Here is a 72089-nt window from a genome sequence, read left to right on the forward strand (position 1 = left end):
ATTGCCTACTATTTTATGAAAATTATAAATAATGTCTCTTGGTTTATTTACCAGATAAGGATTAGTAAAAATTATGCTTATAGAGATTTAGACATATCTAGGAACATTAAACTTAATACTTGAGCATTTTTCCTTTTTTATTAGATTTTTTTAAAATTTACATTTCAAATGTGATCCCATTTCCTAGTTTCACCTCTGAAAATCCCCTATCTTCTCCCCCATCCCACTGCACCTCCAACCCACTACTCCTGCTTACTGGCCCTGGCATTCTATACTGGGGCATAGAACCTTCACAGGACCAAGGGCCACTGTAATGGCTAGTTTTGTTTCAACTTGATACAGCTGGAGTTATCACAGATAAAGGAACTTCAGTTGAGGAAATGCCTCCATGAGATCCAACTGTAAGGCATTTTCTCAATTAGTGATCAAGGGGGAAAGGCCCCTTGTGGGTGAGACCATCTCCGGGCTGGTAGTCTTGGGTTCTATAAGAGAGCAGGCTAAGCCAGCCAGTAAAGAACATCCCTTCATGGCTTCTGCATCAGCTCCTGCTTTCTGACCTGCTTGAGTTCCAGTCCTGACTTCCTTGGTGATGAACAGCAGTATGGAAGTGTAAACCAAATAAACCCTTTCCTCCCCAAGTGCTTCTTAGTTATGATGTTTGTGGAGGAATAGAAACACTGACTAAGACAGGCCACTCCTCCCACTGATGAACAATGAGGCCATCTTCTGCTACATATGCAGCTAGAGCCATGAGTGCCTCCATGTGTTTTCTTTGATTGGTGATTTAGTCCCAGGGAGCTCTGGGGTACTGGTAAGTTCATATATTGTTCCTCGTAGGGGACTGCAAACCCCTTCAGCTCCTTGGGTACTTCCTCTAGCTCCATCACTGGGAACCCTGTGCTCTATCTAATGGATATCTGTGAGCCTCCACTACTGTATTAGGTAGGCACTGTCAGAGCCTCTTAGGAGACAGCTCTATCAGTCTACTGACAGCAAGCTCTTGTTGGTCTGAAATAAGTGTCTGGGTTTGGTGGTTGTTTATGGGATGGATCCCCAGGTGGTACAGTTTCTGAGTGGTCATTCCTTCAGTCTCTGCTCTGAACTTTGTCTCTGTAACTCCTTCCATGGGTATTTTGTTTCCCCTTCTAAGAAGGATAAAAGTATCCATACTTGGTATTGCTTCTTCTTGAGTTTTGTGTTTTGCAAATTGTATATTGGGTGTTCTGAGCTTCTGAACTAATATCCACTTATCAGTAAGTGCATATAATGTGTGTTCTTCTGTAATTGGGTTACCTCACTTAGGATGATATCCTCCATATCCATCCATTTGTCTAAGAATTTCATGAATTTATTGTTTTTTTATTAGACATTTTCTTTATTAACATTTCAAATGCTATCCTGAAATTTCCCTATACCTTCCCTCCACCTTGTTCCCCTACGCAGCCACGTTCACCTGTACTGGGGCATATAAAGTTTGCAATACCAAGGGACAACTCTTCCAAATGATGGCCCCGACAAGGCCATCTTCTGCTACATATGAAACTAGAGACATGCACTCTGTGGGTACTGGTTAGTTCATATTGTTGTTCCACCTATAGGGTTGCAGACTCCTTCAGTTCCTTGAGTGCTTTCTCTAGCTTCTCCATTGGGGACCCGGTGTTTCATCTTATACATGACTCTGAGAATCCACTTCTGTATTAGCCAGGCACTGGCATAGCCTCATACATGACAGCTATAATCAGGGTCCCTTCAGCAAAATCTTGCTGGCATATGCAGTAGTGTCTGGGTTTGGTGGCAGATTATGGGATGAATCCCTGGGTGAGGGTAATTTCTGGATAGTCCATTCTTTCCTGTTAGCTCCAAACTTTGTCTCTGTATTTCCTTTCATGGGTATTTTGTTCCCTGTTCTAAGGAGGAATGAAATATGCATATGTTTGTCTTCCTTCTTCTCGAGATTGTCTTGTGTTTTGCAAATTGTATTTTGGGTATTCTAAGTTTATGGGCTACTATCCACTTATCAATGAGTGCATATCTAATGACTTCTTTTGTGATTGGGCTACCTCCCTAAGGATGATATCCTCCAGATATATCCATTTGCCCAAGCATTTAATAAATTCATTGTTTTTAATTGCTGAGTAGTACTCCATTGTGTAAATGTACCACATTTTCTGTATCTATTCCTCTGTTGAGGGACATCTGGGTTAAAATATCACTATTTGCAGATGGTATGAGAGTATATATAAGTGACCCTAAAAAATCCAACAGAGAACTCCTAAATCTGATAAACTGCTTCAGTGCAGTAGCTGGATATAAAATTAACTCAAACATATCAATAGACTTTCTCTAATAAAAGGATAAATGAACTGAGAAAAAAAGTAGAGAAACAACATCCTTCACAATAGTAACAAATAATACAATGTACCTTGATGTTATTGTAACTAAGGAAATGGAAGATCTGTATCATACAAACTTCAAGTCTCTGAAGAAAGAAATTGAAGATCTCAGAAGATGGAAAGATCTCCCATGCTCATGGATTGGCAGGATTAATATAGTCAAAATAGCTATCTTGCTGAAAGCAATCTACAGATTCAATGCAATCACCATCAAATTCCAACTCAATTCTTCACTGAGTCAAAAAGGGCAATTTGCAAGTTCATCTGGAATAATAAAAAATCTAGGATTGCAAAAACTATTCTCAACAATAAAATAACCTCTGGTGGAATCACCATGCCTGACATTAAGCTGTACTACAGAGCAATTGTGATAAAAATTGCATGGTACTTGTACAGTGACAGACAGGTAGATCAACAGAAGAGAATTGAAGACCCAGAAATGAATCCACACACCTATGGTCAATTGATCTTTTACAATGGAGTGAAAACCATCCAGTGGAAAAAAGACAGCATTTTCAAGAAATGGTGCTGGCACAATTGGGGGTTATCATGTAGAATAATGTGTATTGATCCATTCTTATCTCCTTGTACAAAGCTCAAGTCTAAGTGGATCAAACAACTCCACATAAAACCAGAGACACTAAAATTATTAGAGGAGAAAGTGGAGAAAAGTCTCAAAGATATGGGCACAGGGGAAAAATTCCCAAACAGAATAATAATGGATTGTGCTGGAAGATCAAGAATTGACAAATGGGACCTCATAAAATTGCAAAGCTTCTGTAAGGCCAAATACACTGTCAATAAGATGAAAAGGCCACCAACAGATTGGGAAAGGATTTTTACCAATCCTAAATCTGATAGGGGACTAATATCTAATATATACAAAGAGCTCAAGAAGCTGGACTCCAGAAATTCAAATAACCCACATTAAAAATGGGGTACAGAGCTAAACAAAGAATTCTCATCTGAGGAATACTGAATAGCTGAGAAGCACCTAAAAATATGTTCAACATCCTTAATCATCAGGGAAATACAAATGAAAACAACCTTGAGATTCCACCTCACACCTGTCAGAATGGCTAAGATCAAAAATTCAGGTAACAGCAGATGCTGGCGAGGATGTGGAGAAAGAGGAACACTTCTCCATTGTTGGTGTGATTGCAAGCTTGTACAACCACTCTGGGAGTCAGTCTGGAGGTTCCTCAGAAAATTGGACATAGGACTACTGGAAGATCCAGCAATACCTCTCCTGGGCATATACGCAGAAGATGTTCCAACTGGTAATAAGGACACATGCTCCACTATTTTCAAAGCTGCCTTATTTATAAAAGCCAGAATTTGGAAAGAACACAGAATTCATTGGGTTTTTGTTGTTATTGTTGTTGTTTTGTTTTGTTTTTGTTTTTTGTTTTTTTGTTTTTGTTTTTTCGAGACAGGGTTTCTCTATGTAGCCCTGGCTGTCCTGGAACTCACTCTGTAGACCAGGCTGGCCTCGAACTCAATGATCCGCCTGCCTCTGCCTCCCAAGTGCTGGGATTAAAGACGTGCACCATCACACCTGTTTTTAATAGCTGAGTAGTACTTCACTGTGTGAATGTACCACATTTTCTGTATCCATTCCTCAGATGAGGGACATCTGAGTCCTTTCCTGCTTCTTCTATAATAAATTAGGCTGCTATGAACATAGTGGAGCATGTTCCCTTATTACAAATTGGGGCATATTCTGTGTATATATGCAGGAGTGGTATTGCTGGATCTTCTGATAGAACTATGTCCAATTTTCTGCCCAACTGGTTCCCAGAAATTTTGTACCAGCTTTCAATCCCATCAGCAATGGAAGAGTGTTCGTCTTTCTCCACATCCTTGCCAGCATCTTCTGTCCCCTGTGTTTTTTATCTTAGCTATTCTGATTGGTGTGAGGTGGAATCTCAGCATTTTTTTTATTTGCATTTCTCTGGTGATTAAGGATGTTGAACATTTTTTTAGGTGCTTCTCAACCATTCGGTATTCCTCAGTTGAGAATTCTTTGTTCAGTTCTGTGCCCCATTTTTAAATAGGGTTATTTGGTTGTCTGGAGTCCAATTTCTTGATTTTATATATATTGGGTATTGGCCCCCTATCAAATTTAAGATTATTAAAGATCTTTTCCGAATCTGTTGGATGCTGTTTTGTCTTATTGACAGTGTCCTTTGCCTTACAGAATCTTCACAATTTTCTGAGGTCCCATTTGTCAGTTCTTGGTCTTACAGCACAAGCCATTGTTTTTCTGTTCAGGAACTTTTCCCCTGTGCTTATATCTTCGAGGCTCTTCCCCCTTCCTCCTCTATAGGTTTCAGTGTCTCTGGTTTTATGTGGAGTTCCTTGATCCACTTATTCTTGAGCTTTGTACAAGGAGATAAGTATTTATTAATTCATGTTCTATGGTTGAGACATCACCATTTGTTGACAATGTTGTCTTCTTTCCATTGGATGGTTTTAGCTCCTTTGTCAAAGATCAAGTGATCATCGGTGTGTAGATTAATTTCTGGGTCTTCAGTTCTCTTCCGTTGATCTACCTGTCTGTCATTGTAACAGTACCATGCAGTTTTTATTACAATTTCTCTGTAGTAGAGCTCTAGGTTAGGCATTGTGATTCCAGAATAGGTTCTTTTATTGCTGAGAATTCTTTTTGCTATCCTAGGTTTTTTGTTATTCCAGATGAATTTGCAAATTGCCCTTTCTAACTCAGTGAAGAATAGAGTTGCAATTTTGATGGGGATTGCATTGAATCTGTAAATTGGTTTCAGCAAGATAGCTATTTTGACTATATTAATCCTGCCAATCCAGGGGCATGGGAGATCTTTCTATTTTCTGAGATCTTCGATTTCTTTCCTCAGAGACTTGAAGTTCTTATCATACAGATCTTTCACTTCCTAAGTTATAATCACAGCAAGGTACACTATATTATTTGTGACTATTGTGAGTGGTGTTGTTTCCCTAATTTCTTTTTCAGACTCTTTATCCTTTGTGTAGAGAAAGGTCACTGATTTGTTTGAGTTAATTTTTTATCCAGCTATTTCACTAAAGATGTTTTTCAGGTTTAGGAATTCATTGGTGTAATTTTTGGGGTCACTTACATATACTATCATATTCCGCAAATATTGATATTTTGACTTCTTCTTTTCCAATTTGTATACCTTTGACTTCCTTTTGTTGTCTAATTGCTCTGGCTAGGACTTCAAGTACTATATTGAATAGTCAGGGAGAGAGTGGGCAGCCTTGTCTAGTTCCGATTTTAGTGGGATTGCTTCAGGTTTCTCTCCATTTAGATTGATGTCGGCTACTGGTTTTCTGTATATTGCTTTTATTGTGTTTAGATATGGGCCTCAAATTTCTGATCTTTCCAGTTATTTTATCATGAATGGGTGTTGGATTTTGCTATATGCTTTCTCAGCATCTAATGAAATGATCATGCCAGATTTTTTTCTTTGAGTTTCTTTATATAGTGGATTATGTTGATGGATTTCCATATATTGAACCATCCCTGAATCACTGGGATGAAGCCTACTTGATCATGATGTTTTAATGTGTCCTTGGATTCGGTGTGTGGGAATTTTATTGAATATTTTTGCATCGATATTCATAAGGGAAATTGGTCTGAAGTTCTCTTTCTTTGTTGGATCTTTGTGTAATTTAGGTTTCAGAGTAATTCTGGCTTCATAGAAAGAATTGTGTAGAGTACCTTCTGTTTCTCTTTTGTTGAATATTTTGAGGAGTATTTCAATTAGGTCCTCTTTGAAGGTCTGATAGAACTCTACACTAAATCCCTCAGGTCCTGGGCTTTTTTACTCATTGGAAGACTATTAGTGACTGTTTCTATTTCTTTAGGAGATATGAGACTGTTCTTATTGTTAATCTGATCCTGATTTAATTTTGGTACCTGGTATCTATCTAGAAAATTGTCCATTTAATCCAAATTTTCCAGTTGTGTTGACTATAAGCCTTTGTAGTAGGATCTGATGATGTTTTGGATGTCCACAGATTCTGTTTTTATGTCTCCATATTCATGTCTGGTTTTGCTAATTAGGATGTTGTCGCTGTGCCTCTAGTTAGTCTGACTAAGGGTCTATCTATCTTGATGATTTTCTCAAAGAATCAGCTCCTGGTTTTGTTGATTCTTTGTATATTTCTCTCTCTTTTTTTTTTCCTACTTAGTTGATTTCAGCCCTAGGTTTGTTTATTTCCTGCCTTCTACTCCTCTTGTGTGAATTTGCTTCTTTTTGGTCTAGAGCTTTCAGATGTGCTGTCAAGCTACTAGTGCATTCTCTCTCCAGTTTCTCTTTGGAGTCACTCAGAGCTATGAGTTTTCTTCTTATCACTCCTTCATTGTGTCCCATAAGATCGGGTATGTTATGCCTTCATTTTCATTAAATTCTAAAGCCTTTAATTTCTTTATTTCTTCATTGACCAAATTATCATTGAATGGGGCATTGTTCAGGTTCCATGTGTATGTGAGCTTTCTGCTGTTGTTGCTATTCAAGACCAGCCTTATTTCCTGGTGATATTCTAGAATGCATGGGATTACTTCTATCTTCTTGTATCTACAATATTACATTTTGATTGGTTGTAGTTTTCTGTAATATTCTCTGGCCATTTTAAAGAAACATGTAATTGATGAGCAGTGAGAAATACTTTGATCTGTGAGTCTACCAACAAATATTTGAATATGTTTAGAGATTATATGGCTTTTGAAACATAAATGTTCTGTTTTCCTTCAAGATTCATGGTAGTAGTTATATAAGTACAAATGACTATAATATCCTAAAACCTTGAGATTTTCAGGAAAATGTTATTGGATATCAAATTATAGCTAAAAATCTTCTTAATATTCTTTATACTTTCATATAAATTATTTCTTTTATTTCCCAAAGTTATTTAAAATAATTCATTTTGTTGCATTGCAGATTCAAACTATTATACTACAAATTAAGTAGCATAGATGCTGTACCTTTTCATTGGAAGTCAAAAAAGTGCTTAAGAAAAGAATGTATCACATTATTAAAGAAAATAAAGAAAAAAAGACCCCAACAATGTACATTTTTAAAACAAAAAGTGAAAATTATGTATTTCCTTTTATGAAAAAGTACCTTATTTTACACAGTTTTACATATTTTAATTAGTTTCTTATTTTCTTTTATACAGTTCTACATTTTTTGTGGGTACAGCAAACTTTTTGATGCTATTCAAGAGAGTAGGGAGAGTACCCTAGGCCCTTCCTGGTATTATGGGATTCTGGGATGGAAATTGTGGGGGAGATGGTCAGTGTTGGGATAGGGACACCTCAGCAACCAAGGGCCTCTTTCTTGCTCTCAGAATCCTTGCTGGGATGGGAGGTCCAGGGTTTCTTACTCCTTGGAGGCCATGCAGGCCTTGATCTCCACCACCCTGTTGTATAGCTGTATTTATTCATTTTTATACCAGGAAATTAGCTTTACAATGTTGTCATTGAGAGCAATGCCAGTCCCAGCATCAAAGGTGAAAGAGTAGGAGTTCTTATTGAAGTTGTAGGAGACAACCTGGTCCTCAGTTGACCCATCCAGCAGATCCAGTTATTCAAGGGTCTTTAGAGGACCTTCTCCTAAGAACCAAATGGGGGTAGGGAGAGATGGACACCAAGTGCAAGAACGACACATGGAAGCAGTCTGAGTAGCATCAAGGTGTCACTGTATTCAGCAAGGCTCAAGGCTTAAATACACAAGCAAAAGGGGAAGTACTTCTCAGCAGGAGGGATAGGGCAGCAGAAATTTTTCTTTTGGCAACTACACGGGGAAGCAGGAACTTGGTGGTATCCCAGTACATCTTGTGGTCAGGACATCCAGCGCTGACTTAGGGCTAGAACATTCTGTGGTTGTTCTCAGAGCAGTGTGTTGGTGGCCCGCTTTTGACCCCCTTTTCTTCTCAGGGGGAGAGGCCCAATTCAGAGATCAAGACAATAGAGTTGTCTTAATAGCTCCCAACACTCAGTATACCCCAGGATGCTTTTTAGTGGGCTCTCAGATGCCTGCTTCATCACATTCTTGATGTCATCATACTTGGCAGATCCACAACACATACACTGGGGATAGAAACACTGCAGGCCTTGCCAGTAAGCTTCCAGTTCAGCTGGAAGCTTGCCCACAGCCTTGGCAGCACCAGTGGATACAGAGATGATGTCCTGGGCAGCCCCAAGGGCATCATGTCACAGATTTCTAGAGGGGCCACCCACAGTCTTTTGAGTGGCAGTGATGGCATGGACCATAGTCTTGGGCTCTTCCACAATGTCAAAGTTGTCATGGATAACCTTGGCCGGGGGTGGGGGTAAGCAGTTGGTGGTGCAAGATGCATTGCTGACAATCTTGAGTGAGTTGTCATATTTCTTTTGGTTCACACCCATCACAAACATGGGAGCATCGGCAGAAGGAACAGAGTTGATGACCCTTTTGGCTCCACCCTTCAAGTGGACCCCAGGCTTCTCCATGGTGGTGAAGACACTTGATAGACTCCACAATAGACTCAGCACCAGCATCATTCTATTTGATCTTAGCGGATTCTCACTCCTGGAAGATGGTGAAAGGTTTCCCTTTGATGACAAGCTTCCCATTTTCAGCCTTGACTATGCAGTTGAATTTGCCATGGGTAGATCCATACTGGAACATGTAGACCATGTAGTTGAGGTCAATGAAGTGGTCATTGATGGCAACAATTTCTACTTTACCAAGTGCAGAGCAGCAGAAGGCAGTCCTGGTAAACAGGCAATCTATATGGTCAAAGCTGTTCACACAGACCTTCACCATTTTGTCTGTGGGACAAGGCTGGCACTGCTCAAGAAGATGCAGATGTCTCTGGAAAAGGGAGGAGCATAGAGCCTGTATAGTTCTACTTATGTCAATTCTACTTCAAGAACAATCCATTGAAAAATAACCATAATCTATTACTTTTTATTTCATTTTAAGAGGTGGCAAACAAAGTTACCATTCAAAACTAAATGCAGATACTTTAGGGAAAATCCATTAAGAAAATTTGGAAGTAGTATTTCTATTGAAATTCAGAGTATGGTACAAAACAGTGATGTACCAAAAAGAAAGAAAAAAAAATGTTTGCACTGTTGCATAGTATTTCTATTGAAATTCACAGTATGGTACAAAACAATGATATACCAAAAAGAAAGAAAAAAAAATGTTTGCACTGTTATAGGATTGAACTTAATGGGCATCTAAGGTATTGCCCTGCCAAGAACAACTACTGAAATGAGTTCATTTTGTGTTCATGCCTTAAAAAAATCACAATAATATAAAAATATCTACATTTAATATTTTTAAGAATTTAGTGAATTTTATTTTCAAAGTAACACAAAATGATAGACTCCAAAGGAAGACATATACTTCTGTACTCCTGAAAAAAAAATGTGTGTGTGTGTGTGTGTGTGTGTCAAAATAACATTACAAAAAGCTTTTTATATGACATAATAAACAAACAGGTCATATAAAACATATGGATTTAAAGCTACAGTAAAATACATTATGCTCATCATGGAGTGAGGGTATGTTGTTTAATTCTAACTGAATATGTTCATACACAGGAAGAGACATAGAAATCTAATTCATAAATTTAAGATTTCTAAAATATTTTTACTAACCTTATTTTCCTACATGTACAGCTACCACATTATAAATTAATAACACCATTGGAATATGTACAACGATGTACATGATTTTACAGTGGCCTCCAATTATTGGTAGTGGTAGTAACATATCTGGTTTGTTAACTGGAGCTTTAAATTTTCCCTCAATGGTTGCTTTTGTGCTAGTAACATGATATCATAAGAGTGAGAGATAAGTACTTGCACTTGAGTTTTAAATGTTAATATCAGCTAGTTTCAACAGAAATTGAATATTTTAAAACATGCACTGCAACACTTTGAGATAACAAGGACTATTTTTTCTTAAATATCTAAAAGTTGTGATGCTGGATATTTTAAATTGTTAAGTTTATACAGCTGAAATAGCAGAGTGAAAATTCAAACTTGATATTCCCCATATCTACCCAAATCTGTGAACATCTGCATAATATATGCATACTTCTAGTTCTCAAGTTGAATTTCACATAGATGAAGGAGGATCTAACTCTCTTTATATAATATTGCTAGGATTATTATATATTTATATTACTTGTATCTTTCCACTTAATGAATTTAATTATATAGACCCATTTAAATGAAGCAGAAATCCAACTTTAAAGCTTCATTATGTCTTGATTATATTTACATAGATATTTAAAATGCTATTCTATATTTCTTTTATCTTTACTGAAAATTCTTTCCTGTATACACTGTCTGCTTTAAAATATGCTTTTTTTTCTAATCACATATGCTGCTAATAAAATTGTTTACAATGATGGTAGTTAAATACTTTGTTTTAAACCTAAGTTTAAAAATATGATTTTGCATATTCTATATATGATTGAGAACCTACACTATTGAAATCTCAATAATGTGATTGCCAAAATAAGACCATAACAAGGTACAACTAGCGGATATACCAACATGAATGTGAGAAATCTCATTTACTCTCCACTGGTAATTGAGGAGTTGCATATAATAAGGCCTACTGAGTTGGGGACAATTGGTCTTTTAATGGATATTTCCATCTAGGTGGGTTGTAAGTTCCGACATCGTCACACACACACACACACACACACACACGTGCAAGTAACATGATATCAGTTAGTAAGAATCACCCTCACCACTCCCCCTGCCCAGTTCAAGAGATGCTGCTGGGAGCCTAGTGGACACTGGACCCATCACCCCACAAAATTCCCAAATACCACTCCCCTTCCTTCCATCCCTTCAACCCCTTCTGCCTTGTCCTTGCTGCTGGGGCAGACTCCTAGTTGGTCTGCTCCTGTGAAGACTCTGTATCCTGATACATCCTAGAGGACACACTGCACTCAGAGCAGCTGAGAATCTGAAGCTCTCAAAGCAGTTGAGGATCAGCTGCACTCAGTGCAGTTGGACAACAGCTTGACTGCTCCACTGAAGACACAACAGTCTGAAGGAGTCCCAGGAGAGCTACTGCACCCAGGGCAACAGATCAGCAGTTTCTCTGCCCCAGTGAAGAGCCCCCAGTTGGAAGCCCCCAAAGGTGGTCTGATATAGTCTACCAGGATACCTGAAGCAACCCAGGGACAAAAGAGGCAGACTCCAATCAGTCACTAAGATCAACAAACACCAGGGATATCCAGCTGGTGATAGGCAAGAGCAAGATCATAAGCAACAGAAGCCAAAATCCATGGGCATCATCAGAACCCAGTTCTCCCACCACAGCAAGGCCTAAATATACCAACACACCTGAAAATCAGGAATCTATCACATGAAGATAATAGAGTCCTTTAAAGAGGATATCAATAAATCACTGAAAAACACAGGTAATCAGGTGAAGGAATTGAATAAAGTCATCCAAGACCTAAAAGTGGAAGTAGAAACAATAAAGAAAACACAAATAGAAGCAAACCTGGAAATGGAAAACCCAGAAAAGAGGTCAGGAATTACAGATGTAAGTATCACCAACAGATTACAAGAGCTAGAAGAGAGAATCTCAGGTGTAGAAGATATGCTAGAAGAGATTGACACAATTGAGAAAATTCAAAACATAAAAACTCCTAACCCAGGGCATCCAGGAAATTCAAGACAAAATGAAAACTAAATCTAAGGATAATCTGTATAGGGGAAAACAAAGATTCCCAGGTTAAGGAATCTTAAAATGTCTTCAGCAAAATCATAGATGAAAATTTTCCCAACCTAAAGAAAGAGATGGACATAAAGGTACAAGAAGCCTATAGAACAGGAAATAAATTGGACCAGAAAAGAAAATCTCTTCATCACATAATTATTCAAACACTAAATGCACAGAGTAAAGAAAGAATATTAAAATCTGCAAGGAAAAAAGACCAAGTAACATACAAAGGTAGATCTATCAGAATTACACCAGACTTTTCAACAGACTATAAAAGCCAGAAGAGCCTGGTCAGAGGTCATGCAGACTCTAAGAGAACACAAATGCCTATATATATTACTAAATCCAGCAAAGCTCTCAATCAACATAAATGGAGAAACCGAAATATTCCAGGACAATGCCAAACTCAAACAGGATCTATCTCCCAACCTAGCCCCACAGAGGATACTGGAAGGAAAACTCCAACAGAAGGAAGATACTTGCACCAAAGAAAGATTCCCCACCATGCCACAGGAGCAAGTGTTCCACTATGTTCATAGAAGCCTTAATGGTGAAAGCCAGAAGCTAGAAACGACATAGATGTCCCAGGACAAAAGAATTGATACAGAAAATGTGGTTCATTTATACATTGGTAAACTACTCAGCTATTAAGAATGAGGACACCCTGAGTTTTGCAGCCACATGGATGGAGCTAGAAAATATCATTCTGGACCAGCACCAGGGTAGCTAGGGCGCAGAGTCGGCTGGCACACACCAGCTACCCAGGACACCTGCCACGGGAGCTTAAGACTTCTGGTGAGTGGAACACAGCCTCTGCTCCAATCCAATCTCGCAGGACCTGAGACTGCATTAGTTAGGGAAACAGAAAACTGGCCTGAGTAGGGGCACAAGCTCCTTCCGGTCCAACCAGCACCAGGGTAGCTAGGGCACAGAGTAGGCTGACACCCACAAGCTACCCAGGACACCCACCACTGGATCTTAAGACTTCTGGTGAGTGGAACACAGCTTCTGCTCCAATCTCTAAACAGAGACAACTATAACAACTAACTCCAGAGATTACCAGATGGCGAAAGGTAAACATAATAATCTTACTAACAGAAACCAAGACCACTCACCAACATCAGAACTCAACACTCCCGCCTCACCCAATCCAGGGCATGCCAACACACCCGAAAAGCTAGAACCAGATTTAAAATCATATCTAATGATGATGGTAGAGGACATCAAAAAGGACTTTAATAACTCACTTAAAGAAAAACAGTAGAACACAGCTAAACAGGTAGAAGACCTTAAAGAGGAAGCACAAAAATCCCTTAAAGAATTGCAGGAAAACATGACCAAACAGGTGATGAAATTGAATAAAACCATCCAAGACCTAAAAAGGGAAGTAGACACAATAAAGAAAACCCAAATTGAGGGAAGGCTGGAGATAGAAACCCTAGGAAAGAAATCTGTAAACATAGATGTGAGCATCAGCAACAAAATACAAGAGATGGAAGAGAGAATCTCAGGTGCAGAAGACTCCAAAGAGAACATCGGCACAACAATCAAAGAAAATACAAAATCCAAAAAGATCCTAACTCAAAACATCCAGGAAATCCAGGACACAATGAGAAGACCAAACCTACAGATAATAGGAGTAGATGAGAATGAAGATTTACAACTCAAAGGACCGGCAAATATCTTCAACAAAATTATAGAACAAAACTTCCCAAACCTAAAGAAAGAGATGCCCATGAACGTACAAGAAGCCTACAGAACTCCAAATAGACTGGACCAGAAAAGAAATTCCTTCTGACACATAATAATCAGAACAACAAATGCACTAAATAAAGATAGAATACTAAAAGCAGTAAGGGAAAAAGGTCAAGTAACATATAAAGGTAAGCCAATCAGAATTACACCAGATTTTTCACCAGAGACTATGAAAGCCAGAGGGGTCTAGAGAGATGTTATACAGAAACTAAGAGAACACAAATTCCAGCCCAGGCTACTATACCCAGCCAAACTCTCAATTACCATAGATGGAGAAACCAAATCATTCCATGACAAAACCAAATTCACACATTATCTTTCCACGAATCCAGCCCTTCAAAGGATAGTAACAGAAAAAAAACCAATACAAGGACAGAAATCACATCTTAGAAAAAACAAGTAGGTAATCCCTCAACAATCCTGAAAGAAGACTGCCACAAGAACAGAATGCCAACTCTAACAACAAAAATAAAAGGAAGCAACAATTACTTCTCCCTAATATCTCTTAATATCAATGGAATCAACTCCACAATAAAAAGACATAGACTAACAGACTGGATACACAAATAGGACCCAACATTTTGCTGCTTACAGGAAATTCATCTCAGAGAAAAAAATAGACACTACCTAAGAATGAAAGGCTGGAAAACAATTTTCCAAGCAAATGGTAGGAAGAAACCAGCTGGAGTAGCCATCCTAATATCTAATAAAATCGACATCCAACCCAAAGTCATCAAAAAAGACAAGGAAGGGCACTTCATTCTCATCAAAGGTAAAATCCTCTAAGAGGAGCTATCAATTCTGAATGTCTATGCTCCAAATACAAGGGCAGCCACATTCATTAAATATACTTTAGTAAAGCTCAAAGCACACATTGCACCTCACACAATAATAGTGGGAGACTTCAACACACCACTTTCACCAATGGACAGATCATGGAAGTAGAAACTAAACAGAAACACAGTGAAACTAACAGAGGTTATGAAACAAATGGATCTGACAGATATCTACAAAACATTTTATCCTAAAACAAAAGGATATATCTTCTTCTCAGCACCTCACGGTACCTTCTTCAAAATTGACCATATAATTGATCACAAAAAAAGCCTCAACAGATACAAAACTATTGAAATTGTCCCATGCATCCTATCAGATCACCATGGGCTAAGGCTGATCTTCAATAATAAAATAAATAATAGAAAGCCAACATTCACGTGGAAACTGAACAATACTCTTCTCAATGATAACTTGGTCAAGGAAGGAATAAAGAAAGAAATTAAGGACATTTTAGAGTTTAATGAAAATGAATCTACAACATACCCAAACTAATGGGACACAATGAAAGCATTCCTAAGAGGAAAACGTATAGCTCTGAGTGCCTCCAAAAAGAAACTTGAGAGAGCACACATTAGCAGCTTGACAACACACCTAAAAGCTCTAGAAGAAAAGGAAGCAAATTCACCCAAGAGGAGTAGACTGCAGGAAATAATCAAACTAAGGGGTGAAATCAACCAAGTGGAAACAAGAAGAACTAATCAAAGAATCAACCAATCGGGGAGCTGGTTCTTTGAGAAAAACAACAACCCTTAGCCAGAGTCACTAGAGGGCACAGGGAAAGTTTTCTAATTAACAAAATCAGAAATGAAAAGGGAGACATAACAACAGATCCTGAAGAAATCCAAAACACCACCAGATCCTTCTACAAAGGCTATACTCAACAAAACCAGAGAACCTGGATGAAATGGACAAGTTTCTAGACATATACCAGGTATCAAATTAAATCAAGATCAGGTTAATGATCTAAACAGTCCTATATCCCCTAAAGAAATAGAAGCACTCATTAATAGTCTCCCAACCAAAAAAAGCCCAGGACCAGATGGGTTTAGTGCAGAGTTCTATCAGACCTTCAAAGAAGATCTAATCCCAGTTCTTCACAAACTATTCCACAAAATAGAAAGAGAAGGTACTCTACCCAACTCATTCTTTGAAGCCACAATTACTCTGATACCTAAACCACAAAAAGACCCAACAAAGATAGAGAACTTCAGACCAATTTCCCTTATGAATAAAGTTGCAAAAATCCTCAATAAAGTTCTCGCTAACCGAATCCAAGAACACATCAAAATAATCATCCATCCTGACCAAGTAGGTTTCATCCCAGGGATGCAAGGATGGTTCAATATACGGAAATCCATCAATGTAATCCATTATATAAACAAACTCAAAGACAAAAACCACATGATCATCTCGTTAGATACTGAGAAACCTTTGACAAAATCCAACACCCCTTCATGATAAAAGTCTTGGAAAGATCAGGAATTCAAGGCCCATACCTAAACATGATAAAAGCAATCTACAGCAAACCAGTAGCCAACATCAAAGTCAATGGTGAGAAGCTGGAAGAAATCCCACTAAAATCAGGGACTAGAAAAGGCTGTCCATTCTCTCCCTACCTATTCAACATTGTACTTGAAGTCCTAGCCAGAGCAATTAGACAACAAAAGGAGATCAAGGGGATACAAATTGGAAAAGAAGAAGTCAAAATATCACTCTTTGCTGATGATATGATAGTATACATAAGTGACCCTAAAAATTCCACCAGAGAACTCCTAAGCCTGATAAACAGCTTTAATGAAGTAGCTGGATATAAAATTAATTCAAGCAAGTCAATGGCCTTTCTGTACACAAAGGATACACAGGCTGAGAAGGAAATTAGGGAAACAACTACCTTATCAATAGTCACAAACAATATAAAATACCTTGGCGTGACTCTAACTAAGGAAGTGAATGATCTGTATGACAAGAACTTCAAGTCTCTGAAGAAAGAAATTAAAGAAGATCTCAGAAGATGGAAAGACCTCCCATGCTCATGGATTGGCAGGGTCAACATAGTAAAAATGGCTATCTTACCAAAAACAATCTACAGATTCAATGCAATCCCCATCAAAATTCCAACTCAATTCTTCAAGGAATTAGAAAGGGCAATCTGCAAATTCATCTGGAACAACAAAGAACCTAGGATAGCAAAAACCCTTCTCTAGGATAAAAGAACCTCTGGTGGAATCACCATGCCTGACCTAAAGCTGTACTACAGAGGAATTGTGATAAAAACTGCATGGTACTGGTATAACGACAGACAAGTTGACTAATGGAACAGAATTGAAGACCCTGAGATGAAACCACACACCTATGGTCACTTGATCTTTGACAAGGAACAAAAACCATCCAGTGGAAAAAAGACAGTGTTTTCAACAAATGGTGCTGGCACAACTGGCAGTTATCATGTAGAAGAATGCAAATTGATCCATTCCTTTCTCCTTGTACTAAGGTCAAATCTAAGTGGATTAAGGAACTCCACATAAAACCAGAGACACTGAAACTTATAGAGGAGAAAGTAGGGAAAAGCCTTGAAGATATGGGCATAGGGGAAAAATTCCTGAATAGAACAGCAAAGGCTTGTGCTCTAAGATTGAGAATCGATAAATGGAACCTCATAAAGTTGCAAAGCTTCTGCAAGGCAAGAGACACTGTCAATAAGACAAAAAGATCACCAACAGATTGGGAAAGGATCTTTACCTATCCTAAATCAGATAGGGGACAAATATCCAATAAAAATAAAGAACTCAAGAAGGTGAACTCCAGAAAATCATATAACCCCATTAAAAAATGGTGCTCAGAACTGAACAAAGAATTCTCACCTGAGGAATACCAAATGGCAGAAAAGCATCTGAAAAAATGTTCAACATCCTTAATCATCAGGGAAATGCAAATCAAAACAACCCTGAGATTCCACCTCACACCAGTCAGAATGGCTAAGATCAAAAATTCAGGTGACAGCAGATTCTGGCAAGGATGTGGAGAAAGAGGAACACTCCTCCATTGTTGGTGGGATTGCAAGCTTGTACAACCACTCTGGAAATCAGTTTGGCGGTTCCTCAGAAAACTGGACATAATACTACCAGAGGATCCAGCAATACCTCTTCTGGGTATATATCCAGAAGATGTTCCAACCGGTAAGAAGGACACATGCTCCATTATGTTCATAGCAGCCTTATTTATAATTGCCAGAAGCTTAAAAAACCCAGATGCCCCTCAACAGATGAATGGATACAGAAAATGTGGTACATTTACACAATGGAGTACTACTCAGCTATTAAAAGGAATGAATTTATGAAATTCCTAGGCAAATGGATGGACCTGGACGGCTCCATTACCACTAATTTCTTCTTGAAAATAGTGCACTCTGTTTCTAATTACTTTCTATTAATTATAAATTGCTCAGTAATGGAGTACATACTTATAATATTTAGAGCCTTGAGCCCAGTGCTTAGCACCACCCAATCCATGTCACTGTATACATCCCCCAAAAGAAAAAAAATTGAGTATGAGTTGTTAAGAAAAAAATTTAACCACTGCAAGGCACAAAAGTAAGTCTTGTAGCTACATGGATACTCAGCAGAATGCTCAATACTGTAGTCCATACGAGCACTCACCTTTCCTGTGTCATTAACTTAGCTAAAATTATCTGTCTATCTATCTATCTATCTATCTATCTATCTATCTATCTATCTATCTATCTATCTATCTATCTATATCAAATTACAATTATATAACACATATATAACACATTATAATTTTTTGGAATAATTTCATGTATATGCATATAATTATCTTATGACCTTAAAATTACACAGCAATCACATACCTGGGGAAGGGCAATTATTATAATTCCTGCACAAAATAATAAAAAAGCAATAAAAATTAACTAAATCTTAAAGTGATAATTTATGTCAGTTATTATAAAAACAATTGTGTCATAAAATTTATCCTATTTATATCTGAACTAGAATTTCAGTACATGAAAATTTAGAGATGAGAAGTCTAGTGAAACTCCAAGTATAAATCAGGGTAAACTGGATGGATTGTGAGATGAATTAATAGATTAATAGATATTATATTGCTAGAGTCATACATATATAGATAGACCCAAAAGGCAGCAGTTCATTCATTTTTAATCTTCTCTATCCTTAAATGATTACATTAAAGATTATGGAGTCAAAGGTCTTCATTCTTTTTTTAACTAGTTATGTAATTTACTAATTTATATTAGTTATATAATTCACTAACTTGATGACTGGTAATATTTCTCAACTTGACAAGATCTAGAATTTCTTGCAAGGGGAGTGTCAACAAGAGATTATATAGATCAGGTTGAACTGTGAACATGCCTATAAGGAATCCTCTTGATTATATTACATGATGTAGAAAGACTTGTCCATTGTGGGTAGCACCATCCCCTGGGTTTGGAGTCCTTAACGATATAATAGTGGATAACTAGAGGCATATATATCTTTAGTAGTCTCTGCTTTTTGGCTGAAAGTATTATAGGAGTATTTTAAGTTTCTGGAGCCCAAATTCTTCTATAGATCCTTCCCATGATGAACTCTAATCTGGAGCTATAAACTGAAAATTCACCTCTTTTTTTTTTTTCAACATGTTTTTGCCAGGGAATTTAATTAAGTCAATCTAGCCAAATAAGAGAACTTCAGATTATTAAGATAGCTTGGTGTCAACAATTAGGTGGAGATGACTGACAAGGTCAGCTAACTGTTCTTTGTGTATTTGTACATACATACATATATTCATGCACACAAATGAAATCTTAGATGTGTGGACAGATAGCTTCATATGTTATCTAAAGTGATACAAGACTTATTAATTTTCTTGATTGTAGAATAAAGTTGGTGGCTCTGTTTTGTTTGTTAGGGTGCTTTAGCCTTCAAAACTTAATATCAAGTAACTCAAAAGAAGTGTTTTCATTTGTAACATACTTAATCATTGTTTTTATTCACTGTTATTTTTCATATGACTATTATATAGCCTTAGTGGTTTTCAACATCTGCTCCATTTCTATTTTTAATCACTTTTCTAATTATTTTTAACAAAACTGATGTTTTGTTGTTTTTTTTGCTTAGATTGACCCTTACCATAGCTAACTGTACACCTCAAGAACGTTCTAATGACACACATGAGAACATAATGTATTGGACTTTATGCAGGCTTAATGTTTTATGACATTGCCATGTTACAGAAAATTAAGAAAATAATAAAAGAATTTCAATTGTAACAACCAAGAGTGTGCATGGCCATCCATGATGATTTGTTGCTAATCTTCAAACCTCAGGTTAAGGCATTGTTTTTATTTTGCCTGATATGTCCATACTAAGATTTTAGTTTGTCATGAAAGTTGTCTACATATTCTACCTTTTCCTCTTTCACAAAGAAACTCATTCAGATTTCAGGAGACGTTACTCACTGATGTTCCCCCATTTACTAACACATTTAGTTTGAAGGGAAATTTGATTTGCTGCATAGTCTGTGTACCTGAGGGAAATGTTCTGGAGTGTTTCACACATTACACTCCAGATGAAATCTTGTCAGAATGCTGAAGACACCTTTCTTATAAGTATGCAGAAAACATTACTCTCCAGCGTGCGTTCTATTTGCACAAAAACTGTTAGAAAAACTCCCAGTTGGTATTTGTTGAAAACCATTCCTCTACTTAGTATTTGCATATACTTTAGAAAATTTGATGGGAAAATAAAACATCTCTGATTAAGACCTACACCTTTATGGTGATGTCTCAGTCATTTTTACTAAATGTATTAATAATTTTAAAGTATATTTTATAGACAAAAATTATTAATTATTATGGGAATCTTATCTATGTTTTAAGTTCAATTCCCATGACAGTTTTTTAATTAAAAAATACTTTTATAATGAAAATACTCTTGAAATATGAATGACAATTTACTTTTAAGATTTTGAAAGATTTACTTTATATGTACTGGTGCATGTTTGGGGCCTTCTATGGCACAGCTTATGTGGAGCTTAGGATACATTTCTCACTGAAGTTGGTAGGGACAAGAACTGTGACCATGTCTACCTAGAACCTGAGGTTTTGTTGCCCCTGTTCTGCTGAGCTCATTTTGTTTGGGGGTTTTGGTGGCTTTCTTTTAAACTTATTGTCAAGTCTGCAAAGAGAGACCATGTAGATACCTAGTTTATATCCTATGACAAGACATCTTTTCTTCTGTATTACAAAACCTATAATGTTATTTAGCTCACAGCATCTCAGACCAGCCTCTTCTTAGTTTTGCAGATCATGCCTAGATTCTGCCTTCTTGAACTGAGTTTTGTTTTTCTTTCCAGTAAATATAAGTTTAAAAAATGCTAAAAAAAAAAAGTGTGCTTGTAGTTTGGGAAATTTTATTAACAAAAGCATGTATTACTAATGACAAATTAGATTTTACTTCAAATATGATGTTAGAATCGCTATAGATAATTGTTTAGAAAGTGTTGCATCTGGTTCTCTGCAGTCTAACTTGAGTTCTTTATGTATATTGGATATTAGCCATCGATCAGATGTAGGATTGGTAAAGATCTTTTTCCAATCTGCCATTTTGTCCTACTTTCAGTGTACTTCACCTTACAGAAGCTTTGCAATTTTATGAGTTTGCATTTGTAGTTTCTTTATTTAAGAGCATAAGCCAGTGTTCTGTTGTGGAAAATGTCCCCTGTGCCCAAGTGTTCAAGGCCTTTCTTCCATTTTCTCTTCTATTAGACTCAGTGTATCTGGCTTTATGTGGAGGTCCTTGATCCATGTAGACTTGAGCTTTGTTCAAGGAATAAGAATGGATCAATTTTCATACTTCTACATGCTGAATGCCACTTAAACCAGTACCATTTGTTGTAAATGCTCTTTTTTCCACTGGATGGTTTGCTTCTTTGTCAAAGATCAAGTGACCACAGGTTTGTGGGTTCATTTCTGGGTCTTCAATTCTATTACATTGATCTACCTATCTCTGTACCAAAGCTGATCTGTAATACAGCTTGAGGTTAGGGATGGTGATTCCCCCAGATATTCTTTATTGTTGAGAACGGCTTTCACTATTTTGGGTTTTCTTATTCCAAATGTACTTGAGAATTGCTCTTTCTAACTCTATGAAGAACTGCGTTGGAATTTTGACATGGATTGTACTGAAGGTAGACTCCAAAGTACCAAATAACCTTGTCAAAACTGGTGAATAGACCTAAATAGAGAATTCTCAACTGAGAAAGCTCAAATGGCCAAGAAGCACCTAAAAAATGTTCAACATCTTTAGTCATCGGGGAAATGCAAATCAAAATGACCCTGAGAGTCCTACTCAAACCAGTCAGAATGGCTAACATCAGAAACTCAGGTGACAGCAGGTGCTGGTCAGGATGTGCAGAAAAAGGAACACTCTTCCATTGCTGGTGGGATTGCAAACTTGTACAACCACTCTGAAAATCAGTTTAGGGGTTCCTCAGATAATTGGACATAGTACTACCTGAGGAATCAGCTATACAACTCTGGGGTATATACCCAGAAATGCTCCAACATGTAATAAGGACAGATGCACCACTATATTAATAACAGCCACATTTATAATATCTAGTAGCTGTAAACATCCAAGATGTCCCTCAACAGAGGAATGGATACAGAAAATGGGGTACATTTACACAATCAAGTACTACTTGGCTGTTTAAAACAATGACTTCATGAAATTCACAGGCAAATGGATGAATCTAGAAAATATCATCCTGAATGTGTAACTTTGTCACAAAAGAGCACACATGGTATGCACCTACTGATAAGTGGATATTAGGCAAAGAGCATGAAATAGCCATGATATAACTCACAGACCACATAAAGTTCAAGAGGTAAGAAGACCAAAGAGTGGATGCTTCAGTCCTACTTAGAAGGGGAATTAATATAATCAAGGTAGTAGATGGTGGATGGTACTTGGGAGGAGGAGAGAAAGGGGAGGGGAACAAGAGAGGCAAAATCAGTTAACAGAGGAGATGGAAGAGATGTACAGAGGGTCAGGAAATTGAACAGAGTTGTGTAGCAGTGGGGGATGGGGAACTTGGGGTAGCAACCAGAAAGTCCCAAATGCCAGGAAAGCATGAGCCTACCAGGACACCATAGGAATGACATTAACTCAAATACCCACAAAGTTGAGGGAGAACCTGTCAAGACCACATCCAGAGATTAGGCATGGCCTCCTGGTTGAGGGATGTGGCCACCTATCTATCTCCAAAATTTCAAACCATAATTGCTCGTGTTAAAGGAAATACAAGGGCAAAGATTGAAACATAGACTGAAGGAAAGACCATCCAGTGAATACCCTCCTGGGGATATATGCCACATGCAGACACCAAACCTTGATACTATTGCTGATGCCAAGAAGTGCTTGCTGACAAGAGCCTAATACAGCTGTCTCTTGAGAGGTTCTGCCAGATACTGACCAATAGAGAATACTTACAGCCAACCATAGGACTGAGCACAGGGACTTCAATGGAGGAGTTAAGGGAAGTACTGAAGGAGCTGAAGTGGCCTTATATGGAATCACTGGGAGGGGAGGACCTTAGTCCTGTGAAAGCTTAATGCCCTAGTGTAGAAGAATGCTATTGCATTGAGACAGGGGAGGGTGGGTGGGGGAGCACACTCATAGAAGCAGGGTAAGAGGGGATGGGATAGGGATTTGCAGAGGGGTAACCAGGAAAGGGGTTAACATTAGAAATGCAAACAAATAAAATATCCATTGGGGGAAAAAAAGAAAATGTATCTATGAACCTATAAGACCATCTGAAGAGGAAGGTCATGGTTGTGTTAGGTGATGCAAACTCACATGGGATCTTTTTGAGGCAGACTCACTTGGTGTTTTGCTGAGGCAGACTCACTTGTTTTCCTTAGGTAAGACCCATGGGAGGACACATGATGTTTGGATAGAGTATAAATCTGACTCAGTGGACAATTATGCCACATGTGCATAGCTAGCTTGCAACACTTAGTTGATCTCTTGGCTTCACTGATCTTCACTTCCTTGAGAGAGGAACACCAGAGAACTATTGGCATTTAGGCTGTTCTTGGTCACTCCTGTTGACATGTGCTGATTCAGGGAAGGCCTGGAGGTTCCTGCTGAATTGTGCAACTGTTTCTGATTCATGTTTCCTGACAATACTGAACTAGACTTCTGGTATCCTGACAAATAGAGATTGGAATGGCCCCAAAGAACTACTTCTAAACATGTCCCCTTGTCGTATTTACCATGTTTTCTCCCTTACATTTGAATGGTTGACTAGAAGAGGGAGGGGTTCAAATGTTTGAGAACCCTTATTAAAAGTAGGTTTTGAAAAATCTAAGCCTACAATCATCCGTTTGTTTTCCCTGTGAGGCATCCATCCACATGAATATAATCTATGGCTCATCAAAACCTTCAAACAAACATTGTGACACAAAGATTCTCCATCGTCTAGCATCTCCTAATCAAAATCTATTTTTCATTAAGTTATGGATGCTTTATTCCATTGCATTTACCTGTGGTTTGAGAGTGACTACACTTTGACTGACATGAGCTATTTGGGGATGGAATAATAGCTCATGAGTAAAGATCACATGCTACTCTTGCAGAGCATCTGAGATTGGTTTCCTGCACTCATAAAATTTCATTTTCTTTGACCTACATGGCAGCTTTTAACTTTCTGTAATTCTCAGTCTGTAGAATCCAGCATTATTTTTGGGCCATTGTGGGGACTCCATGAACTCACCTGCTACACATACATAGATGAAGACAAAATACTCATGTAAATTTTAAAAAGAAAAAATGAACCTTAGTTAACAAGATATGTTAAGATTTTTCCTGTATCTAATTATGAAAAAATGGTTGTCCAATGCATGATTATTGAAGATCCCTGAATTTTGGATATAAACTCTTCACACATTAATTTTCTAAAATTTTTCCTATTTAATTTTTTATCTACTACTTATGCTTGATTGTCTTGAATTCTTCTCTACAACTGAATTTTATTTATTCACTGTTCCTTATTAACAAAATCTCAGTTGTTCAATTTTAACACTCAAGACTTGGGAGCCAATTGCTAGCGTGAAAGCCTGCTAGCTCAGAGAGGCAGAGAAAGCACTCAGCTGACCTTTCCCCTTGGAAAATGTCCCAGAAGGCATGCCCTCTCTCACAAAGTCTCAATAAGCCTCTTCAAACTGAGTGTCGTTCCCTTCCACTTCTTATATATTTCTTTATCTGTCCTCCTGACTCCCTCTTATTCTTTGTTTTATTTTTAATAATCTTATGCTCACTTCCTGTCACCTGGTTTCTTGCTCTGCCTCTAGACCTCTGGCTGACAATATTTTTTGGGCATCTACAGAATTGCCCTTTTACTTAATTAATAAAATAATAATTTAATTAACTTAGGTTCTTGGGGTGCCTCCTTCCTCCACAAAAGAGCAAGCCTCCCAGGGACATCAACCAAACACAATTTAATATGCCACAGTAACACTAGGCACATACCATCACATCAAAGCTGAACAAGCAACTAAGTAAGGGGAAAGGATCTCACAAGTAGGCAAAGTGTCAGGGACAACCTCTGCTTCCACTGTTGGATTCCCACAAGAACACTAAGTTACTCAGTCATAAAAAATATATAGAGTACCTAGGTCAGATCCCTATAAGTTCCCTAATCTTTCAATCCCACAAGTCCCAGTCAGTTGAATTTATGGACTGCTTTCTTGTGGTATGTCCCTGACCACTCTGGTTCTTCCAGTTCTTCCACCCCTCCTCAGCAGGACTCCCTGAACTGTGGGTCTCAGCATCTGCTCCCATCAGTGGACGTTTTCTTTCTTTCTTTCTTTCTTTCTTTCTTTCTTTCTTTCTTTCTTTCTTTCTTTCTTTCTTTCTTTCTTTCTTTCTTTCTTTCTTTCTTTCTTTCTTCTTCTTCTTCTTCTTCTTCTTCTTCTTCTTCTTCTTCTTCTTCTTCTTCTTCTTCTTCTTCTTCTTCTTCTATTATTTTTCTTTTATTAGATATGTTCTTTATTTACATTTCAAATGCTATCCCGAAAGTTCCCTATACCCTCACCCCACCCTGCTCCCCTACCCATCCACTCCCACTTCTTGGCTCTGGCATTCCCCTGTACTGGGCTATATAAAGTTTACAGAACCTAGGGGCCTCTCTTCCCAATGAGGGCCGACTAGGCCATCTTCTGCTACATATGTAGCTAGAGATACGAGCTCTGGGGGTACTGGTTAGTTCATATTGTTATTCCACCTAAAGGGTTGCAGACCCCTTCAGCTTCTTGGATACTTTCTCTAGCTCCTCCATTGGGGGCCCTGTGTTCGATCCAATAGCTGACTGTGAGCATCCACTTTTGTATTTGCCAGGCACTGGCATAACCTCCTATGAGACAACTTTTCTTTTTTATTTATTTATTTTCTTTTTTTTTAATTAGGTATTTTCCTCAATTACATTTCCAATGCTATCCAAAAAGTCCCCAATACACTCCCCCCCACCAGTCCCCCAACCACCCACCCCCACCCCTTGGCCCTGGCATTCCCCTGTACTGGGGCATATAAAGTTGGCAAGTCCAATGGGCCTCTCTTTCCAGTGATGGCCGACTAGGCCTTCTTTTGATACAAATGCAGCTAGAGTCAAGAGCTCTGGGGTACTGGTTAGTTCATAATAATGTTCCACCTATGGGGTTGCAGTTCCCTTTAGCTCCTTGGGTACTTTCTCTAGCTCCTCCATTGGGGGCCCTGTGATCCATCCAATAGCTGACTGTGAGCATCCACTTCTGTATTTGCCAGGCACTGGCATAGCCTCACATGAGACAGCTATATCAGGGTCCTTTCAGCAAAATCTCAGGGAAATGCAAATCAAAACAACCTTGAGATTTCATCTCACACCAGTCAGAATGGCTAAGATCAAAAATTCAGGTGATAGCAGATACTGGTGAAGATGTGGAGAAAGAGGAACACTCCTCCATTGCTGGTGGGATTGCAATCTTGTACAACTCTGGAAGTAACTCTGGCGCTTCCTCAGAAAATTGGACATAGTACTACCAGAAGATCCAGCAATACGTCTCCTGGGCATATACCCAGAAGATGTTCCAACTGGTAATAAGGACACATACTCCACTACGTTCATAGCAGCCTTATTTATAATTTCCAGAAGCTGGAAAAGAACCTAGATGTCCCTCAACACAGGAATGGATACAGAAAATGCTTTTTTGCTTACCGCTTGGACAACCAATTGCAACACTCTTGCTTGAGAAGGATCATCTTTCATGTTCCCAGCTTTTCTCAGTTGCTTGTAGGGTTGTGTAAGATTGAGGCCTCAAGCGCTTCCCCCAGTAACTTTAGCATTTCCACTGGTATTATCCTTGTTCACTTTACATTTGGGCAGTCATGGCAGTGAGACCTTATAGTATGGTTTCGGATGTTATCAGGGGACATGCCCTGACATCAAACTCCTTGATCCTCTGGTTGTTTTCAATCTTTTTGTCCCTCTTCCTCCCTGAGCTTTAGGTGAAGGAGTGCTCTGTAGATGTTTATGGCTGTGTTCCACAGTCTTGCACTTTGATTGTGTTTTCCTGTAGTCATCTTTGTCTGTTGATCAGAGTAGTATGCTTGAAAAAGGGTAAAGGCTTTATTCAAACTACGTATAAAAACAAACGTTAAATATTATGCTAGTTTAGTAAATTAGTGGTTATAGATTCTCTTTCAATCACTGTGACACTATTAGCAGTGAGGAGTAAGCTAGGTTCCCAATACCAAACCTAGTTTCCCTCTGGTTGTGCAGGTTCAAGTCCAACGGGAGCTGTTGACTGCTAACAAGGCATGATACCCTTAGGTTATCATGATGTTCTCCTTGTTGATGTTATTTTTTAAGAGTCATAGCTAGGTTGGATTCTTCTTTGACTCCATCCTTTGAAAGCTTGCATGTGCTTTTTGGTACCATTAAAACTAGTCCTGAGAGAGGGCTATTTAAGACAGTTCTACTTCAGGATCCTCTGAGTGCTGCTTTTGAAGTATATGTGCCTTAAGTAATATAGACTTATCTTTCACCTTCTGGGGGATAAAAAGGAGGCAATAGAAATAGGCTATTTTGGGGGGGAGTCTCTTCTTAGTTCTGGCCAACAACTCAAATGAAGAATTCTCATGTTTTGTATTCAGGGTTTTGCCAGCTGTTTTGTTTTGTTTTTTGTTCATTTGTTTGCTTTGGATCTCAGAAGAAGTACCCTCATCAAAGATAAGAAAAGTTCATTAAACTATATATACATCTTTATACACAGAGCTTTATATGTTCATATATACATACACACATACATACATATATATGTTTCTTTTTAGGTAAATAGTTAACAGTATTATTCTTTATGATACTTTCATACATTCTTATTGTTACTATACCTACCTACCACCTTCATCTGTCTTTATCTCCTCCTTGCCTCCCTAAAGATTCTTTGTCCCATTTACATCTTGCTAGTCCCCACTATTTGTTTGACTGTGATTGCTTGAGAAAACTGGGTTCTTAATTCTAGTGTACATATGGCAATCAGCTCTGAATCTTTTGTTTCTGAACCAACTAAATTATAGGCCTAGGATATAAATCTTATCTTATATTTCATTCCTAAAATATGTCTTATGCACACAAATATATAGAAAATATTTATTGATGAATAAATACAATCTTCTCTCTCTTACATAGTAGCTAAGATCACAGGTCATTGTACACACATCTCTCATCCTTCTCCTTCCCTATTAAAATTCAGAAGTAGGCTGTCACACTTCAGTTGTCTTAGATACTTATTGTTCAGTCTTTTTCTTAGTTTCATAATATATAATGTCTGTAAACCATATATATTCATATATGTGTGTATGTTTTAATGCATGGTATCATGAGTGTTTACTTTAAAAAACACTGGATTCATGAGACTCTAATTAGTACTTCCAGTTTAAGTCATATCTAACCTAGGGGAAGTGTGACAGATTTTAATGGATAGTGATCTCACCTCAATTAGTTGTTACTGCTCAAAGGTGAGCATTAATATGCATTTCTTTCCCATTATCTTGACAGAAGGAATCAACACCTTCACCTTAAGAACAATGTGTTCTGAGGACAAAATGTGCTCTAACAGAAGCCTTGGGCAGACATCACTTTTACTAAGGAGGCACATGAAGAGACGAAAGAGTTGGACTGAGTTATTACAGCCTAAGGGGTCTCATTAACAGGTGCTATGCAGATATTTCTGCCATTGGATCTTCTATGATTGATGACTGATTAATGAAAATACATGGAATACAGTGACTCTTCTCCAGATACTTAGCATGCTAAGTGGTTGCTTAGCATGCTAGGTCTGTTTTTCTTACTGTAAGTTTAGTTTACAGTAAGTTGTTTTTTGCCTTCAGATTATTTCTGGTAGCATGGTGATTATAATTTCTAATTCCATAGGACAAATGAAAAGAGATTTTAAAAAATAGTATCCCCTAACAATCTCTGCAATTTATCTGGGCAGATCATCTGGGGGCATTTACCATATAATAGGCAGTTTCTCTGACATAATGTTATCGTTCAGAAAGACCTAAAGAAGATTTTTTTAAGATACCTTACCCATGTATGAAAGGGTGAGTGGTTGTAAGATAGCAAATAGAAACATCATCCGCACTGATGCTGACATGTTCTACATACTTTAGAATTACTGTCTTGCTTAAAACAAGACAGGCCACTGGTGGAGGTGTGCTACACAAACCAGAGGTAGATCTAAAGGTCATTTTTTTTTCAGAGTAATTTAATTGAAAACAACAGCACACTTGCCCTACTCAGTAGCATTTATTTTATTTTCTTCGTGCCATGAGGGATTATACCTGTGTTATTGCAGTAGCTGAGCTGCCTTGTCTTGCCTTAGTGGGATGTCTAGCCTCATAGAGAGTTGATGTACCAGGGTGGGGGTACATGGTGGGGGCAGTCACTTGCTCATTGGAGGGGAGAGGAAAAAGAGGAAGAATCATGGGAGGGTACAATGAGCAGAATGTAAAGTGAATAAGAAAAGAAAATCACTTCTTTAGACACTGGAGAAAATATAATATTTTACAATTTTAGAGGTTTAGAAAACTTGTGTGGTAGACTTCACATGCTACCAAGTTAATAAGACATTAAAATAATAAATTAGATGTATTAAAATAATATATTAGTGCTATTAATTGGAAGTAAAATAACAATGCTAACTTACTTAGTAATATCATTTTTTTATCTGAGAATGCCTGCAAAAATGAAGGAATCTGACTATTCATATTCTGTATGTTCTTCTAGAGAAAGGTTTGACTGGGATGAAAACCTCTGCAGGATGGGCGGTCACGCCTGCCTCCAAGTCCAGCTTCATGTGTGCTTATAGAACAGGAGATTTAAGAAAACAATGGGGGGAAAAGCTACTGGTTTTTCTTTCCATGGTTTCTTTTTATATAGATATATTTTTTTTTAATCTTGGGAAAATATTTGTAGCCCTGCTGCCTGCAAAAGTGATGTTTGAATGTATTCTGCAAAACTTGCAAAGCTTGTAACTCATAAAATATTCCTGAAGTTGGCAAGTTTCATGAGATGAAAGGTTCGCACAGCTCTAACAAGAAACTAAAAAGAAGACTGGAGTAACAGGCACAGCACAGCAGTTTAAGGCCTCATGCTGGATACTGGGCTGTATTTGGAATTCTTACCATGAACCATAGAAGATAAGATACCCTCCCAGATCTTCCTCCAGTGCGATGTTTACTTAAAATCTCTGCCTAAAGTATAATTAAAAAGATGTACAGAACAAAACTTTCACTTGAATCCTTTTCTTTTCCTTACAGGGAATTTAAAGTGTCCTCAGAAAGAGTAATTTCCCATTTATATTTAACTTCTTTTGCTCTAGCTGCAAAATAGGTCTCTGGTTTCTGCCAGCATTTGTAACCAAGGAGAATGATTACCACATGCAGGTGTCACTGATTGGTTGGAATTGAAAGCTGCACAGATTGACTAGCAGGACCAAACCCATCTCTCTGCTCTCTAATCTCTGTTGCTTCTGCCAAATACCATCAGAGAACAATCATGTCAGATGTGACTGACAGCCTAGCTAACAAGATCACTGACAGTGTGTCAAGAATATTTCTAGAAATATAAGTATTATGCATATATCTATTATAAAAAGTCAATGACAGTATTATCTCTAACTTGTACATGTGTACATGTATATTTTTTGTTTTTATTTTCTGAAATAAAAATATAATTACACTGTTTCTTCCCTTACCCTTTCTTCTGTCAAACCTCTCACCTGTACTTCTCAACACTTACTGTCTCTGAGTTCCTTGGCTCCTTTTTCTTTATTTATGCATGTGTGTGTGTATTCATAAATATACAAATACAACATACTTAGTCCTTATAATGTTACTTGTATGTATATGATTCCAAAGCAGACAGCCTGGTTTGGTATTAGATCAACAATCATGTGGCTTTTCCCTGGGCATACTGCCTCTCCTGATCTTAGTATTTTTTTAGTTGTCTGTCATTCTTTTTCAAGAGACAGGACTCTGTGGTAGTTTGTATATGCTTGGACTAGGGAGTGTCACTATTTGAATGTGTGGCTTTGTTGAAGTAGGTGTGGCCTTGCTGAAGTAAGTGTGCCTCTCTGGGCTTTAATGCCCTCCTAGATGCCTGGAAGTCAGATTTCTAGTAGCAACCTCCAGATGAAGATGTAGAACTCTCAGCTCCTCCTTCACCATGCCTGCATGCATGCTGCCATGCTCCCACCATGATAATAATGGACTAACCCTCTGAACCTGTAAGCCAGCCACATTGAAATATTGTCCTTATAAGAGATGCCTTGGTCATGGTATCTGTTTATAGCTGTAAAACACTAAGACACTCCCTAACTTCCATGTTAAGATGTCTATTCGTGTTACCATTGTTCTTGTCCTGTATAGGCAGTCATGTTGTTGATAGTTTAACTTTCTGACATTTCTAGGAAAAACAACCACACATAGAGTAACTGTTCCTCTGGCTCTTATAATTTTCCAATGACGACTTCCAGAAGTATCAGTTTTGTTTTGTTTTGTTTTGTTTTGTTTTGTTTTGTTTTGGGGGGTTCAATACATGGTTTTTCTGTATAGCCCTGGCTTCTGTCCTGGAACTCACTCTGTAGACCAGGCTGGCCTTGAACTCAGAAATCCACCTGCCTCTGCCTCCCATGTGCTGGAATTAAAGGCGTGTGCCACCACCACCTGGCTGAAGTATCATTTCTTGAATGGACCAAAAACATATACACAATACAATACTACTCAGCTAAAAATAAAATTGAAATTTACAAGTGAATTGATAGACCTAGAAATTTTTATGTTGAGGAAGGTAAACCAGACCCAGTAAAACAAATAGACCATGTTCTCTTTGCATTTTGGTCAATTGTGGTTTCCTGTAATGATCTCCATCTGTTGTACACAAATGTATTTGATGAAAAGTGAGAGTCACACATTTCTGTGTGCATAAGGATAAATATTTAGGAAACAGCTAGTAATCATTCTGGCTTAGTAAGGTGGTTTTAAGAGATTCTCTTCCAATCCATAATCTTACTATTCCTTCCCAGTACCAGCCATGGTGTTCCCCTTACAGTACAGGTCTCCGTTACAATGTGAGAGCTGTTAGTTACTGCCAAGGTGTATGTGCACTACAAAGGGAAGTTCATATGTGTCCTAGCTGATTAGGAGTACTGTTTGCTTCCATCGTAACACCAGCTTCTGGTACCCTAAAAGCCAGTTCTTAGGAAGGAGATTTTCAGGTCAAGTAAAGTGCAAGAGTCCATGGGCCCTGTGCCTAAAGGACATTGTGGTATTTTTAATAAGCAAAATTTATCTTGAATTTCTAAAAGACAACCAGGATGAGAGCAAAAGCTAGCAGTATTTGTGTAATATATTGGACTACCTTGGCCAACATCTTGAATGGGAGCATTTGGAGGCTATTGTTTTGATTTCGTTGGGTAGTCTACAAGTTTTATGGGGAGCTTTGTTGGCCCAGATAGTAAAATTTATTTAAACTATAATAAAGTATTTGTACATACAGTGACTCAAGTGCATTGTATGCAATGTTAGATAAGATACTGAGCCAAACCAGCTGCACAAAAGAGAAAAAAATACACTAGAGATAAATTATATCACAAAATAAATGTACCTAACAGACATATACATGATATTCCATCCAATCATTAAGGAATGGATATTCTTCTCAGGAACCAATGAGATTGTCTTCAAAATTAATCATATAGTGGATAATAAACTAAGCCTCAAAAGTGTAGGAAGATTGAAATAACCACCAGCCTTGTGTCTGACCAATATGTTACAAACATTAAATCATAGGAAATTGCAGAACATACATAAACAATTGGATACTAAACAACATGCAGATGTATGAAAACTGGACAAAAGAAAGAAAAACAAAATTTAAACAAATGATAGTACTGAATAAAAATAAAAACAAAATTTACTCAAATATGTGGCCTAAAATGAAAATGCCTGTATCAGAAAGATTACAGGACTAAGTACTTTAAAAAGCTGAGACATTAAAACTTATAATTTAATAATTACTTGAAGGCCTTAGAAAACAATAGCAAACACCTGGTAGTTGGACATCTTCAACTCACAGCTGTATGTGTGGATTGCTTTGGATAAGTGGCCACTTTTATCATATTAATCAAACTGATCCCTCCCAGAATTGAATATAAACCCATGTTTCTGGACACCTGATTTTTTATAACAAAGCCAAAAATATGCACTGAGAAAGATAGCATCTTCAACAAAATTTGCTTGCCAATCTGGATGGTTGGATGTAGAAAAATCCATATTAATCTGTACTTTTCAACTTGCACAAAATTAATTCTAAATTCATCAAAAACCAGATATATAAAATCTGATAGAAAAAAGTATGAGACTTTCACAGGATAAACAAACTATGATTATGGGTAGTCTGTATTCCCAACAATAGATGGACAACCTAAAACTAGCTCAGTGGTGTCCTTGCCGATTCTTAGTCTCATTATGTTAAAACAGGTCTAGTCTAAATGCTTACATTTTTATATATTCATATCTTCATCTAGTTTGGGTTGTTTATTTCCACCACTTTCTCTTTATATTATATGTCTTTTGCATTTTTTATGACTTCTGCTTTTCTGTTTTTATGGGAATTCTGAGTGTGTGAGTGGGCCTTTAGCCTATATCTTTCTCTTAGGCTCTTTTCCTTCTGCTTATTTATTTTTGTCTCATTCCGATATGGTTTTGTTTTGATTTATTTGATGATATTATATCATATTTAATATAATCCATTAGCAATCTGTTTGCTTATTGTTTCCATTTTTGTTGGTGATGTTTTTCAGAAGCATTTTGTTTTCTTAAGGAGAGAGAAATAGCAAGGATCAGCAGGGAGATTTGGAGGAAGCAGGAGCTGAAGAGGAAATAGTAACCATAATCAGGACATATTATAAGAAAAAATGTGTATTTTTAAAATTTATTTAGTAAAATAAAGGAAAAACAAGAAAAACAATATCAAGACTGAAATGAGTGAGATAGAAATTTTAAAAATTAAAAATGTATGAAATGAACAATAGTTTTTTTGGAAAGATTGGTTTATTGACAACTTTTACCCACATTAATTAGGGGAAATGGGGAGAATACTCAAATTAAATAAAGAAAAAGAATAAAAAGAAAATTATAATGAGAAGCACTGAAAAAATTCTGAGATTCTCTAAGACATAGTTGAAAATTCTATATTCCATCACACATAATATCTAAAAGAAATAGCTGAATTTATAGGTGCATATGACCTTCCAAAGTTAGATATAAAGTAAACAATTTTAATAACCTATAATAAACAAATAATGAAGTAGAAATACTACTTAAGCCTTCCATTTTCCATCTGCATAAGGAGATGATCCTGTGCCACAGGGCTCCATACCCAAATAGTGCAGGGGGAGAGCTATCCTCCAAGGAGTTCAGACAAGCCTGAGAGCACCACTGCTGCTCAGATGGTCCTGTGAACCCTCAGGACACAGGAACAGAGGAACAGCTTGGAACAGGAGCCTTCTGGTTTATCTCTGTACCTAGAGCTGATCCTATGCCACAGACCTACATACACAAATACCACCAGGAGAAAGCTGGTCTTCCCAGAATGCGGACATACCTGCGAGCACAGGTAAGACCTCTTCTATTCAAATTCCTGGCCAAAGAAGGAAACTCCTAGAACCATCAAGACACAGGATCCAAGAAACAACTGGGGAAAGGATCCTTCTGGTGTCTGTCTACACCCCAGAGCTGACCCTGTACCACAGCTCTCCATACTAAATCCTCCCAGAAAGAACTGGTTTCTCAGGAGTACTGATACAGAGGCTTGCAGGAGGGACAAGCAATAGGCAGAGACAGTAAGACCAGATAACACCAGAGATAACTAGATCGTGAAAGGCAAGAGCAAGAATATAAGCAACAGAAACCAAGGCTACTTGGTATCATTAGACCCAGTCTCCCACCACAGGGAGCCCTGGTTACCACAACACACCAGAAAAGTAAGACTCATGGTATCTTTATTTGCAAACCATATGGATATATACTAAAGAATCTACCACAAAATGCTTGCAGATGATTAACATATCTAGTAATATAGCAAGGTACAAAAATTTTAACAAGAAAAACGAACAAACAAACAAAAACCAACCAAACAAACAAACAAAAAGTATCAGCAGACTTCCTAAACAAAAGACATAGCAAGAAAGAAACCAGGGAAAAATACCAATGCAGAAAAACTTTAGAAAGAAAGTATCTTTTAATAAATCTACCCAAAAAAGTCAAAGAGCTGCACAAGAAAACTTGAGAATGCTGAAAGGCTACCCATGCCCAAATAGTTAGCCCTGTCCAACCTCCACCCCGCCCCAGCATAGACAAATAACACTGCTGGTACTACAGTGTACAAGATGGTGGAGGAAGAAAGGAGAGATAGAGGAAGTATTTGAGAGAGGGAAATAGGCTATTGATTAGATTGAAACCTGTATGCATATAAAATTTTCAAACAATAAGAAAAATAAGAACATATTTCATGGTTTTTAAATCTTTCTAATTACATTGAGAATTTTCAAAATTTCTAACCATTTCCTTATTTATTTCTTCCTTAACATTCCTAAAAATATACAGGAGAGAAGGAAAAAGCACCTAAAATGTCAAGGGAATGTCCATATATTTTCAAACAGGTCTTTAGTCTTCCTGCCAAACTCAACCTCCTATGCAGACAAGACATCTCTGTGACCAGCATAGCACAGACAATACTAGAGCACTCCTTACTCACATCTGAGAATAGACACAACAAAATCCTCACCCAATGCAGTATAACAGAGGCTTAAGCAAGATTCTTCCTAGCTAGTGTATGGTAGTCACTTATTGCCATCAATAATAGTCACATTATATTCTAATACCAACATATATAAGATTTTTGAACACAAGGAATATCAAACTCAAATGAGAGTACTGGGATGGAAGGGACAGGGAGATTGGGCAGAGGAAAGGTTGAATAAACAGTCAGTCAGGTGCAAAAATGCTATAAAGACAACTGCTACATGGAATGTAAAAGAGAAATAAATTTGCAAAGTGCTTAGTCTTTGAGTTGCTTTCTCTTAATGACAGAATGTTATCCATTACAAAGTCATCTTTTTAAAAAACTTTATTCAACCAAGACTTAAAATATACGTTAAGTTTTGCAAAAATACTTTCTAAATCCACTGCTTAAAAAGACCTCTCTCTCTCTCTCTCTCTCTCTCTCTCTCTCTCTCTCTCTGTGTGTGTGTGTGTGTGTGTGTGTGTGCAATAATAATAACAAGTTTGATAACTTTCCTGTTGAGTTCTACTGTAGATTATGGACAAAGTTTAAGAAGTCAATTACCAGAACATCAAGATATGAGTGACATGGGGGAGAACTTGACATAAAATTCTGAAAGAAGATATTATATAAAGGTAGAGAATCTAGGAAGCAGATGTCAAATTGATCTGGCCTTAGAATTTTATAGTTTCACTCCAGAGAGTATTGTAACTTATTGATTAAATTATCCAATTCAATAAAAGTATGGAGACTAGCAACATGAAAGCTGTTTCTGTATACTCTGTTTAAATTACAATTAAGTTTCCAGCTGGAGATCTCCAAAATATAGTAGAATCCTTATAGAGATGGCATTTGCCTAGTTCTATTTTAGAGCTCCTTAGCAATATCACCTTATAGCAACAGCTGTTCAGAGCACTAAGATTGTATTTTTCTTTTCTTCTACTGCTTGGCATGTTGAAAAACTGTAAAATGTTTTCAGTTCATTTCAGGTTCAGGTGTGCCTAGGAGCAAATATCTTCATGTAGGCAGAAGAGAAGGGTACCAAGATTGCAAAACACAGACTCTAAAACTAAATGCAAATTGCTGTTGGTTGGAAACCCCAACAGGGATTTCATTGCCAAACAGCAGACATTAGAAAATCAGAGTGAAATAAGCCAGAGTAAACATCCCGGGGTGCAAAACTAGTGCCAGCTCACTGAACTAGCAACAAGATAAGTGGATTGGCCAAATGGGGCCAAGGGAAATCCTAAGTACATTTGGAAGTCAGTACCTGTTCACAGGTTCATGGACACAACATGGGAAAATATGTCGGAACAATAAATTTAGCCACAAGGATGAAAGCATTTTAGAGGGTTTATACTGACAATCAAAATATATACATCTGTTAGGATTAAGGTGATCACACTGTCTAGGCTGCTGCTAATACCTAAACCTCAGAAAGTTATTTAATTTAACAGAGTTTTTAAAAGTAATATATTAATACTGGATATCTATTGTCACCAGGTGAAATCTCCAGCTCCAGGAAAGGGTTACATCTAGCTCAGTTGTTGACAAAAGGAGCCTCATGAATCTCAAGCTATTGTCATGTTTATTGGTTTTTCTCCATGAAATTGTCATAGAAGAAGTCAAGCTGGTGTCTAAGTAGAGTCCTACTAATTAATGTCCATGACACTACAATGCATTCTGCATCCTATCAGAGGAAATAGGTAACCAGCAACCCAGTTACAAAGCCTGCCATCTACAAAATTAATCAGCATGCATTTTGGTGGAACTGTGGCACAAATGTCATGGGAATACAACCCATCATCATCTTATCATGTAAAAGGACTGTTCATCAAGAAAGCTTGTGACTGACACTTGCAGGTCCAAGAATGAGAGACTGGATATGCCAACCACCTAAAAGAACACCAAACATTATTGTTATGCTAAAGGAACATAATAATAAAACGACTTCTAACATTTTACTATACCATTCAACCATCATTTGAGAAGTTTCCTCCTGCTGAAAATGGGAAACAGTGCAATGATCCACAGCTGGGCAATGCATTAGGAGTGTGGGATTTGGTAACACTTAGTCCTCAATGGGACATCTTTATCAAACCTTTCTGCTCAGGGATCAGACAAGTATATAAAAGTGTAGGAGAGAAGATTGTAAGAGCCCAAGTGGATGGATGGCCCACAGAAGCTGTTTTCTAGAAAGACAGAACTGATGCACACATGAACTCACAGAGAATGTAGCAACATGTACAGGGCCTGCACAGATCCATGAATGATTGTGTCTTGGAGTCATGAGGATTCTTGGCTAAAACTTGCCATTGCTAGCCAGGAGTTTATCTCTAACTGTCAAATGTTTGCAAAGGAAAAATAGTTTTCTCCTGTAATATTAAATATTTAAAACCCCAACCCAGGGTTTCTTCCCACCTTGATTATTAAGGTTCAGGATGAAAGATACATTCACAGCCTTTATAATTTCAGTAAACCCTAAAGAGCTGTGCAGCTGCCTACCCTCCATGCTGTTAAAATCTACTATCCTACTGTTAACCCCAAATTATTACTTACTCTAATACTTGTCTAAGCTTGGTTGCCCTGAGCTCTAAATGGGCCATGCTTTCTTGACTGTTACCAACTGTGGCTTCCTTGCTTCTCTCCTGCATACTCTTCCTTCACCCAATCACATCTTCTCCTTTCTCCTTCTGCTCCTCATGATTCTCTCTCTGACCCAAGCCAGTGAAACCTTAACCCCACCTATGTATTTCCTGGCCAGCTATCTTTATATAGCAATCACAATTAACTGGGGGCAGGGTCACTTATCTAGAATCTACATGCAGACTCTAGAGCAAACAGCTTTGGGCGCTCAAATTAACATTAAAATAGAAACAACATCAGGTCAATTCATTCTCCACTGGAGTTTCACTGTTTAAATTAACCCCAATTAGGTATAGGCCCCAAGCCAAGTAGTAGATGGCCAACGAAAAAGAAACTAAATGGTATGTTATTTTGTCTAATATTTCTTTGTACATTTTTATCTTACTTTTGCTTCTATGTTGTTGCTTCTGATATTTCATTTTAATGGAATGTGTGTGTGTGTGTGTGTGTGTGTGTGTGTGTGTATGTGTGTGTGTGTGTGTGTGTGTGTGTGTGTGTGAGTGTGTGTGAGTGTGTGTGTGTGTGTTACATTTTAAATTTTTAATTAGGATTTATTTGTTCTTCTTGATTGTTTTCTGAAGAAAGAAAAAATTTGGGTGGGTAGAAAAGATATGGCAATTGTTAAAAGAAAAGGGAAACATGAACAGAATATATTCTATGAAAAAAATTAAGAAAGCGTTTTATAAGATCTAAAGAGACATATTTACTAGGATAAGTACTTTAATACTTTCATCATTCTCACCCTTATTCTTTATGGATTCTTGTACTGTTTGACATTGCATACATATAGACACACAATCATTTTCTCAAAAAAAATTTGCTTGCCCATGTCTCAATGTCTTTGGCTTCCTACATTCTGCGTGGAACCAAAAAGAAAAAAAAAAATCAACATATGGTTAATTCTTTCCGGTTTTATGAAGTCACATTTCAGTGGAAGAGCTAATGTAATGCATGGAAAAATAAGTAACACACATGCTTTTGTAATATTTTGTAACATTTGCTCTTATACCCATGCTCATTTATCAAGTTTTATGATTTAGTTTGGTCTTCTAATAATTTAGTTTTGTCTCCCAGTGGTTCTTTTCTTTTTTCTTTATTGGATATTTTCTTTATTTACATTCTAAGTGTTATTCTCTTTATGGGTTGCCACCACCAAAGTTCCCTATTCCATCACCCCTTCCCTTGCTTCTATGAGCATAGTTTCCCACCCCCACACACACTCATGCCTTCCCACCCTGGCATTCACCTACAATGGGGCATCAAGTCTTCACAGGACAAAGGGCTTCTCCTCCAATTGATGCCCAACAAGGCCACCCCTGCTACCTATGCAGCTGGAGCCATGGGTCTCTTGATGTGTACTTCTTGGTTGGTGATTTAGTCCCTGAGAGCTCTAAGAGTTCTGGTTGGTTATTATTGTTGTTCTTCCAATGAGGTTGCAAACCCCTTAAATTCCTAAGTTCTTTCTCTAACTCCTCCATTGGGAACCCTGTGTTCACTCCAATGGTTGGCTGTGAGCATCCACCTCTATATTTGTCAGGCTCTAGTAGAGTATCTCAGGAGACACCTATATCAGTTGTCAGCAAGTTCTTCCAAGCATCCAAAGTAGCATCATGGTGTTATTCTGTTTATGGTTTCCCACCACCAAAGTTCCCTATTCCATCTCCCCTCCTCCTGCTTCTATGAGCATCTTTCCCCACCCACTCACACACTCATGCCTTTCCACCCTGGCATTCACCTACAATGGGGCATCGAGCCTTCACAGGACAAAGGGCTTCTCCTCCAATTGATGTCCAACAAGGTCATCCTAACTGTATATGGTATGGATTCCCAGGTGTGGCAGTCTCTGGATGGCCTTTTTTTCCATCTCTGCTCCACACTTCATCTCTTTATTTCCTCCCATTGGTATTTTGTTTCCCCATCTAAGAAGGACTGAAGCACTCATACTTTGTTCTTCCTTCTTCTTGAGCTTCATGTGGTCTTTTAATTTTATCTTGGGTATCTGAGGTTTTGGGCAAATATCCACATACCAGTGAGTGCATATGATGTGTGTTCTTTTGTGATTCCGCCCACTTGCATAAGAATTTCTTGAATTCATTGTTTTTAAAGGCTGAGTAATAGTCCATTGTGTAAATGTACCACATTTTTCTGTATCCATTCTTCTGTTGAAGGATATCTGGGTTATTTCCATCTTCTGGCTAATATAAATAAGGCTTCTATGAGCATAGTGGAACATGTGGCCTTGTTATATGGTGGAGCATCTTCTGGGTATATGCTGAGGATTGGTATACCTGAGTCCTATGTCAAAATTTCTGAGGAACGTTCTGACTGATTTCCAAGGTGATTGTACCAGCTTACAATCTCAACAGCAATAAAAGAGTGTTCCTCTTTCTCTGCATCCTTGTCAGTATCTACAGTCACCTGAGTTTTTGATCTTAGCCATTCTGACTGGTGTGAGGTGAAATCTCAGGGTTGTTTTAATTTGCATTTCCCTGATGACTAAGTATGTTGAACATTTCTTTAGGTGCTTCTTAACCTTTCAAGTTTCCTCATTGAGAATTCTCTGTTTAGCTCTGTTCCCCATTTTTTAATAGGTATATTTGATTCTCTGGAGTCTAAAAATCTTGAGATATTTGTATATACTGGATATTAGCCCTCTATCAGAAGTAAGATTGGTAAGATCTTTTCCCAATCTGTTGGTTGACCTTTTGTCCTAGTGACAGTGTACTTTGCCTTACAGAAGCTTTCCAATTTATGAGGTCCTATTTTATGATTGTTGATCTTAGAGTGTAAGCCACTGGTGTTCTGTTTAGGAAACTTTTCTCTACGTCCATGTGTTCAAGGCTCATCTCTACATTCTCTTCTACTAGATTCAGTGTATCTAGTTTTATGTGGAGGTTCTTGATCCACTTGGACTTTAGCTTTGTACAAGGAGATAGGAAATTTTTTTCTCCATGCTGACCTCTAGTTGAACCAGCACCATTTGTTGAAACAGCTCTCTTTGTTCCACTGGTTGGTTTTAACATATTTGTCAAAGATCAAGTGACCATAGGTGTGTGGGTTCATTTCTGAGTCTTCAATTCTATTTGATTCATCTTCCTGCATGTCTCTGTACCAATACCATACAGTTGTTTTTATCACTACTGCTCTGTAATACAGGTTGAGGTCAGGGATGATGATCTCCCTAGAAGTTCTTTTATTGTTGAGAATAGTTTTCATGATTCTGGGATTTTCGTTATTCCAAATGAAGTTGTGAATTTCTCTTTCTAACTCTATGAATTGAGTTGGAAATTGGTGGAGATTGCATTGAATCTGTAGATCCCTTTTGGCAAAATGGTCATTTTTACTATTTTTACTAATCCTGCCAATCCAAGAGCATGGGAGATCTTTCCATTTTCTGAGATCTTTGATTTCTTTCTTCAGAAACCTGAAGTTCTTGTCATATAGATCTTTCACTTGCTTGATTAGAGTCACACCAAGATATTTTATATGATTTGTGACTATTGTAAAGAGTGTCATTTCCCTAATTTCTTTCTCATCCTCTTTATCCTTTGAGTAAAAGAAGGCTACTGATTTATTTGAGTTAATTTTATATCCAGCTACTTTGCTGAAATTGTTTATCAGGTTTAGGAGTTCTCTGGTGGATTTTTTGGGGTCACTTAAATATATCAATCATATCACTTGAAAATAGTGATATTTTAACTTCTTCATTTCCCATTTGTATCCCTTTGACCTCTTCTTGTTGTCTAATTGCTCTTCACGTACTTTATTGAATAGGTAGGGAGAGTGTGGGCAACCAAGTCTTATCACTGATTTTAGTGGGATGGCTTCAAGTTTTTCTCCATTTAGTTTGGTGTTGGCTACTGGTGTCCTATGTATTGCTTTCACTATGTTTAGGAATGAGTCTAGAATTACTGATCTTTCCAATAATTATTCTTTTCTATGTAGGTAAATTTGACACAGTCTGCTTTTTTTTTTTTTTTTTTTTTTTTTTTTGGCAATTAAAATTTTCAGCCCCATCCCATTAAACAATCAAATCTCTCAAACTTAGTTAGTACTTCTTCTTCCATAGTTGCATCCATCCAGACAAGGCCATGGTCTTGATAAATAACCTGTAATTAATTCATATATAATTGTGGATTTACTCATTTTTTATCTGAACTGCTCTACTTCTAATCATTCATAATTTCTAAATATTTTCTTAGAAGAGTAAATTTTTAAGAAAATTCTCCATTCTCCCTAAAACTTTCATCAAAGAAAGCTATATTTGGCTATTCTGGCAACAAAAGCCTCGGAAAATTGTATAGTGTGTTCCCTGTTGACCTACCCAAATGCCTACTTTTAATGGAACATGCACTTTTATTTAAAATCCCCCTTTAAATACATTCAAATCTTACATTCATAATTAAACACTTAATGTCTATAATAAAATAGCTGAATATTTTAAATTCTTTTCTGTTAAGAATGTAAATAATATTTTATCCAATAATAAATATAATTCATCGTTTCCTAGATATCTACAATGACTCCAATTTACTTTTAATATAATCATATATACTTTTATAATTGTTTCTAGCTTTTTCCTATTATTTTCAAAGTTTTACCTGCTTATACTGTTTACAGGTGATGTTTAGCATGAAAAGAGTATGTTCAAACCTCTATTATTGGATAATTTTCCTTATATTATCTCCCAAAACATAACTACCCATCCAGACTGTTTCCAAATTAGCACTGTTTTTACATTCTGAAAACCTTGCGTCTTTGTTGTCATAGGAAATTTTACTGTGGATCATATTTATCAAAATCGCATGATCAGGACTGAGATTTATTTGTTGTGCCTCTTCTGCCACATGAAGAGAGTCCTCATCCTCAATCTTTCTTTGACTCTCCTGATCATGATTTATTTTGATGGTAAAGGTCAGTCATTTTCTACAGTAGCCATCAATCTGGATTTACCTTCTAGTTTTCATGAATAAATTCAATTTATACACTGCTATCAGGGTTCTGTGGAAATACTTTTGTTTCTTTGGCCTCAGTTACAGAGTAATTCTCAGTAGAGTGTAATTCTGCTTTACCTCAGTACCAGTGTTTCTATGTTTAATCATGCTTTTAAGGTGATATCTACTAAATTTTGAACCATAAAATTACTACCTTTTACTCAATGTTTATTTTTAGAAAAAAAAAAAAAAACCTTGAAACGATGCAAATATTTGTGTACTTTCAAAATATTAATTTACTAATAATATTATGTGTTGGCTGTTTTCAAGTCATATCTACCTTTTCTCTCTATCTATCATATATCTATCATCATCTATATATCATGTAACTATCTATCTACCTTCTGTCTGTCTATATCTATCATCTACCTTACCATTTACATGAGTATCTAGTCTATCATTGATCTATCTATTAAAATAATATCCAGTCCTCTATCTAATATAAGCAGATGGAGATATTATCTCATTTATCCTGTAAAGAAAAACTGTCTTTTATACTTTAGTAATATTTTATTGGTTAGAAATTATGTATTGCTGTAGTATTTATTTAGTTTAATGTCGAACATACCTTATTTTAATATAGAAAGCATTATGTACACATCCATACTTAGGATATTTATACTTAGTCTGCTATATTTTGTGAATCCCAGGAAAATTATTCTAAATTTCAACAAAGTAATGTTACATATAAAACATATATTCTGAAGAACTTGAGAGATCACATATCATAAAAATTAAATGTATGGATTTAAAGGACTGCATAATAGAATAAAAACTGTCAAATTTTTCTGTTAAATGTGCTTTTCAAAACTTTTCTTCTTTAAATTCCAAGTTAAGCATAAATGAACATTATGTTTCCTTATAAAATGTATACCCTCTTCATGTTTAAACTCATTAACAAAATCTACAATTTGAAAGTGTGTATGAGGCTATCTTCAAGTATAGGAAAATTATAATAATATTTAGATTATACCTAAATTAAAATCCTGATGGGAAAGTATTTAGAAAAAACTTTAAGATAATACCTATATGCTATGAAAAAATTTACTAAAATTCCCATGAAAGACAAGCCAATGAGTTCTTCCATGATATAGTGTTAAATTAATTAATTTTGTTATTTCAGTATAATTAAATATAAAATTTCATATATTAGTTATATGAATTTTGCCTATGGGCAGAAAAATCATATAAAAATCATAATTTTAGAAAAGAAATTTGCTGAAGGAACAATCTATGTAAAAGTTTTGTTTATAAAAACATGAATTTGAAAAATTTAAGTGATATATGTTGCCAGGGAAATCTATAGAGAACCTTTAAAGTCCTCATGGATCCTTTCCCTTCTTTTTCTTGGAGCAGCAGTACTTCACACTGGAAAAATGAAGAAGACTGATGTATAGTGATATGAATAAAATTTGTCTTGTAAACTGTATCATTACTAAAAAAAGAAAAGATGCAGAGGTGCACAGCTAAACATTAGGCAGAGCCCAGAGAATCATATGCGAGAAGGAGAGGAAGGATAGTAGGTGTGATCAAGAACACCACAAGAAAACAAATAAAATCAACTAACCTGAACCCATAGGGGTCCATAGATACTGAACTATAAAAAAGGGAGAATGTAAGGGACTGACCTAGGGCCTCTGCACATATGTTGTGCAACACGGTCTCCATGTGAGGATGCCTAACAGTGGGAGCAGGGCTGTCTCTGACTCTGTTGCCTGCCTTTGATGTCCTGGGCTGCCTTGTCTAATCTCAGTAGAGTATGTGCCATATCTTACTTCAAATTGTTAGGCCAGAACTCTTTGATATTCATAAGAAACCTCCCCTTTTCTTAATTCAAAGAGAGCAGGAGTGGATGGGGATGAAGAAGAGTCGTGGGGAAGGACTAGGAGGAGAGTAGAGAGGAAAAACTGTACTTGGGATTAAAAGTGAATTATTAATTATTAAGGAAGATCGATCATAAAAATGTATCATTACTCTAAATCAGTATTTTACTATTTAAAGTTACCAATAATATTTAAAATAATGATTATTAAAATTATAATTTGGATCTTTTTCTGCTATGAATATATATATATATATATATTTCATATACATACATATATAATTGTTTTGCTTGTAGAATCATCAAATATACTATGCTGTAGATGAATAAATACTAAACCGGTGAAGAGAGGCTTTCATATGTTTCTTTTTAACTGCCTACTTAGGAAATGTTATAGTTCCTCTCACTACTTTTAATTTATTACCAAAGCAAATAGAACAATTAACAGTTTGTCTAAAACCATTTGCTTGTGATAAAAAAAAAAAGTTCTGATTTTGAATAAAAAGAAATATAAGTGAGACTTATTTTTCTTTTTGAAACATGGCCTTTCAAGTTTTCACAGTGATACTTTACAGTCTCTGGAGTATTTATCTTTAAATCCTATTACTACGTGAGTATATAATAGTTTACAGAGTGGTGACATTTTGTTCCTTTGAGTTTAATTTAAATAATTGTCTGTTCTTAATTTTTAACTCCATCACTTTAGAAAGAAGATAAAGACATTGATTCTTCATGCAGAGTCCTGCTGAACACCTGAGTCATTTTAATTTAGAACCCACTGGATTCAATTTGGATTTGAACACCCAGGGAGCACACCATTGGGAAGCAATGCTTTGGCCCCAGATAAATATACATTTTCTAAACTGAGCTTACACAGTTGCAACCAGCCTTTCTCCAGGACTTGGAGAAGAATGATCATTAATACCTTGCTAGTTTTCTTTTGGTGTCCATGTAATGAGGACATCAATCAATATATGTATTAACCTCTTCTTCAGAGTGGTCCCAAGAGAAGTTCCTCCAGGTCTTTCACAGAGCAGAAATATATCTCTTTTAAAGTACCAGTTACCTTTTCTACTTCTCTCAGTATGGACAGACACCAATTATCTTCATTTCCGTCTGATGACTTGAAACACTAGAAAGTTCAGTTTAGCGGGTTTCTATATCCATTCTAAGTTGTGCAGCAGACATTACTTATATTAACCCTATGTTTATTTCTCATATTATCATTTGTCCTCCCCTGCTATTCATCTTTGTTTTGGAGTTTTTATTCTGTAGTCAACTTAAATATAAAACTCATAAAATGTTTAGATATTTGTTGAGGGCTTTATTTAATAACTGAAATTCAAATAGTTTCTCTGCAGTTAATAAGTAAAATAGCATCCTGTACATGAAATAAGTACCCCATTGCCCTAATACCTTCCTGGAATTTGGCTAATATTCCAGCCTACCCAGGCACTGACAGCTGCATTCTAATCTCAGCAGGAAGTAGTTACAGAGGAGAATATGTCACTTCCTGTCCCCAACGAACGACTAGAATATTAGGTCCAAGGAAACTCCCTGGCAATATGGTTACCTATAGTACGTATTGTTATAGCAAGATTACATGCCCTTAAAGTATCAGCTCTATCTATGCTAATAAAATAGATATATTTCATGAATAAACTATGCAGAGTTTGATACACTAAAAATTGTGTTTATACCCCAGATAAAGAATTCAAAGACCCTATGAAAAATTTGACAGGGGCTTATTAGACATGCAGAGTATGATGAACCAGCCTGACTATCTTAGACCTAAAATTATCCATTTTATAGTAAAGACAAAGTAGATTCATTCCTGTTTATCATTAAACCTCTAACTCTCAAAGATTACTATTTATAAACCTAACTATACTGGTTCTGTACTACTTGTTGTAGGATTGGAAAGAATATGTCTTTGTTTCAAAACATTTTTACAACCATCTTGTAACCCTCTCTTTACTTCAAAGTAATATGACCATCTATGGCTACCTGCTGGTAGACCTACTTTGTGATGCCTACATTGCAACAATGTATCTTTTTTCAGGGGGGGGGGACTCACCATAGGACTAACTTGTCATGTTTGTTTTCATCTCCTTTAACCCTGTCTATTATGCCCTCCAACTTCCCAGCTTGAAAACTCCTTAAAAATGAGCTATAAAACCTAGTCTTCCTACCTCCAATGCTGATCAATCAAACCTTGTGTTAAAGGAAGCAAGTCCATGTTCACAAATAAAAAACCTTGTTTTAGTTAATGGCTTGATTTAATTAATTTGACCAGGATTATTTGGATCAGTGGTCTTTCTCTAGCTATGTTTAAAGTTAAAAACTACTTGGCTAAGAGCCACAGACACTGATGTCTGCTGGGAGAAGGAAAATTAACTTCTCCCTAATTCTCTAAGGGTGGTGAGCCTCCTTCTTGTTGTCTAATGCACAGTAGTCAGCCTTGGAATCATATACACACAAACAACAATAGTGAACTCAAAAGTTGTATTCAAAGGCTTGAAAGAGGTTATGTGGTAGTGGCTGGTGGTAGAAAAGTGAGAAGGAAATCATGTACTTCTATTTCTATTCAAGGCATATTTAAAAATAGCATTAATGATCACATGCATGACTCAAATATGCAAATGAATGAACAAAAGAAAGGAGTTGAGGATCTGGACAAGAATATTTCTACAATAAACTAAAAGGCTAATAATATAAAGGAGAAATGGATTAAAAATGCAGCAAATGATTTCAAAACATTGCAAAAAAATTGGAAAACAAAGAAACAACAAAATCATCAATAAAAACAAGAGAAATAAACAAAAAAGCAACCAGTCTAGCAAACAAACCAAATACAGAGAAAAAGCAACAACATGCATGACCAAGAAGAACAATCAATTTCAGTGATAAAGGACATAATTCAGGCAATAATACATTGAGACAACTTAAGGACAGATAATAAATATAAATTGTAATCACAACTTCTAGAATATCTATGATATATTTGAGAGACAGAACATAATATTTCTTGGTATAAAAGACATTGAGATAATGTCACAGGTTATTGGTAATTTGTCAACTGACATTAGAGTGGGAAATTACCAAAACTAACCCAAGAATAGACCTCTAGAGACAAGAGACATTCAGAAATAAAAACATATATAGATATGTAAAAAAAATGGAAAAATTCAAAACCTTTAAAGATATTTCATCAGTAGCCATACAATCAAGAAATATGCAAAATTGCATATGTTTTATACGTAAAACTTGAAATAAAAGAATGGTCAATTACAATTGTTGTACCATGAAATGTATCTTTTTTGTCTTTATTATCTTTTATAGACAAATAAAATATTTCAAATGCAAGATGCTGTAATTCATGACAACATAACCAGTATTGCAGAAAGTTCTTAATAGAATACTACAGAAAGAATGATGAGTGCTTTGTGTGCATAAAAATACAGGAATGAATTTATTTGGTGGCAGAAAGAGAAAAACAAGAGTATTCCAGAAAGGATGTGGCCCATGTCTAACACAGTAAATTAATAGTTGAATATACTACTAGAGATGGAAAATAACCAATAACTAATTCAACAGGAAGAGCAATAAATTATAAGAAATAACATTTCATTATCCATAATAACTCTGTTCAAATTCAACAATCAAAAGACATGGACACTTGCAAAGTATAGTTAAAAACAGGGGAAGGGGTATACCATCCATTTTAAGAAATTCAATTATCTATCAAACTGTGCCATAATGAAACATGAAATAAATTTAAAAGTCAACATACAAAATAAAAGGAAACTTTAGCAATAAGGTAGTGATTTTCTTTTTTTTCTTTTTTTTTCTTTTCTTTTTTTTTTTTTTTTTTTTTTTTTTCTGAGACAGGGTTTTTCTGTGTAGCCCTGGCTGTCCTGGAACTCACTCAGTAGACCAGGCTGGCCTCAAACTCAGAAATTCGCCTGCCTCTGTCTCTCAAGTGCTGGGATTAAAGGCGTGCACCACCATGCCCGGCTAGTGTAGTGATTCTTATATCTGATACATAGACTCCAATTCAAGTTTTCAGAAGAATTAAAGAGGGAAGCTATATATTAATAAGAAAATCACTCCATAATGAAGATAAAAAATTATAAATAATTAAACACCAAGTACTGGGCTTTCTAGTTTTACAAAACAAACAGTAAAAGTCATAAATTTCTCATAGGTCTTGTATAATAATTTAATACCTTTCTTTAATATGTAAGCAAGTCTTTAGAACTAGGAACAAGCAAAAATATTTTAAGAGATAAATTGTAGAAACAAAATAAACTGTATTTAATATAGGTCCACAGAATTCCACTCAACAGAATACTATTTTGCATCTTCATCTATGGAACAGAATGTTCTCCAAAATAGAACAAATTATAAGCTCCAAAAGACAAACATACAAAATAATTAAAATATATCTTTGTACATTAGACTATGATAGAATAGCATTTGAAATAATCAGTAAGAAGAACCTAAGAAACAACACCATTGCAGATTGAAGAATGTACCTTTGAAGATTGAATCCTTGAATACTTCATGAAAGAAATTGAAATAATCCTCAAACCAAGTAAAAATGATGGAAGTCTATCAACAACTATAAAGTTAATCCAATGAAGGGCAGGAATGAAAATGTATAGATATAGATACAAACAACTTTTTAAAAAAATCATAGAGATTGCAAACAACCTGATTGTGCTTTTCAAAGTTTAGAAAAAGAAGGAAAAATCAGACACAATATATTACCATATATTAAAAAGAGTAGGATAGAAATTGATAAAACAGATAATATAACAACATATACCTCACAACAGTATGACTGCTGGGACAAAGGCACCCAAGTGCCTACCTCCAGGACTCATGTCCTCGCAATGAACGAAGGAGAGATGGGAAAGATGAAGTACACAGTGGAAAGATGGGAGCAAAAATGAAGCCATATGATTAGTGCACTGTGGAGGTAGGTGGCACTGGAGACATGACACCAGTGAAGAACAGGCAGATAAGAGGAATTGGGCTAGGCTGGTGAGGACCATGTCTGGGTCTATGGTTCTACTGAGGTCTCACTTCTGGGTTAATTTCTGTGCCTGTTTTGCCACTGAAAGCCTTCTGGAGATCAGTGGACTGGGCTGCTGCCTGAGACTATGTTGAAGTTAGTGCCCATCCTGACTCAAAGTGGAACAAACTGATCTGAGTATCCTGCCCTGCCACCTGAAGCCATGGCCCATGTTGCCACTGAGGGCCAATTCTGAGTCTGGTGCTCTTATCACAGCCAGGTGTTGATTCCTGTGACCTCTAGTTACCACTGTGTTACCTGAAGCTATGTGAGCTGATATGACTCTGCACCTTGTCTGGGCAGCATGCAAGTTGGCTCTGTTTGGCCTGTGTATGCGAAAGCTGGCTTGCATGGTATAAGTATGGAGGATCTGGCCCTGCCTCATGTCTGCCCTGTAGGGGAGGGCACAAGAGAGATATTCCTGTACCACTCCATGCAGGTGAGCTGGCCCCAAGGGAATGAAAGCACAGAGTTGGCCTCACCCCTAAACAGCTTCAGCACTCAGGAGAGTAGGCCATGCAGCTCTGTGTAACTGGCACTGTGGCAAGGGCATGGGTAATCTAGCAAGGTGAGAGCATAGGAAAGCTGGCTCTAGTGAAGTAGACAAGTGAGAGCTGGTAGCCTGACCAACTTAGCTTCCATTCAGGCTCAGATCCAGATCTCTGAGTTGGCTCATCCCAACATCTACTCTATTTATTAAATGCAAGAGTGCATGAAGGAGCATGCAGATCAAAAGCTGCAGGATTCCTGAGACACAGGGTGATAACAGAATATCTTAGGAAGTCTTAGTGAGTATTCAGAACTAATAGTATAGCAGAAGACAGAAGCCTTGAACCAGACCAATGTCTCATTTCAATGAACCTTTGGAAGTAAAGCTGTTTGGGGAAAAGGGTATACTCTGTGGCACACCATAATATTCTGTAGCTTCCACAGCAAGATATTTTTGTCTTTTTTGTTTTATTTTTAATTTTGTTAGTTTTTTTGTTTGTTTGTTCAGTTGGTTGTTTTTGTTTTTTGGTGGAAGGTTGTAAGTGCAGCAGACAGATGTGGAAAGAAAGGCATATGGGTAGAATTTGGTGCTTGATACGAAATTCACAAAGTATCAATAATTTTTTTAAAAAAGAACAACATATAAATCTTCTAAATTGATCATGCTAGAAAGTGTGTCATAGAAACAAATCAGATATACCGAACAGTGCAATATAATAGAATAGCTAGAAATAAACCCACAGAACTAGGGACATTTAATATTTGCCAAAGCTGACATTAACAGATATTGGAATGTAACCTAGTTAAAAAAGAAAGATGCTTTGAAAAAATGCATATCAGTGTACATAGGAATGGAATTTGATCCATATCCTGAATTCTCTACAAAACGTATAAACTCCTTCATCTTAAATGGGAAATATTAAAAATTCTAGAGAAAAACATGAGGGTGAGGCCTACCATAACAGCCAAGTCATTGAAAATATGAGAGCAAAACACAGGGAAAAGACTGCCTGTGAGCAAGCCAGAGAAAAACTGTGTGTATTACTATATAGGAAAAATGTCAACTTATGTGTATTTAAAGTATGTGCTACTGATAAAGTTACTATACTTCAAAGACATCTGTACTGGCTAGTTTTGTGTCAACTTGACACAACTGGAGTTATCACAGAGAAAGGAGCTTCAGTTGAGGAAATGCCTCCATGAGATCCAACTGTAAGGCATTTTCTCAATTAGTGATCAAGGGGGAAAGGCCCCTTGTGGGTGGGACTGTCTCTGGGCTAGTAGTCTTGGTTCTATAAGAGAGCAGGCTGAGCAAGCCAGAGGAAGCAAGCCAGTAAAGAACATCCCTCCATGGCCTCTGCATCAGCTCCTGCTTCCTGACTTTCTTTAGGTCCAGTCCTGACTTCCTTTGATGATGAACAGCAGTATGGAAGTGTAAGCTGAATAAACCCTCCCCAACTTGCTTCTTGGTCATGATGTTTGTGCAGGAATAAAAACCCTGACTAAGACAACATCCAAGGTTGATTTTTAAAGAAGTGACTCTTAGTAGGGCATATAGCAACAAAATTTCAGACCCAGTATTCTGCACATCACCATTAGAAAACCAAATGTCATTCATTTTATGGAAAGCTGTTGCTTAACAAAAGTCACCTGGAGCCATGACTGCACTCAGCTATCAGGACCATCCCCTCACATTTGGGCTTGACTGGGATTCAATAGGTGACCTGTTTCCTTCCTTCCATCCTCCAGTTTGAAAAGTATTTTATTTTATGGTTTTTATTACATTTTTTTTTTACAGTCCAGTCATTACCAAGTCCAGGTCTGCCTTCCCACAGTACCACATCCCATTCCTCCTCTCCACTGCATTCAGGAGCATGTCCCCATCACAGCAACCCACCCCAGCCCTGCCAGGCCTCCCTATTTCCTGGGGCTTCAAGTCTCAGAAGGGTTAGGCACAATGTATTTTATTTTTAGTTAAGTGTATTTATGTTTGTAGGCAGGGATCATGATTGTAGGTGCTTCTGTAAGCTATTGACATCACATAGCCTGGAGCCAGAGTCAGAGACTCTCTTGTGCTCCCTGATAAAGGTATTTGAAATCAAACATTAGTTTTTTGTCATACCAGTGCATGTTGTTAAATGGTGACCTTACTCCAGCCTTTAGATTATTATCTTGTTGATCACCATAGTTTGAATTACTCTTTATTTTTAAAAGTGACTTACATAATTTATATCACTGAGTTAGTTTGGAAACAAATTTATAACAATAGTTTTCACTATCATTGAACAAAGACCTTCCTTTTGTATAAGAAACAAATAATGCTAAGTGACTATGAATTCAGAGGGGATTTATTTTGCTGAGGTTTCATCTGTTGCTCTGTATTGTAGTACTAAATACTGTCCCTCAAGGTCTGATTTCCCCTAGGAACAAGGAGATCCTCACTATACCAAGTGATACTATGTAACTTTACTCTTTATGTTAAAAGTATTAGTTGAATAAAGATGTAAATAGCCTAGAGATTGGTAGAATAGAGGTTGGTGGGACTTCATTTTCTGGGCTTAGGGGGCTAAGCAGTGATGACAAGGAAAGAGTGGAACTTGGAGAGAAGGGAAAAAGGCCATAGGTAGATGGATCATGAACATATGGCCATGAGGGTTGAACAGTAGGAGTAAGAAAGCCCAGATGGAACATGGCAAGTTATATCTCAGGGTTACTGACAGACACAAAAGTAGACAAAATAGCTTAGAGAAGTGATATCTGCCCCGTTCTAGTACTATTATGGCTTATTATTAATAAAAAATGTTTTGTGTATTTTATCTGGAAATTAAATCATCAAAGGCAAGGGAGGAACCCACAATTAATTTTTACTATAATATTTTTTACTATTATTTGTGCAATTTCTATGCTGTGTCTTCCTTTAGAGCCCCTCTAACCTTTGATAGTTAAAAGAAATTACCAGAGTATGTGGTAAAAGGCCAGAGTTATTATAAGAGCATCTATAAAAATATTTAAGCACATTTGCATTTTAGAAAATGTTTCTTCTCAGGCATGATATTTGCTATATTCAAGCCACTTTCTGCAAGATGAGTACAATTTCTTACACCTGGATTGGGCCCAAAAGCATTATCTGTGAGAAGACCTTACTGTTTTAATTGTACACATATATTAGGCTTTGTGGAATCTGGGCAGGAACATTAAATTACATTTCTCAGTACCTTCAAGGAGCTATATCTGTAATTAGAGGCTTCTGTTCTTTATTGCACTGATCAGTAATGCAGCTCTATTCATCACCAGAGCCTCAGTTAATTATCCTTGCTAATGATTTTCATGGTGTAAAGAATCAACAGGACTCATTTGTAAAGATATTTTGCATTGAAATTATTGGATGGTATGACACCATAGTGAGCTGATAAGCTGTTGGTGGGATGCTGCTGTGGGAGATGATGACTCTTTCCCTATTGTGTTAGCTATGATTGTGGAAAAGTTACAGAAGACTGAATGCAATGTAATTTTGCATTTACAAGATTATAATACTCCAGGTGTGCAAGGAAGTAGGGAAGGAGTCAAGCAGAACACAGGGAGAAAATTAAACTTCCTCTGTATGCATGAACCAGTGGGGAGACTGTTATTTGCTATCCCATCTAGGACTGGATTTTAATATAATTCTTGTTTGATAAAGTAGTATTCCTGCTTCATAATTTGTTTGAACTTAAACCCATCTAATGTAAACAATCCCATTGTGATTTTTGTCATTTTGAATGGCAAATAGAATTCCAGAATAAGTTATATGCTTATGATAGATATAATCTGATAATATTGAAGAATATTTCTCCTGAAAAAAGGTTATTATAAATTTTTAGAAGTTTTCTAATATTTGAGATAGGGCAAATTATTTTTAGGCTCATGGTATATGCAGAAATTATACTTGAATATAAACAATTTTATAAATCATATGAATAATTTTAGAGGAAATACAAATCTTGAACAATTTTAATGTAATTCCATATATTAGAATATACTGAATGATCACCATCTTTCTTCTAAAAGGCTCCTCTTATCATATCAGAGGATAATTTAACAAGACAAAGAGCAAAATTCCAAAGTCAATTATAGAATGACTAATGTCATTAAGTAATCCTAAAAGAGGCTTCTTTGAGTCCATGACCAGTTTGTTTTGAATTGTCACTTGTTTGGAACTAGGAAAAAATTCACTAACAGTTGCTGTTACTGTTCAATAAATACTTTTAATACTGAAAAAATGAATACTATTCATGAAACATAGATATAATTTCTTCTTATTTTGTGGATTGTATTTAATTACATTTCTAACTTTATTTTACTCCAAATCTTCCCATACACTCATCTGTACTCTGTTATTCAAATTCATAATTTCTACTTTGTTAATTGTTGATATATATGTATATCAGGAATATACTCATTATATATATTATATATGTGTTTGCACATATACATTTATATGTATGTGTGTATGTATATACACATATACATATACATATACATATACATATACATATACATATACATATACATATACATATACATATATATATATATATATATGACTTCTGGGGTGACTACTTACTATTAGATAGCCAATTTTAGACTGTTTCCTAGGGAGACTCTGTCCTGCTCTAGGCATTTCTTAAATATCCTATAGTATCTTGTCTAGAGTTGAGAACTCATGAGGTATACCCCTTTCATGTTACCATGTCTATTGCTGTCATGTTTGTTCAAGTTATGAAGAACTATGTAAGATTATAAGACATTTGTAATGACTGAATTTCTGTCTCTTTACTTTGAAGTGGATTTGATACTTGACATTTCAAAATGAAAACTTGGAACAGTGTGAGGAATTGTATGCCATAGAATACTTTTTAAAGAGCCATATTTTGATGGGCCATTAAAAGTCGGACTACTGGATTCTCAAACTAGCTTTTGAGCAGTGAACCGAAAATATTTTCAGACCATTAGAATCACCTCCATATGTCTGTTACTTGAGTAGAATTCTTGTTTACCTATTTATTGATCCATGTATCAACCCATTCAATATCTCTTAACATTTGAATTTTATTTCTCAAACTTATTTTAGATATAAAGATGTAGGCTGGATATTTACTGATGTGCATACCTAGCTAAAGTGACCTTCCATAAAAATAATAAATTCTATATATAAGTGGTAAAAATTATGACATATACAACATTAAATTAAAGAATATTTAACTGCTCTATCAATAAAACAAAGTACTAGATGGAGGAAATAAAAGCAATTATTTACTTGTTTTAAGACATCAGGGCAAATTATAAATAAAATAAATGTGATATAGATAAAGTGTTTATATTTTGTGGAATTATTTCTATCAGATACTTTTCTTGCATATTGTATTATCTTGTTTTTATCCCATTATTCATTAAAATTTTACTTAGAAGAAACTGACATGAATAATAGATTGCAAATATTCTCAAATAGCTTATAATTAAAACACTAGTAAATCAGGTATTTTAAAAGAAGTCATTCTAAGTGGCAGATTTATTTTATAGCTTTATATTTTATGTAAAAACCAAAAATTTACATTTATGTTTTGAAATTTATATTTTATGTTATGAATAGTTTTAAATATGGTATATTTTAGAATGAATTATAAAACATATTTTTATTAATTAATTTATTATTTTACACTCCATATTTTATTTGCCTCTGACCCACATCTCATACCTCCTCCCCACCCACCTATCTCCACATGAATGCCCCCACCCCACCCCATCCCATCTGAACTCTAAACTCCCTGGGGCCTCCAGTCTCTTGAGGGTTAGGTGTATCATCTCTAAATGATCACAGATCTGGCAGTCCTCTACTGCATGTGTGTTGGGGGTCCTCATATCACCTGGTGTATGTTGTCTGTTTGGTGATCCAGTTTTTAAGAGATATCAGAGGTCCAGATTAATTGAGAGTGCTGGTCCTACAACAGGGTCGCCCTTTTAGTCAGCTACTTTCAGCCTTCTCTAATTCAACAACAGGGTCAGGTGTTTCTGACCCTGTTGGATTGGATGGGTGTAAATATCTGCATCTGCCTCTTTCAGCTGCTTGTTGGGTCTTCCAGAGTGCACTAATGCTAGGTCCATATTTTTGAGCACTCCAAAGCATAAGTAATAGTGTGAGGCCTTGGGGCCTCCCCTTGAGCTGGATCCCAATTTACACCTGTTTCTGGACATTCTTTTTCTCAGACTTCTCTCCATTTCCATTCCTACAATTCTTTCAGACAGGAACAATTATGGGTCAGAGGTGTAACTGTAGGATGGAAACCTCACCCCTTACTTAATATCCTGTCTTCCTGCTGGAGGTGGGCTCTATAAATTCCCTTACCCTACTGTCGGACATTTTATCTAAGGTCCCTCACTTTGATTCCTGAGAGTCTTTTACCTCCCAAGATGCGGGTGCATTCTAGAGGTTCCCCCAACCTCCTATTTCCTGAGGTTGCCTGTTTCCATTCTTTCTGCTGGGCCTCAGTCCTTCAATACTTTTCCCTCATCAAATACCAAATCAGGTTTCCTCCCACTCCCTGCCCCATCCACTTTCCCTCCCAGTCATTCCCTCCCTCCCCACTTGTAATTGCTTTCTTCTCTCTCCCAAGTGGAACTGAGGCAGATACACTGAATCTAATACAAGAGAAAGTGGGAAAGATCCTTGAACTCATTGGCACAGGGAGAATTTTCCTTAACAGAACTCCAGTGGCTCATGCTCTAAGATCAACAATTGATAAATCAGGCCTCATGAAACTGGAAATCTTCTGTAAGGCAAAAGACATAGTCAATAAGTCAACAAATCAGCAACCTACAGATTAGGAAAAAAAATCTTCACTAACTTCACATCCAATAGAGGGCTAATATCTAAAATACATAAAGAACTCAAGAAGTTATTAACAAAAAAAGAATTCAATCAAAAAATGGGGTATAGAACTAAATTGAGATTTCACAACTGAGGAATTTTGAATGGCTGAGAAGCACCTAAAGAAATGTTCAAAGTCCTTAGTGATCAGAGAAATACAAATCAAAACGACCCTAAGATTCTATCTTACACCAATCAGAATGGCTAAGATCAAAACCTCAGGTGACAACACATGCTGGAGAGGATGTGGAGAAAGAGGAGTGGTCCTCCATTGCTGGTAGGATGGCAAACTGGTACAACCACTATGAAAATCAATCTGGAGTTTCCTCAGAAAATTGGAAATAGATCTACCTGAAGACCCAGCTATACCACTCTTGGGAATATATCCAAAAGATGCCCCACAATGCCACAGGGGCTTATGTTCCACTATGTTCATAGCAGCCTTATTTGTGATAGCAAGAAGCTGTAAACAACCTAGATGTCTCACAACAGAAGAATGGATTCAAAATATGTGGTTCATTCACACAATGGAATACTACTCAGCTATTAAGAATGAGAACATCTTGAGTTTTACAGGGAAATTGATGGAATTAGAAAATATCATCCTGAATGATGTAACTCATACCCAAAAGAACATGCATGGTATGTACTCACTAATAGGTGGACATTACCCCCAAAATGTACAGAATACCCAAGATAGAGTCCACAGAACTCAAAAAGGTCAATAATACATATTTTTAAGTTTATTTATTTTTATGTTGTGTGTGTTTTATATATATATATATATATTGTGTGTGTGTGTGTGTGTGTGTGTGTGTGTGTGTGAAAAGGGGCCAAACGTGCATTTTTATATCTGTGGAGGTCAAAGGGCAATGGCTTTTCTCCTTCTATTGTGGATTCTGGGGATCATGCTCAGGTGATGAGACATGTGTGGTGTTGAGACATTTTCATGTGCTGTGCCATCTTATCAATTTAACAATATTTGTGGATATTATAAGTAAACTGTGCATTTAATGGTAAAGAAAGATATTATAACTGTTTATTTTTTAAAGGTTTTGAATATTTTGGTGAAGTTTATTACTATATCTCTTCATTTAAATAATTATGTTATGTAAAACAGGCTATTTGGAACCTTAATATCTATCAACCCAATTCATAATATCATTGGTAGTTTTAGTATATCACATGTGATATACAAAGGGATTGGAGTTATACTGGAGATGGAGGGTTTACCTGGAGCTTGGGAAAGAAGGAAAGGCCCCCACTACCTTTGTAGATTTGGTTTATTGCTTATCTTATGTAAATTGAGTTACCAAATTACCCAGGAAGCCATAGGTCTCTATGAGAGACACTTACCCAGCTGGTTCTAATTGGTAAATAAAGTTTCCTCTGGCTAATGGCTGGGCAGGGAGACAGAAGTGGTACTTAAGATTTCCTGGGGAATGGAACAACAGGAAGGAGCAGGTAGTAGAAGTGCCACGCCAGGGAAGCAGAAGGGTGAGACTTGAGAGCTGCAGGAGAGAAAACCTCCAGCCATGTAAGAGTTAGGGAAGAACTGCCCCAATGCCCTTTCCCTGATTGGGTTTCGGGTAGCAAAGATGGAATATAGATTTTAGAAAATAATAATTCATGAATATTAGAGGGGTGAGTGTTTTAGCAACAAAGAGTTTTGAAAGTACTCATCTATTGCACTTGTTTAGGCATATTAAATATAAAGCTGCATGTGTGGTCTTTCATTCATGAATCCAGAGTACTGGCCAGTAATGAGGAGGGTGTGCATGCTGCTGGCAGGGAGTTCAGAGCAGATTAACAAATACCACTTCACTCTAAACATTCACAACACCACCAAACATCAGAATAACAGGAACTAACAATCACTGGTCATTGATATTTCTCAACATCAATGGAATCAATTCTCAAAAAAAAAAAAAAAAATCACACAGGCTAACAGAATAGATTCAAAAACAGGGTCTATCATTCTGCTGCATACAAGAAATACACATCAACCTCATACACAAGTAATTTTTAAGCAAATGGGTCCAAGAAGCAAGTTTATATAGTTATTCTAATATCTCAGAAAAAAAGACTTTCAATCACAATTGATCAAAAAGAGATGAGGAAGGACACTACATATTAATGGAAAACTCCATCAAGATGATATCTTAATTATGAACTCACCTATACCCCAAATGCAAAGGCATCCACATTTGGAAAAGAAACATTACCAAAGCTTAAATCACCTATCAAACCCCATACATTAATATTGTGAGCATGCAATATGCCACCTGCATTGATGAACAAGTCATCCAGACAAAAACTAGACAGAGAAACAATGAAATTAATAAGCATTATGAAGCAAATGGAAGTAACAGACATCTAGAAAACATTTCACCCAACAGAAAAGAATATAACTTCTTTAAAGTGCCTCAGGGATCCTTCTCTAAAACTAAACATATATTTGGTCACAAAGGAAGTCAAAACAGATACAAGAAAAATGAAGGTGGGGAGAGAGGAAGGAACCTGGGAGGAAAAGAGGACAGGGAGGGTAAGAAGGACACATGATCAGTTATTGGTGTGTGTGTGTGTGTGTGTGTGTAGGAACAGAGCTGAAGCTATGATGGCCCAGCAGAAAGAATGCAAACAGAAAACTTTAGGAGGTAAGAGGTGGGAGTGGGGTCTAGAATGTACCAGAGACCTGGGAGGTGAGAGACTCTCAGGTATCAAAGGGGGGAGGGACCTTTGATGAAATGCCCTATAGTGGGCAGAGGGAGCTTGTAGAGTCTACCTCCAGTAGAAAGTCAAGGCATCAAGAGGAAGGATGTGGTTGCCATTCAAGAGTCCTAAACTCTGACCCACAATTGTTTCTGTCTAAAAGAACTGGAGATACAAACATGAAGAAGAGACTGAGGGAAAGGAGGTCCAGTGAGTGGCCCAAATTGGGATCCAGTTCAGGGGAAGGACCCAAGGCCTGACACTATTCCTTGTGCCTACAAATGGTGTTCTTACAAACATGGGCCTATTGTGACTGCCCTTCAAAAGGCCCAACAAGCAACTTGAAGAGTCAGATGCAGGTGTTTACACCCAACCAAAAGTGCCCTCTGTTGTTGAAATAGGGAAAAGCTGGAGGAAGCTGAGGAGGAGGGAATCCCTAGAAGAAGACTAGCAGTTTCAATTAACCTGAACCTTGGGGATCACTCAGACACTGAGCCACCAACCAGGCAGCATACACCAGCTGATATGAGGCTCCCAACACATATACAACAGAGGACTTTTGGGTCTGGATTCAGTCAGAGAAAATGTATCAAAGCCTTGAGAGAGTTGGAGCCCCAGGAAGTGGGGTGGTCTGGTGGAGTGTGGGGTAGTGGTGGGGACATCCTTTTGGAGATGGGAGGAGGATTGTGAGAAATGGAACAGTTGGAGTGTATACCAGAAGGGGGATAAAGTCAGGACTGTTTAACATGATTAAACAATAAATGTAAAAATAGAAAATGGAAATTGGAAGAACCCCCTGTATCCTATCAGACCGCCATGAATTAAAGCTGGACTACCACAATGGTACAAACAACAGATAGCCTACAAACTCATAGAAAAGTTCAGCAAGATGATGCATTAATTCTAAAATTATATATCCCCAATGCAAAGGCACCACATTATACCTGCTTGTATTCTCATGTTGAATATGTTCCCCCAAACCTGTTCACATTAGTGTCCACATGTAAGACACTAAAGGACCTTGCCCTCACTTGGTTCTAGTTGGTAAATAAAGAAGCCAACAGCCAATGGTTAGACAGGACAGAGAGAGATGCAGGACTTTTAGTATTCCTGGACTATAGACTGAGAAGCAAGAAAGAAGAAAGAGATATGTTATGCCAGGAGGAGGAGGAGAAGGAGGAGAAGGAGGAGGAGGAGAAGGAGGAGAAGGAGGAGAAGGAGAAGGAGAGCTGCTATGCCTGTGTAGAGTGGATAACAGAGAGACATGGCATGTGAAGGATCCAGGAGAGTGTGACCCAGCTGAGCATCACTCTGGATCCAAAGCAGCCAAGATAGAATATAGGATTTAGTAAGTAATAACTCCAATACAAGTACCAATATCAGTAGGGGAGAGGTAGATTAATCTCATGGGGGTTAGGAAGTGACCCAGCCATTGAGCTGATTAAGACATATCAAAATATAAAGTCTGTATGTGTGTCTTTCATTCAGGAGCCCAGAACACTGTGGCAGTAGCAGGTGCCACCACATAGAAACTGAACAATTCTATGTAATGACAACTGGGTCAAGAAATAAATAAAGAAATTAAAAACTTCCTAAAATTCAAGGGAAATGGATGCAAAACATTCATTTTTTAACCCAAACTTATGAGTCACAATGAAAAGCACTAATAAGAGGAAAGTTCATAGCAAAAGTCAGTCCATAAATAAATTACAGAGACATCATACTAATGACTTAGCAGCATACCTGAAAGCTCTAGAACCCAAACTAGAAAAGGCACTGAATAGGAGCATATGTCAAATAATCAAATTCGGACATCAATCAATTAGAAACAAAGAGAACAATACAAAGAATCAATGATGCCAAAAGTGGTTCTTTGAGAAAATCAACAAGATAAGACAAACCCTATCCAAGCTAACAGAAAGACTGAAAGAGAACACCCCAATTAACAAAATCAGAAACAAAAAAGGCAGATATCATAACAGAGAAAGAGGAAATTGACAGAATCATTGGGTGATCCTTAAAATTCCTACAGTCCACAAAATTTTAAAAAATCTAACATATATGGATAATTTTCTTGATAAATACTATGTCACCAAAGTAAAGACAAGATCTGGTAAACACTCTAAATAAATCTGTAACCACCCTCACGCAAATAATATAAGTAATCTTCACAATCCCTCAAGCAAAAAATAAAAGCTCAGGCCAGATATTTTTAGTGCAAAATTTTACCAAATTTTCAAAATAGAGCAAGTACCAATAGTTCTTAAATTATTCTATAGTATACAAACCAAAGAAACATTGCCAAACTCATTTCATGAGGTCACAGTTACTTTGAGGTTGAAACTACAGAAAAACTCAATAAAGAAAAAGAAGTTCAGGACGAGAAAGATGGCTTCACAATTAAAGCCTAGGCTCACAACCAAATATATATTTATATATATACATATGTGTGTGTGTGTGTGCGTGTGTGTATGAAAGAGAATTACAGACCATCTTCAATAATGAATGTTTATGTAAAAATACACAATAAAATACTTGCAAACTACAATCAAGAACACATCAAAAAGACATTTACCTTGAAGTTGTCTTCATTCTAGAGATGAATGACTGGTTCAACAACAACAATCTATTTAATTTAACCTGTAAACAATCTGGAAAAAAATTTTAAAAAAGGTAATCTCTTTAGACATTGAAAGACTCTTAAATTCCAACACCCCTACATGATAAATTTTGTGGAGTTAACAGAGATACAAGGGACATACTAAGCCAAATAAAGGCAAATTAACTGCAAGTCACTAGCCAACATCAAATTAAACAGACAGAAGCTCAGAGCAATTCCACTAAAGCCAGGAGCAAGACAAGATTGTCTTCTCTCTCCATATATATTAAAAATAATACTTGAAATTCTAGCTAAAACAATAAGATGAATAAAGGAGATTAAAAGTCTGCAATAAAACAGAATTTCAACAAATGGTGCTAGTACAACTGGAGATCAGCATGTAGAAGAATGCAAATTGATGCATTGTTATCTCCTTGTATGAAGTCCAAGTCCAATTGGATCACAGATCTCCACGTAAAACAATAAACACTGAATCTAATAGAAGAGAAACTGTGAAAGAGCTTCAAATACAGGGGGACAGGGGAAAACATCCTGAACAGAACACCAATGGCTTATGCTCTAAGATCAAAAATGGACAAATGTGATCTGACAAAATTGCAAAGCTTCTGTAAGGCAAAGGACACTGTCAATAGGACGAAAGGGCAACCAATAGATTGGGAAAAGTTCTTTACCAATCCTACATCTAATAGAGGGCTAATATCCAATTCATACAAAAAATCTCAAGAAGTTAGACTCCAGAGAACCAAATAACCCTATTAAAAATGGAACACAGAGCTAAACAAAAAATTCTCAACTGAGGAAAGTTGAATGGTCCAGAAGCATCTAAAGAAATGTTCAACATCCTTTGTGATTAGGGAAATGTGAACCAAAATGACCCTGAAAGTCCACCTCACACCAGTCAGAATGGCTATGATCAAAGCTTAGGTGACAGCAGATGCTGTCGAGGATGTGGAGAAAGAGGAATACTCCTTCATTGCTGGTGGGATTGCAAGCAGGTACAACTACTCTGGAAATTATTTTGGTGGTTTCTCAGAAAATTGTACATATTACTACCTGAGGTTCCAGCTATACCACACCTGGACATATACCCAGAAGATGCTCAAACATATAACAAGGATAAATGTTCCACTGTGTTCATAACAGCCTTACTTTATAATAGCCATAAGCTGGAACTCACTTAGATGTCCCTTAACAGAGCAATAGATATAGAAAATGTGGTACATTTATACAATGGAGTACTGCTCTGTTACTAAAAAGAAATGACTTCATGAAATTTGCATGAAAATGGATATAACTAGAAAATATCATCCTGAGTGAGGTAACCCAGACATAGAAGAACACACATGGTATGCACTCACTGAAAAGCGAATATTAACCCAATAGCTTGGAATACCCATGATATACCATATAGACCATATGAGGTTCAAGAAGGAAGACCAACATGTCGATTATTCATTCCTTCTTAGAAGGGGGAACAAAATACTCACAGGAGTTAGATAGTGAGAGGGACTTTGGAGGAAGAGAAGAGGGGTAGGGCAAAGGGGGTAGGATCAGGTATGGGATTAGATGGGGTGATAGACAGAGTGTTAGGAAATTGAACAGAGGTGTGTATGAATCTGGGATAAGGAACTGGTGGTATCCATCAGAAAGACTCAGATGCCAGGAAAGAAGAGGCTCCTGTGACCCAACCAGGATGAGACTAGCTGAAATATGCAACAAAGGGGATGGAGAACCTTTAGAGACCATATCCAGAGGCTAGGCAAGGTCCCTGCTTGCAGGATGGGCCTCCCATAAATCTTCAAACTTTAACCCAGAATTTTTCATGTCTAAAGGAAATATGGGGACAAAGTGTGGAGCAGATACTGAAGGAAATGTCATCTAGAGACTGCCCCATCTGTGAGTCCATCCCCATATACAGACACCCAACCCAGACACTATTGCTGATGCCAAGAAGTACTTGCTGACAGTAGCCAGAGCTCTGCCAAAGTCAGACAAGTACAGATGTGGATGCTCACAGCCAACCACTGGACTGAGCATGGGGACTCAAATGGAAGAGTTAGAAAAAGGACTGAATGAGCTGAAGGGGTTTGCAGCATCATAGGAAGAACAACAAAATCAACCAACCAGACTTCTGAGAGCTCTCACGGACTAAAACACCCACCAAAGAGTACACTCGGAGAGTCCCATTGCTCCAGCTGCATGTGTAGAGAGGATTGCCTTATCTGGCATCAATGGGAGGAGAAGTCCTTGGTCCTTTGAAGGCTCAATTCCCCAGGGTAATTCTAGGGCAGTAAGTTAGGATTGGGTGAATAGGATATAGGGGACACTGGGAAAGCGAATAACATTTGAATGTACATCAATAAAACATTCAATAAAAACCTTAAGTAACTACATATCAACAAATGAAATAATTCATTTACAAATGAGATACAGAGCTAAACATTGAACTCTGAACAAAGGAATCTCAAATGGCCAAGAAGCAATTGAATAAATATTCAGCATACTTAGCCATCAGAAAATGCATATCAAAACAAATCTGAAATTCCATCCTACACCTGACAGAAAGGATAAGTTATAAAATGGTCTCCAATGGAGGTGTTAGAGAAAGGACTGAAGGAGCTGAAGGAGTTTGCAACCCCATAGGATGAGCAGCAATATCAACCAACAAGAACTCCCAGGGTCAAAACGACCAACCAAGGAGTACACATGGAGGGACCCATAACTCCAGCCACATATGTAGCAGAAGAGGACCCTGTCGGTCATCAATGGGGAAAAGGCCATTGGGTTGTGAAGGCTCAATGACCCAGTGTAGGGGAATGTGAGGGCTGGAAGGTGGGTGAGTGGGGGCATACCCTCATAGAAGCAGGAAAGGGGATGCAGTTGGGAGTTCTAGGGGGAAATCAGGAAGGGGGATAACATTTGAAATGCAAATAAATAAAATATCCAATAAAAACAAAACAACAACAATAACAACAACAACAACAAAACACAAGTTCAAACGTATATAGCCACTTTGTAAATCAATACAGTATTTTCTCAGAAAAATGGAAATCAATATAATTCATGACTCAGGTATGTACATTCTTGGGCATATACCCAAAAAACATTCCATTGTCTCACAATACACTTGATTAACTATTTTCCTTGCATCAGCTTTATTCATAATAACCCTATCCTGAGACAACCTAGCTGCCTCTTAATTGAAAAATGGATATAGAAAATGTGGTACATTTACACAATGAAGTATTGCTCAGCTGTTAAAAACAATGACATCCTGAAGTTTATAGGCAAATAGATGGAATTAGAATACAATCATCCTGGGTGAGGTTACCCATAACAAAAATAATAAACATGATATGTACTCATTTATTAGTGGATATTAGCTGCAAAGTAAATGATATCCATGCTAAAATTCACAGACTGAGAGAGGGTAACAAACAAGAGAGGCTCAAAGGAGAATGCATGGATCTCCCTGGGAAGATGATACAAAATAGATATTGTGTGTGGACTGGGCATGGGTGAAGGTGGGAACTGAAGAGAACAGGTGAAGGGAATATGGAGTGAAAGAGTAGTAGGATAGACATTGGGGACAGGAGCAATTCAGGAACAAGATAGAAATCTAATACAATATATAGTAACAGGAATTCATTAGTGTGACTCTAGCTAAGACTCCTAATAATGGTACATAAAGAACCTGAACTGGCCATCTCCTAGAACCAGGGAAATATTCTATTTGAGGATCTGAGACACCAACACAGCTACAAAAGCTATGACCTACAATTTGCCCTGCCAACAAGATGCACTGGCTTGCACAAGTAGCTAACCAATGACTGGTCCAGCTTGAGAAACATGCAACATGAGGAAGCACACACCTGACACTGCCTGGCAGACCATAAACTGTTGCGGCCCGCCCGCGGTCCACAACACGAACGGTTCACTGAGAATGGCAGTTCCCTGCAAAGAGAGGTAACTAGATAGGGCGGAAGAAACAATGGAGTCAAGACAACATTCGGATCAAGACTCAATTTAATATTTCCAGACACTCAGTTTATAAAGGAAGGGGGAGGGAACCCAATTTCCCGCCAAGTAACTCAGGGTCCAGTAGCAGGACGAACACGTGTGTGCCTCCAGGCAGCAAGGTCAGGTTCCAGCAGTGGGCGTGGCAGGACGAATGAGCCGGTAGCTCCACCCTAGAGCAGGCAGGTTCCAGGCTGGGGGGAAGGGAGACCACAATAAACCAGAGGTCAGATGGCCCAAATATACCCAGGATAGAATTAATGAAGGAAGATTGCAGGGAGAGGGAGAGGGAGAGGGAGAGGGAGAGGGAGAGGGAGAGGGAGAGGGAGAGGGAGAGGGAGAGGGAGAGGGAGAGGGAGAGGGAGAGGGAGAGGGAGAGGGAGAGGGAGAGGGAGAGGGAGAGGGAGAGGGAGAGGGAGAGGGAGAGGGAGAATTGGTATCTAACCCACTCATCATCAGAAAGTCTTCATGCAGCAACTGATGGAAAGTTGCAGAGTGTAGAGAACCATAGCCAAACATTAATTAGATCTTGGGTGAATCCTGCTGAAGAGGGGGGTCAAGGATTGTAGGAGCCAGAGGCTCAAGGACAATAAAAAAAATCCCATAAAATCAACTAATCTGGACTCATAGCGGCTCACTGAGACTGAACCAACAATCGAGGAGCCTGCATGGACCTTACCTAAGTCTCTGTATATAAGTTAAGGTTGTGTAGCTTGGTGTTTTTATGGGAATCCTAACAGAGAGAGCAGAGGCTTTTTCGGATGCTTTTTGCCTGCTTTTTCGGATCCGTGTCTGCCTATTTGTTTGCTTCCTTCCCATTTAATATATTGATAGGCATGTAATCTTACTGAAACTTGGCATGCCATGTTTGGCTGATGTCTCTGAGAAGCCTGCCCTTTTCTGAAGGGAAGCTGAGGAGAAGACTGAGAAGGAGGATTTGCGGTGGGGAAGAAGGAAGTGAAAGCTCGAGGGAAGGAGTGGAAACTGTCATTAGGATATAAAATTAAAAAAATAAATCAATAAGAAAATAAAACACAAGGCAATTTTTTTTGTATAGTTGTTTGGGCAAAAACGAACTGACAAGAAGTTAATATTTGTATTTTAATTGTGATTTTTCTTCCTTGATTATATGATCTATAAGTAGAATGAAACACCAATAGGCTTCCAAATTTATAATTCAGAGAGCTCAAATTATTACTGTGAAAATGAAATGACTCTGGGAATGGATGACATGTACAACTCAGTTTGGTATAAGGGATGGGGGATAAGAAATGAACACTGGGTTATGTCCATATTTAAAAATCAGTAAGAGAAGATGCAGCCAGCTGAAGAAATTGAGAACTGCCCTATGTAGTGTGAAGCTAACTCAGATATTCTTTCCCAAAGGAACATGAAAAAATATGTGAGATTAATGGTGTCCAATGAAATGTATATATTCAGTATGAGGAGGCCATACTTGTATACTTGCTTGAGTAATTTGAGGGAAGTATGGAATATGCAGAAGTAGAGACAAAGAAAAGCAATTAATAATAATATGGAATATAACTAGAAGAAATATTAGTTCAAATGCATTTATTGATTAAGAACCATATGTGTCTTTATGCTGATAATGATTTACTTCTTTTCTGCTTACAAGCAAAGAGTTAATTTCTTTTAATTTAATTTCTTTTCCAAGGTTTTAGAATAGGCAAAGCATATAACATAATCTACAGATATAAAATACATGCAAAGATGATAGTGCATAAACATTTTAAATAATACAGGAAAACAAAAGATGATTAGAGATTAATGAAATGTATAAGAAAATATTATGTAGGTATCACTCAGTGATGTGAAAGACTATTTTTAGAAAGTAGTAATGCAATGATTTGAGAACGTAGTTGTGGTATCTCTTCATAGTTGTCATCTAGACTACATCTGAAATTAACTAAAATACAAAAAAGGGGTACATTTATGAAATAATTTTTTGATTTGATATTTTCTTTATTTAAATTTCTAATGTTATCCTCTTTCAGGTTCCCCCCAAAAACTTCCGATCCCACCCTCCCTCCCCCTTATTTAATCATTTGAAGTAGAATCCCACCATAATCTGAATATTTTGGGCGGAGAAGAACCACCTTAATTCTGGGTTAAGTGTTAAATCTTACATATCCTGTTTTCTATAGACCTGCTAGCAGCCTATAGAAAACAGGATAAGTAAGATTTTTTTTTTCCGATTAAGTTTGCTCTCTCTAGCAAGTCTGTTCTTTCAGAAGTGGCACCACAGACATTTCTTTGGGAGTCCAGTTTATGGCAAAGACCATCTGAGATATCCAACCTGGTAGACTGAACAACTATGAGATTTGTGTACTTTCTTTTGGTGGACAGCCATTGTTCAAATTGCTGGGCCACAGCCCATCTGCCATTCTAATAAATATAATTTTTAGAACCACTCAAATAAATATTATATATTTATTTAATTTTATCCATGTAGTTTTTCTCATGAAAATAATGGTGCATTATTTTGAATATTTCAAAGAACAGAAAAAAGCTGAATTAATGACTGAGGTTGAGACCAAGATGCAAGAATACCAGTAGCTAGGAGCTAATATGAAGTATATAAGACATAGTTAGAAGGTTGGAGAGCTAAGTTCTGTGAAATAAAAAAATAAGTATTGATGATTACTCTTCACACACGCGCACACACACACACACACACACACGATTTAAAAGTGGAATTATAGGGTTGGACAATACAGTCCAGATACAGTTTCATATTGTCTGAATTATGGCAATAATGGTAAAAATGTAAACAGTGAATTAATCTGGCAGCTGTATTTATTTCCCTTACGCTAATCCCCAACAATGTCACAAGGAAAGCGAAATTTATTTAAGACTGCATCTCAGTAGCTGAGCAGTTAAATGATGCATCTTAAATTTCTGTGTTAATCTGGCCACCTCCCAGTCCCATCTCAAGATATTTAAATGCCATTACTATTAATCTTGCTCTTTGGACCACTTCTTAATTGCTCAAACTCATCTGACCTCCCTGAGCATTTGACTCTCTTTCTCCTTCCTCTTAATAGCAGACATCCCACTCTGTTCTGTATTCTTCCCAGTCACTGGATGATCCTTTTTTGTCAAGGTAGAAAATAAATGGTGTAAGCTGTTTACACAAAATTCACACAGGAGATTCTTGTAAGCATTATAATACCATGTCCAGACTATAACAAGATATGAGGGCAGAGTTATTAGCATTTGAATAGCCTAAGAGTAAACTTCATGCAGCATACAAAATATTATGCCTACAATAGACTGAAAAAAAATCTAGAATTAAAAAAAAATTATATGCTATGAAGTTATGCCTGGAAATAAAAAAATAAACCTCAACACTCTATATGTTTTCCAAATAAGTCAGATTTAATGTTCAGTAGGATAGGTTGCTGAGGAAAGAATTAGAATTGCCATGACATTTTATTGGATTAATGCTTTGTCTTCTTGCATTTTTTTGGTACGTCATCCTCTTCCTTTAGATAGAAGTTAGCAGTAACACTGTGGTAGGTGGAGACACTGGAAAATACTATATTCACCCTGTGAGCAGTACCACCATACTTTGATTCACACATTTTCGTAAAGAATCACATTACAAAACATTAAGTACTCTAAATCTTTTTTAAATTACTACCTATTGTATAGAGAAATATGCTTAGCATTTAAACTTATGAATGAATTTATGAAGGATTATCTGAAATGCTGAATGTGGCAGTTAAAATTTTCTAAACATTCCTGTTATGATTTATAAATTAATAATTCTAATTTGTTTACTGTTTCTAATTGAATACATCCAGCAGAGGTTTATTTTAATATTTAGATAAATTTATATGAATGGTAGACCAATTTAGTTTTTGTAAGATTCTGAATAATTCTACTAAGTGGGCTTACATCAGAGTCCTGTCTTAAAATGACACATTTTGTTATAATCTATACTAACAAAAAAGTAACACACACACACCTAACCCAATAAGTCTTGCCTCACCCTGGAGAAACTAACAGCACAGTGAAGTGGGTAGCACAGTCCTTGTTAACAGATTTAGAGTCTTTCATAAATACCCTGGATGTGAGTGATGACATGGATGAGGGAGTAGCCATAACGTAAATGTCATACACATTCCGCTGTTCTTAGGAGTCACATGGATTGTGATTTTTCTGCCAGAGGATGTAAAATTCTTCCCCTGTTCTTCTCTTTATTTCTTCTTTCATTTTTATTCCCTTCCTTTGCCCTTGTCTCTGTCTAATTTCTCCCACCCCTTCCTCTCTGCTTTTATGAAATATTTAATATTCTGTGTACCTACATACTCTAGGGATTGTGAATAACAGTATAATGACAGACTTTCAAAGTCAATATCTAGATTCACCTAGCCTCACAGACACTTGATGTGCCAGGATGGTCCCCACCTGCTCAGAGCAGGAGGGGATGGGGAATAGGGGAAAAATTATGGGAAAGAGTGACGGGGAGGGAGGCAGTGAGCAAGATATGAAGTGAATAAGCAAAATAATATTAAAAGAAATCTGGTGTCTAATACTTGGAAACTATGCCTAACTATATATCATAAGAATAATTATAATTTGAATTCCTTTAAACAGGTCAAGTCATGTTATATTTAGCAATTTTATTTGGAATTAA

Source organism: Mus caroli, unplaced genomic scaffold, assembly GCF_978045245.1.
Source record: "Mus caroli unplaced genomic scaffold, Mus_caroli_1 scaffold_1, whole genome shotgun sequence".
NCBI lineage: Eukaryota > Metazoa > Chordata > Mammalia > Rodentia > Muridae > Mus > Mus caroli.